Source organism: Odocoileus virginianus, chromosome X, assembly GCF_023699985.2.
Source record: "Odocoileus virginianus isolate 20LAN1187 ecotype Illinois chromosome X, Ovbor_1.2, whole genome shotgun sequence".
Lineage (NCBI taxonomy): Eukaryota > Metazoa > Chordata > Mammalia > Artiodactyla > Cervidae > Odocoileus > Odocoileus virginianus.
The window spans coordinates 51,498,352-51,570,219 of record NC_069708.1 but is presented as its reverse complement, the minus strand read 5'-3'; the positions used below and the strand labels follow the sequence as shown (position 1 = coordinate 51,570,219).

The following is a 71,868-nucleotide window of genomic DNA, read 5'->3' as shown; positions in this document are numbered from 1 at the left end:
TGCCGGAGAGTGTTTTGCCTATGTTCTCCTCTAGGAGTTTTATAGTTTCTGGTCTTATGTTTAGATCTTTAATCCATTTTGAGTTTGTTTTTGTGTATGGTGTTAGAAAGTGTTCTAGTTTCATTCTTTTACAGGTGGTTGACCAGTTTTCCCAGCACCACTTGTTAAAGAGGTTGTCTTTTTTTCATTGTATATCCTTGCCTCCTTTGTCGAAGATAAGGTGACCATAGGTTCGTGGATTTATCTCTGGGCTTTCTATTCTGTTCCATTGATCTATATTTCTGTCTTTGTGCCAGTACCATACTGTCTTGATGACTGTGGCTTTGTAGTATAGTCTGAAGTCAGGCAGGTTGATTTCTCCAGTTCCATTCTTCTTTCTCAAGATTACTTTGGCTATTTGAGGTTTTTTGTATTTCCATACAAATTGTGAAATTATTTGTTCTAGTTCTGTGAAAAATACTGTTGGTAGCTTGATAGAGATTGCATTGAATCTATAGATTGCTTTGGGTAGTATTTTGACATTTTGACAATATTGATTCTTCCAATCCATGAACACGGTATATTTCTCCATCTGTTTGTGCCCTCTTTGATTTCTTTCATCAGTGATTTATAGTTTTCTATGTAAGTCTTTTGTTTCTTTAGGTAGATATACTCCTAAGTATTTTATTCTTTTTGTTGCAATGGTGAATGGTATTGTTTCCTTAATTTCTCTTTCTGTTTTCTCATTGTTAGTGTATAGGAATGCAAGGGATTTCTGTGTGTTAATTTTATATCCTGCAACTTTACTATATTCATTGATTAGCTCTAGTAATTTTCTGGTAGAGTCTTTAGGGTTTTCTATGTAGAGGATCATGTCATCTGCCAACAGAGAGAGTTTCACTTCTTCTTTTCCTATCTGGATTCCTTTTACTTCTTTTTCTGCCCTGATTGCTGTGGCCAACACTTCCAAAACTATGTTGAATAGTAGTGGTGAGAGTGGGCACCCTTGTCTTGTTCCAGATTTCAGGGGAAATGCTTTCAATTTTTCACCATTGAGGGTAATGCTTGCTGTGGGTTTGTCATATATAGCTTTTATTATGTTGAGGTATGTTCCTTCTATTCCTGCTTTCTGGAGTGTTTTAATCATAAATGGATGTTGAGTTTTGTCAAAGGCTTTTTCTGCATCTATTGAGATAATCATATGGTTTTTATCTTCCAATTTGTTAACGTGGTGTATTACATTGATTGATTTGCGGATATTAAAGAATCCTTGCATTCCTGGGATAAAGCCCACTTGGTCATGATGTATGACCTTTTTAATATGTCCTTGGATTCTGTTTGCTAGAATTTTGTTAAGGATTTTTGCATCTATGTTCATCAGTGATATTGGTCTGTAGTTTTCTTTTTTTGTGGCATCTTTGTCTGGTTTTGGAGTTAGGGTGATGGTGGCCTCATAGAATGAGTTCGGAAGTTTACTTTCTTCTGCAATTTTCTGGAAGAGTTTGAGTAAGATAGGTGTTAGGTCTTCTCTAAATTTTTGGTAAAATTCAGTTGTGAAGCCATCTGGTCCTGGGTTTTTGTTTGCTGGAAGATTTCTGATTACAGTTTCGATTTCCTTGCTTGTGATGGGTTTGTTAAGATTTTCTATTTCTTCCTGGTTCAGTTTTGGAAAGTTATACTTCTCTAAGAACTTGTCCATTTCTTCCAAGTTGTCCATTTTATTGGCATAGAGCTGCTGGTAGTAGTCTCTTATGATTCTTTGTATTTCAATGTTGTCTGTTGTGACCTCTCCATTTTCATTTCTAATTTTGTTAATTTGGTTCTTCTCCCTTTGTTTCTTAATGAGTCTTGCTAATGGTTTGTCAATTTTGTTTATTTTTTCAAAAAACCAGCTTTTAGCTTTGTTGATTTTTGCTATGGTCTCTTTAGTTTCTTTTGCATTTATTTCTGCCCTAATTTTTAAGATTTCTTTCCTTCTACTAACCCTGGGGTTCTTCATTTCTTCCTTCTCTAGTTTATTTAGGTGTAGAGTTAGGTTATTTATTTGACTTTTTTCTTGTTTCTTGAGGTAGGCCTGTAATGCTACGAATCTTCCCCTTAGCACTGCTTTTACAGTGTCCCAGAGGTTTTGGGTTTTTGTGTTTTCATTTTCATTCATTTCTATGCATATTTTGATTTCTTGTTTGATTTCTTCTATGATTTCTTGGTTATTCAGAAGCGTGTTGTTTAGCCTCCATATGTTTGAATTTTTAACAATTTTTTTCCTCTAATTGAGATCTAATCTTACTGCACTGTGGTCAGAAAAGATGACTGGAATGATTTCAATTTTTTTGAATTTACCAAGGCTAGATTTATGGCCCAGGATGTGATCTATTTTGGAGAAGGTTCCGTGTGCACTTGAGAAAAAGGTGAAGTTGATTGTTTTGGGGTGAAACGTCCTATAGATGTCAATTAGGTCTAGCTGGTCCATTGTGTCCTTTAAAGTTTGTGTTTCCTTGTTCATTTTCTGTTTAGTTGATCTATCCATAGTTGTGAGTGGGGTATTAAAGTCTCCCACTATTGTTTGTTACTATTAATTTCCTCTTTCATACTCGTTAGCGTTTGCCTTACATATTGTGGTGCTCCTATGTTGGGTGCATATATGTTTATAATTGTTATATCTTCTTCTTGGATTGATCCTTTGATCATTATGTAGTGTCCATCTTTGTCTCTTTTCACAGCCTTTATTTGAAAGTCTATTTTATCTGATATGAGTATTGCAACTCCTGCTTTCTTTTGGTCTCTGTTTGCATGAAATATTTTTGCCAGTCCTTCACTGTTAGTCTGTATGTGTCCTTTGTTTTGAGGTGGGTCTCTTGTAGACAGCATATATAGGGGTCTTGTTTTTGTATCCATTCAGCCAGCCTTTGTCTTTTGGTTGGGGCATTCAACCCATTTACATTTAAGGTAATTATTGATAGGTGTGGTCCTGTTGCCATTTACTTTGTGGTTTGGGGTTCACGTTTATACCACCTTTCTGTGTTTCCTGTCTAGAGAAGATCCTTTAGCGTTTGTTGAAGAGCTGGTTTGGTGGTGGTTAATTCTCTCAGCTTTTGCTTGTCTGTAAAGCTTTTGAATTCTCCTTCATATCTGAATGAGATCCTTGCTGGGTACAGTAATCTAGGTTGTAGGTAATTCTCTTTCATTACTCTAAGTATGCCCTGCCATTCCCTTCTGACCTGAAGGGTTTCTATTGAAAGATCAGCTGTTATCCTTATGGGAATCCCTTTGTGTGTTATTTGTTGTTTCTCCCTTGCTGCTTTTAATATTTGTTCTTTGTGTTTGATCTTTGTTAATTTGATTAATATGTGTCTTGTGGTGTTTCCCCTTGGGTTTATCCTGTTAGGGACTTTCTGGGTTTCTTGGACTTGGGTGGCTATTTCCTTCCCCATTTTAGGGAAGTTTTTAGCTATTATCTCCTCGAGTAACTTCTCATGGCCTTTCTTTTTGTCTTCTTCTTCTGGGACTCCTACGATTCGAATGTTGGGGCGTTTCACATTGTCCCAGAGGTCCCTGAGGTTGTCCTCATTTCTTTTGATTCTTTTTTTCTGTTTTCCTCTCTGCTTCATTTATTTCCACCATTTTATCTTCTACTCACTTATCCTATCTTCTGTCTCCGTTATTCTACTCATGGTTCCCTCCAGAGTGTTTTTGATCTCATTTATTGCATTATTCATTTTTAATTGACTCTTTTTTTATTTCTTCTAGGTCCTTGTTAAACATTTCTTGCATCTTCTCAATCTTTGCCTCCAGGCTATTTGTTTGTAACTCCATTTTGTTTTCAAGATTTTGGATCATTTTTATTATCATTATTCTAAATTCTTTTTCAGGTAGATTCCCTATCTCCTCCTCTTTTGTTTGACTTGGTGGGCATTTTTCATGTTACTTGTTGGGTATTTCTCTTCCTTTTCATCTTGTTTAGATTGCTGTGTCTGGAGTGGGCTTTCTGTATTCTGGTGGTCTGTGGTTCCTTTTTATTGTGGAGGTTTCACCCAGTGGGTGGGGTTGGACGATTGGTTTGTCAAAGTTTCCTGGTTAGGGAAGCTTGTGTCAGTGTTCTGGTGCGTGGAATTGGATTTCTTCTCTCTGGAGTGCAATGGAGTGTCCAGTAATGTGTTTCGCGATGGGTCTATGTGTTAGGTGTGACTTTCTGCAGCCTGTATGTTGACACTCAGGTCTATGTTCCTGCGTTGCTAAAGAATTTGTGTGGTATGTCTTGTTCTGGAGCTTATTGTCTCTTGGGTGGTGGTTGGTTTTGGTGTAGGTATGGAGGCTTTTGGATGGTCTCTTATTCCTTAATGTTCCGTGTCATCAGGCGTTTTCTGGTTTTCTCAGGTTTTGGGCTTAAGTCTCCTGCGTCTGGATTTCAGTTTTATTCTTCCAATAGTCTCAAGACTTCTCCAACTATACAGCACTGATAATAAAACTTCTAAGTTAATATTGAAAAGATTCTCCACCATGAGGGACAACCAGAGAGGTTCACAGAGTTACATGAAGAATAGGAGAGGGAGGAAGGAGATAGAGGTGAGCAGGAGAAAAAGGGAGACTCAAGAGGAGAGAGACAGATCTATGCAGTTATCTGTTCCCAAAGTGTTCTCTGTAGCCCAGACACCCACAAAGATTCACAGAATTGGATTGGGAAGAGAAGGGGAAAGGAGGAAATAGAGGTGTTCTGAGGTAGAAAACAGAGAGTCAAAAGTGGGAGAGAGTAATCACCACACTCCTGAATAGAAATGGGAACTGAATATTGGATTCTTAAATGTCCAAAATTTATATCACATACTGAAAAACAAAGATTAAAAATCCAGCGTAGAGGTTAGACTCTTTGAAATACAATATTTAAAAACAAAAACAAAAACACACAAAAAATTTAGAAATATATATGAAGTTCAGTTTAAAAATAAGGCTTCTCTCTTTTTTTTGCAAGGTTATAATGAAATGAAAATGAAAATTAAGGAATAATAGAGGAGTATTAGAGGACTTTAAAAGGAAATAGGAGAGAAAAACAAGAAAAAGAAAAAAAAAAGAAAAAAAAATTTTTCCCCTAATTAAAAAAATCGTAAAAATATATGAAAATGAAAGTTGAGGAGTAATGGGGGAGTAATAGGGAATTTTAAAAGAAAATAAAAGAGAAAAATTTTTAAAAAAGGAAAGAAAAAAAAATTTTTTAATTAAAAAATATATATACATATATATATAGGAATTTCTCTGGCGCTGTTGCCGTCAGTGTAGGTTCAGTTCAATTTCAGATAGCTCCTCTTTCCAGCTTACACTTCTCGATATCTGTAGGCCTCTTCCGGTGTAGTCGGTGTTACTTTCAGGGATTTTAATCTGTTGCACCGGTCCTTTCTGAAGCGGTTCCCTTTGTTTATTTGGCTTCTGTTTGCCGTCTCTTCGGTGTCTAATTTCCACCCTGACACAGGCGGGCGGAGGTGATCTCTTATTTAGGTTCACTAGTTCAGTTCAGTCCTGCTACGGGGATGGCGGAGCACTGCAGACAGATATCGCTGTGTGTGGATAGCACTCACCGTGTTCCAGCCACACTGGGTTTGCCCCGCTCACAGGTGTCTGTGCTTTCCCCGTCTACACTGCTCAGGCTCCCGGCTGCTCTATATGGAGCGGGCCCTGCATTGAGTGCGGTTCCAGTTTTTGGGTACTCCACAAAAGTGCGGATTCGGTTGCGCCTGCGTTTTGTGCCTTCCCCGGCCTGAGTGTCTCAGGCAGCCAGGGGCTTGGGTGCACTCTCCCTGGGTGTGGCGCGCCTTTCCCCTCTGCGGCCCCAGCACGTGCTGGTCAGGTGCCTGTGGCTTGTGTTTGTTCTCAGGAGCTGGCCTCTAGCCGGCCTCCAGGCAGAGGATGTAGACCATCCAGAATCTCAGGAAGTCTTTAGATAGAAACCGGAGGCCTGTTTGCAGTGTGGGAGGGGGTGGCTTCTCTGGGGCTGAGTTTGCCCCTTTCCCCTCCCCCCTGCCTCCTACCTCCAGCGGGGATGGGCCGGCTCTTCTCTGGAGTTTCTCAGTCCCTTTGTTTTGAGAACGGCTGGCAGTGTGTTTGGGCTGGTTAATTTTCTCCCTTGCTATCCCACAGTTTAAAAGAGCTCCCTCTGATTGCTCTCAGGGCCTTTGGGCCCGGTCTTTAGCCTAAGCAATGCCACCTGCTCCTCTCCATTCCGCCCCCACTTGTTGGTGGTGGGTGAGGGCGTCTGGGGTACTTTTCTGCTGGGAGTTGCTTTTAGGCACGTAATCTGTAGGCCTTATTTAATTTTTCCTCCCAGTTAGGTTGCCCTCCGAGATTCAAAAACTTCCCCCAGTCCCGCCAGTGTGAGGGTTTCCTGGTGATGGGAAACTTCCTCTATTAAGACTCCCTTCCTGGGATGGGTCTCCGTCTCTAGCTCTTTTGTCTCTCTTTTTATCTTTTATATTTTGTCCTACCTCCCTTCGAAGACAATGGGTTGCTTTTCTGGGTGCCTGATGTCCTCTGCTAGCGATCAGAAGTTGTTTTGTGAAATTTGCTCAGTGTTCAGTTGTTCTTTCAATGAATTTGTAGGGGAGAAAGTGGTCTCCCCGTCCTATTCCTCCACCATCTTGGCTCCTCCCCCCGGCCTCAAAGCTGTGCATCTCTGCACTGTTTTGAAGAGTGAAAAATTGTGAATGACCCAAGTATCTTGAAATAGGCACTTGGCTAAGAAATTAAGGTATGTCTACACACTGAGACATTATTCAACTCTTGAAAGTGATGATAGGCAACTACACTTATTTACATGGAAAAAAATCTGTATATATATACGTATATATGTATATATATATTCTATATAGCATATTCTATAACTTTTATGAAGAAAGAGCATTTACCTAAATTACCTCTATGTATAAACTTTGGTGTGCATATTCTGAGAATGTGGATAGTTCCCTATGAGTGTAAGATTAATGGATAATTTTACCTGTTTTCACGTTTATGTATTTTCTTATATTAATGTAAACCAGGACTTTTGCATAATTTGCCAAGAGGGAAATGGATGAATTCAGCCTAAGCAGGCCTGTCAATAGCATTTTGGGGAACTAGAGCAAAAGTGTAAATAGAGGTTCACATACTCATCTTTAAGTATTTGGAAGGTATAAATTAAAATTTTAAAATAAAAATTGCTTAAGTAAGGTTGTAAATATAAGTATAAATGTTTGAAAATTTTAAATTTCATTAACTGTTTTGAAAGTAAAGCTCTTCTCAATTCTAGCTATTGATGGTCACCAACTTTCCAGTGGAAAAAATGATGTCACACTTGCAGTGAATTCTGCAATCTGCTACTCTAATCCTCCTTTAGGAATAGTTTATTATTTCAGTTGCTTGAAGTGTTTCCAGCAGACAGCCCTCAGCTGTCAAGTCTCTTCAGGAGTTGCCTCAGCTAGAAAGCCACCTCCCCCCAAGGTCATACCTCCTTTCTGGGGGACTTCACATTCAATGACTGATCTACATGGCCTTCTTGCCCCAAATGAGACAGCTTAACTTCTCCCTGTGTCCAATCCTTCTTCTTTATTTTCCTTTCTACAGATTTTGATCCTAAGAACATTCCTTAATAAAAACCCTTCATGCTGAATCCTATCTATGAGTCTGCCCTCCAGGAAAACAACCTACAACAGTTGGTACAAGAAGAGGTTCAGAAAAGCATACACTGTGATGAAATTTTGGAGATTGATCACCTGCTGCCTGGCTGGCAATGAGGATTCCGTCATTCGTGGTAGGTGGAGTAGATAGGCATGTGGAACATCTAGCAGAGGAGTTGTTAGAGCTTTTGCTGGTAGTGAACTGGAATGGCATTGGTGAAAGGGAATGCATTATTAACTGGTGCTGTGTGGTAGATGTTTGAGAAATTTGTGAGGAATATTAAATATAAAGAAGGGCAGAAAATTGGGTGGTTATTGATATTCCAAGATCAGGGCCCTCATTAGGAGGGAATATGACCCTGACACATGAAATGGGGATGTCTGGATTGATGTCCCTAGATGTCTTACTTCCTCTGCTTTCCCTGAGCCCCTTGAGCATTCAGAAGTGTCCCAGTTCTTCATTTTAAGGGTTAGTGCTTCACCTTGCTTGAATATGCAGAGCCCTTTCCTGGGTAAGATAATGTGTGTTTCCTGCAGAATCTGCCCCCACCTCCCATCCTGGTCACTGGGTCTATGTCTAGGGTTAAATAAAAACATAACTGCATTGGTGATGTGCTGGGCCTAATAAGGAAGGAAAGGGGATACCTCAGGAAGGAGCTGCAGGAACTAGCCAGCATGCTGGACCTGGCAGGTGCTGAGGGAGTAAGCATGGGATTGAATTCTGAGGGCCTTGATCAGGGCAGCTAGAATAAAAAAATGGATAAGGGAGAATGAATTGATTTGAGAGTCCTTTCCCAAAATACAGGATTTAACACCCTGGCAAAGACCCTAGGAGATCGATATGAACTCACTACTAGAATGACTCCTCAAAGAATGAAAAAAAAAAAAATGCCCCACTTTAAGTGAGGTGTAAATGCTAGAGTTGCCATAGCAGATAGTGGGAGGTGGTTGGTTAACATCACTGACTCAATCGACATGAACTTGGGCAAACTCCGGGAGATAGCGAGGGATAGGGAGGCCTGGCGTGCTGCAGTCCATGGAGTCACAAAGAGTCAGACATGACTTAGCAACCAAACAACAACAACGGTGGGAGAAGGCTCAGGGAAACAGGAATAGAATAAAGTCATAAATCCCTCCAGAGGACTATGTGCTGCAAGAATTTGCTAAAACTATAAGGAATGCACTGGTTAAAGGGGTACCAACATCACTAAGTTCAGTGGTGGCTTGCTTCTGCAGATCAGGGCTCAGAGTAGGAGGGGGCTGTTACAGGACAAAAATCACTGATCGAAATGGTGATGTACCTGAGACAATAGAGGAAAGATAACTGTACTCAACTGTCAGAAGTCAGGTGGATGTAAATACCATAATGCACCACTGGGTCAGCGTAATAGGGAAGCCTGATCTGCAGAAAGCTTTGGAAAGAATTACTAGAACAAACACAGTGCTCCCAGTGGATCGATGGTTGTTGTTCAGTCACTCAGTCGTGTCCGACTCTTTGTGACCCCATGGACTGCAGCATGTCAGGCTCCTCTGTCCTCCACTATCTCCCAAAGTTTGCTCAAACTCATGTCCATTGAGTCAGTGATGCTATCCAACCATCTCATCCTCTGCCACCTCCTTCTCTTGCCCTCAATCTTTCCCAGCATCAGAGTCTTTTCTAATGAGTCGGCTTTTTGAGTCAGGTGGCCAAAGTATAGGAGCTGCAGCTACAGCATCAGTTCTTCCAATGAATATTCAGGACTGATTTCCTTTAGGATTGACTGGTTTGGTCTCCTTGCAGTCCAAGGGACTCTCAAGAGTCTTCTCCAGCATCACAATTCTAAAGCATCAATTCTTCAGTGCTCAGCCTTCTTTATGGTCCAACTCTCACATCCATATATGACTACTGAAAAAAACATACCTTTGGCTATACAGACCTTTGTCTACAAAATGATGTCTCTACTTTTTAACACACTGTCTAGGTTTATCATAGCTTTCCTTCCAAGAAACAAGTGTCTTTTAATTTCATGGCTACAGTCTGCAGTGGTTTTGGAGCTCAAGAAAATAAAATCTGTCACTGCTTCCACTTTATCCCCTTCTATTTTCCATGAAGTGATGGGACTGGGTGCCATGGTCTTAATTTTTTCAAAGTTGAGATTCATGCCAGCTTTTACACTCTCCTTTCACCATCATCAAGAGGCTCTTTAGTTCCTCTTCATTTTCTACCATTAGAGTGGTGTGTGTGTGTGTATATATATATATGTATATGTATATACCTGTATATCTGAGGTTGTTAAGATGGTTAAGACAGTTAAGACAGTTAATAGAATGTGGTGGTCAAAATAACACATTACTCTAGGAAAAAAGCATCTGGCAATTTTTATGCAATCCATGCAATAAAAAAATCAGAGATGCTCAGGAGTCTGAAGGAAGGTGCCTCAATAAGAATTACATTCCTCCAAGTCACTTTTTGATCCAGAGTGCACTGTTTAAAGGAGTGGGGTACCCAGTCCTGGGCATCCCAGTTCTTCCCTTTCATCTAGTCCTTCCCTCTACTAAGGTAACTGTGTGCTGAGGAAAGAGGAATACCCAAACATTTTGAGGGCTGATGGACCCTGCCTGTGAGTTGCTATTGATATCCAGAGAACTAATGTGTCATCATGCCTCACCTCATTAGAACAGGGGCAGATGGGAGCCAGAAATTTGATAGGCTGTTGGTCTCTGTTGGGTTTACAGTAGCTCCACTGGGTCCACAGACTCACTCAATGGTTATTTTCTTGGTTTCTGAATATATAATTGGAATAGACATTATGATAGTTGGTACAAGCCCCACATTGGTTCCTTGGCATGTGGCATGACAGCTCAGTTACTTCAGTCATATCCAGTTCTTTGCAACTCTATGGACTGTAGCCTGCCAGGCTCCCCTGTCCATTGGATTCTCCAGGCAAGAAACTGGAGTGGTTTGCCATGCCCTTCTCCAGGGGATCTTCCAAACCTGGGGATCAAACCCATGTCTCCTGTGTCCCCTGCAATGCAGGTGAATTCTTTATCTACTGAACCACCTGGTAAGCCCCTTCTTGGCATGTGGAGTCAGAGCTATTTGTAGATGAGGTCAAGTGGAAGCTCTGAAATTTCCTTCCTCTTCCTTGGCAAAGACTGTAAATGAAAACATATAGATAACATCTTGCAGAAGATTACAGAAGTCAGTGCCACCTTTAAAGACCTAAAGAATGCTGGGCTGTGGTCCCCATCTTATCTCCATTAAATCAGTTTGGGCCCCTCCAAAATGTGGACAGAGTCCAGTAAATGACTGTAGACTGCTGCAAACTGAACCAAGTAGTGGCACAAGTGCAGCTGTCATGTCAGATACAATATCTGTGCTAGAAAAGAATAATTTGGCCTTAGGTACCTAGTAATCAGGTATTGGTTTGAAAATTATTTTTCCTATCCTATCGGAATGGAACATCTTAAAAGTTCACATTCACATAGATGGCAACAGTATACATTTATAGTTTTTCCTCTACTAACTCCCTGTCCTCTGTCATTACATAATTTGAAGTGATCTGGACCATCTGAATATAATACTGTTAATAGCCCACTATGTTGATGATGTCATGTTAATTGGACCAAATGGCTAAGAAGTGGCTAGCACCCTGGAGGCTAAGACATGTGTACTCTGGAATATGGGAAATGAACCTTACAAAGATCCAGGGCCTGGTTACATTAGGTGCAGTTTTTAGATACTGAATGGTCTGAGGCATCCCATGAAGTAAGAAACTCAACATCTTGTAGGCTTTATTGGTTTCTGGAAGCAGTACATTTACATCTGGAATTTACTATTTTGACCTATATATTGGGTGACATGAAAATCTGCCAACTTTGAGTGGGGCCTAGAACAAAAGAAGAGCCTATAGCAGGTCCAGGGGTTTCAAGGAGTCGCCACTTGGACCATGTGAAAAATAAACTCTAAGGTATTAGAATATAATCAGTCTGATTTCGGTATTGACCATCTGGTGATGTCCATGTGTAGTCTTCTCTTGTGTTGTTGGAAGAGGGTGTTTGCTACGACCAGTGCATTCTCTTGGCAAAACTCTATTAGCCTTTGCCCTGCATCATTCTGTACTCCAAGGCCAAATTTGCCTGTTACTTCAGGTATTTCTTCACTTCCTACTTTTGCATTCCAGTTCCTTATAATGAAAAAGACATGTTTTTTGGGTGTTCATTCTAGAAGGTCTTGTAGGTCTTCATAGAACTGTTCAACTTCAACTTCTTCAGCATTACTGGTTGAGGCATAGACTTGGATTACTGTGATATTGACTGGTTTGTCTTGGAAATGAGCAGAGATCATTCTGTCATTTTTGAGGTTGCATCCAAGTACTGCATTTCAGACTCTTTTGTTGACTATGATGAATACTCCACTTCTTCTAAGGGATTCTTGTCCATGGTAGTAGCTGTAATGGTTATCTGAGTTAAATCCACCCATTCCAGTCCATTTTAGTTTGCTGATTCCTAAAATGTTGACGTCACTCTTGCCATCTCCTGTTTGATCACTTCCAATTTTCCTTGATTCATGGACCTAACATTCCAGGTTCCTATGTAATATTGCCCTTTACAGCACTGGACCTTGCTTCTATCACCAGTCACATCCACAACTGGGTGTTGTTTTTGCTTTGGTATCATCTCTTCATTCATTTTAGGGTTATTTCTCTACTGATCTCCAGTAGCATATTGGGCACCTACTGACCTGGGGAGTTAATCTTTCGGTGTCCTATCTTTTTGCCTTTTCATACTGTTCATGGGGTTCTCAAGGCCAGAATACTGAAGTGGTTTGCCATTCCCTTCTCCAGTGGACCCCCTTTTGTCAGAATTCTCCACCATGACCTGTCCATCTTGGGTGGGCCTACACAGCATGGTTCATAGTTTCATTGAGTTAGACAAGGCTGTGGTCCATGTGATCAGATTGGTTAGTTTTCTGTGATTGTGGCTTTCATTCTAACATAAGCAAAAGATATTAAGAAAAGGTGGCAAAAATACACAGAAGAACTATACAAAAAAGATCTTCGTGACCCAGATAATCATGATGGTGTGATCACTCACCTAGAGCCAGACATCCTGGAATGGGAAGTCAAGTGGGCCTTGGGAAACATCACTATGAACAAAGCTAGTGGAGGTGATAGAATTCCAGTTGAGCTATTTCAAATCCTAAAAGATGATGCTGTGAAAGTGCTGCACTCAATATGCCAGCAAATTTGGACAACTCAGCCATGGCCACAGGACTGGAAAAGGTCAGTTTTCATTCCAATCCCAAAGAAAGCCAATGTCAAAGAATGTTCAAACTACTGCACAATTGCACTCATCTCACATGCTAGCAAAGTAACGCTCAAAATCCTCCAAGACAGGCTTCAAGAGCACATGATTCATGAACTTCCAGATGTTCAAGCTGGATTTAGAAAAGGCAGAGGAACCAGAGATCAAATTGCCAACATCCGTTGGATCATTGAAAAAGCAAGAGAGTTCCAGAAAAACATCTATTTCTGCTTTATTGACTATGCCAAAGCCTTTGACTGTGTGGATCACAATAAACTGTGGAAAATTCTGAAAGAGATGGGCATACCAGACCACCTGAGCTGCCTCTTGAGAAACCTATATGCAGGTCAGGAAGCAACAGTTAGAACTGGGCATGGAACAACAGACTGGTTCCAAATAGGGAAAGGAGTACGTCACCCTGCTTATTTAACTTATATGCAGAGTACATCATGAGAAGCGCTGGGCTGGAGGAAGCACAGGCTGGAATCAAGATTGGCGGGAGAAATGTCAATAACCTCAGATATGCAGATGACACCACCCTTATGGCAGAAAGTGAAGAAGAACTAAAGAGTCTCTTGATGAAAGTGAAAGAGGAGAGTGAAAAAGTTCGCTTAAAGCTCAACATTCAGAAAACTAAGATCATGGCGTCTGGTCCCATCACTTCACTGCAAATAGATGGGGAAGCAATGGAAACAGTTACAGACTTTACTTTTTTTGGCTCCAAAATCGCTACAGATGGTGACTGCAGCCTTGAAATTAAAAGACACTTACTCCCTAGAAGAAAAGTCATGACCAAACTAGACATCATATTAAAAAGCAGAGACGTTACTTTGCCAACAAAGGTCTGTCTAGTCAAAACTATGATTTTTCCAGTAGTCATGTATGGATGTGAGAGTTGGACTATAAAGAAAGCTGAGCGCCTAAGAATTGATGCTTTTGAACTGTGGTGTTGGAGAAGACTCTTGAGAGTCCCTTGGACTGCAAGGAGATCCAACCAGTCCATCCTAAAGGAAATCAGTCCTGAATAGTCATTGGAAGAACTGATGCTGAAGCTGAAATTCCTATACTTTTGAAGTACTGATTTGAAGAACTGACTGATTTGAAGAACTGACTGATTTGAAAAGACCCTGATGCTGGGAAAGATTGAAGGTGGGAGGAGAAGGGGATGACAGAGGATGAGATAATTGAATGGCATCGCCAACTCAATGGACATGAGTTTGAGAAAGCTCCGGGAGTTGGTGATAGACAGGGAAGCCTGGTGTACTGCAATCCATGGGGTCGCAAAGAGTCAGACACCACTGAGCGGCTGAACTGAATGATTAGAGGTATCTGTGTTGGCAGAAGATGCCATGTGGAGTTTTTGGTAAGCTCTGAAAGGAAGGTCACAACTTAAACCAGAACTCAGATTCTGCAACAAAGTCATGCCACATGCAGTGGAGAATTACATACTTAAAAGTATATTTTAAAAGTATTTAAAAAAACAGCTCCTGATATGTTACTGTATCCTAATAGAGATGGAATACCCAGCCATAGAACATCAAGTGACTATGCAAGTGACCATACAGCCAGAACTGCTCATCATGAACTGAGTTCTGTCAGATCCTCCAAGGTATAAGGATGGGCAGGCCCAGTAACAAGATGGCAGTTTTACACACAAGCAGGAATGGAGTGTTTAAGCACCTTGTATTGCTGACTGTGCTCACAGTGCCAGTTGTCTCACTGTATCTCACCATGGGCACTGTTCACTGAACTCATGGTAGACAAGGTGTGAGCTAAGAGGCTGGAGGAAAATTCAAGTAGCCATAAGAACTGCAGACCATTTATTCTCTTCTGCCTGGCACAGCAGCCGTGGCAGCAGACATAACATAATGCAACATAACCACACACATCTGTGACCAAGCGAGTACATTGTGACATGCATGCACAGTGCTATAAGTGATCTCAGCTGTTACATAATCATTATCTACAAAACATGGGGCAAAACTGAGAGGCTGTGGGATGAGAGAGCCTGACCACACCATTTTGGATAATTTGCTCTTTCACTGCACACCTGCACAGTCAACTAGAGCAGACCCTCCATGATATCCACCACTGTTGCACTAGCATCTTTCACTCACCTTGTACCTGTGGCCTCATAGGGAATCTTTTTTGACAAGCTGACTGAGAAGAAAAAACCCAAGCATTATTTACAGATTGGTGGGCTTGGTGTGTGAGTATCAACAAGGATAGCAATTCCAGCCTGAAAAAGTCATGATGATCAGGAATGAGGGTCTGGATCATATCACCAGGCAATCCACTAAGACCCTAAGAGTGATTGGGATCTATAATTGATAGTGGAAGAGCAAGATGGTCATTTTCAGCTTTGAGACGAGCTGCAATGTGGGGGATATAGTTTGTCCTAAGTTTCCCCTAGGAAGAGAGACCCACCAGACCCCTGGAAGAGCTGATCCTAGAACTTATATAAAGCAGATCTGGGAGGCACAACGAGTGGACTGTGGTGGATGCTGCAATGCCCTGCCCAGAGTTTCCTTTAGCAATAAAGACCTTATTACTTCAGTTGTTAGGAATGCTGCCATCAGAGAGCCCTTGGCTGCTAGCCCCATTCAGGCATTGCATCAGCTGAGAATTGTCTTGTTCAAGATCACACTGTATTCTCAGCATTTCCCACATCCATTGATGCTGTGTATAAAGACCTGGTATTCTTGCACCACTTGAGATGGCTTTTAAATTTCATCCTATCTTCAGAATTCCTTACAGGATATGCTGAGGCATTGTATCAATAGTGCACTGACATTTGATTTTTTCCTCTTTTCATTCCTTATTTTCTCCCTTTTCTTTCTTAAATGTTTATCCCAGGATTTCTCACCAATAAACCTCCTATACTAATCTTTGCCTTAGAATCGAGGGATCGGGTGGAGAGGGAGGTGGGAGGGGGGACTGGGATGGGGAATACATGTAAACCCATGGCTAATTCATTTCAATGTATAACAAAAACTACTGTAATGATGTAAAGTAATTAGCCTCCAACTAATAAAAATAAATGGAAAAAAAGCAGAATTACAAATATGGAAAAGGAAATTAAAAAAAAAATCTGTTTCCTGGGTATCCAATCTGTGACAGTGATTCATGCGTCTCTCTCTCTCTCTTCATACATCCCCAAATCAAGAGTAATATCTGTTGTTTAATACTGTGAAATATTCTTTAGCCTCTATATGCCAGTTGCAAATATTGCATTCATTTTTATTACATTTTATTACATTTTTGCAAACCACAAACCAGAAAATAAATACAAGCCAAAAAATGGACACTATTGGGATATGAAAGTTTGTAAGAAAAAACCTATGGAATTCATATATCTGAAAAGAAGGCTCTGACAAGTTAGCTTGTTTTTTCTCTTTCTTAGGTGGTTCACTGCTAAAATCTTCCCTGTAGTCTGAAATAATGTCTGTCTTTTATGTCAGCAGTGGCACAACCCACAAATCTTCTTGGCATTTGGACACAGTTGATTATTGTTTAGAGGAGACAGGGAAACAGATGTGGAGAAGCATTTTCTGAAGCCTGAAAGTGTTAGTCAAAGTACAGATGTTTGGGCTTATAAGCTGCACTGTACCAACAATGAACACAAGATCCCATGTGACATAGGCACCCATGTGTTCTTTAATAAGTGTGTGTGTGTGTGTGTGTGTGATATACAAGACCCTTGAAAGCATGGGATTTAGGGGGGACTTGTGTCTAGCTCTTGGAGTAGCACTGAGGCTAAGATAGAAATGGATAACACTCCTAGATGTTTTGGAAAATTAAGTAGTCTTATAGCCAGTTTTAACCCACTCCAGTATTCTTGCCTGGAGAATCCCATGGACAAAGGGGCCTGGTGGGCTACAGTACATAGGGTTGCACAGAGTCAGACTGGGTGGTTAAACAACAGAAATTTATTTCTCACAGTTCTGGAGCCTGGGATGTCCAAGATTAGGTGCTGGCAAATTCAGTTTCCATGAGCGCTTTCCTCCTGGCTTGTGGATAGCTGCCCTCTCGCTTTGACCTCTCATGGCCTTTTCTTGGTGCATGTGTGTGGAGAGCAAGTGAGCTTTCTGATATCCCTTCTTATAAGGACACTAATTTGTAGGATAAGGGATACATCCTTATGGACTCATCTGTTGTTCAGTCACTAGGTTGCGTCCGACTCTTCAAGACCCCATGGACCGTAGCATGCCTGGCTTCTCTGTCCCTCACCATCTCCCAGAGTTTGCCCAAATTCTTGTCCAGTGAATTGATGATACCATCCAATCATCTCATCCTCTGTCACCCTCTTCTCCTTCTGACTTCAATCTTTACCAGCATCAGGGTCTTTCAAAATGAGTCAGCTGTTCGCATCAGGTGGCTAAAGTATTGGAGCTTCGATTTAGAGGACTCATTTCCAAATACAGCCATACTGGGAGTAAGGCTTTCAAAGTATAAATTTTGGGGAGACACACATTCAGCCCATAAAAGTCCTTGAGTTTTTTTGTACAGAATTGGAGTCTTATTCTACGTTCAGTTTCAGAATCTGGTTTTATTAAATGTAATTTTTCTAGTTGTATTGTACCATAAGCAACGATGTTTTAGCGAGTTTATATATTTTGTCTATAGCTAATTCAGCCAAGGACTACTAGCTCAGATGTTCTTCTCTGATTACTCCTGAAAGGGAGTATGCCTTGGGCATTCACACATCCTTCCATATTGCCATGAATGACTGTGATTGTTTTTATTTTTTATAATAATTTTATTTCTTTATTTTTGGCTGTGCTGGGTCTTCGTTGCTGTGTGGGTTTCCTCTAGCTGTGGGGAGCAGGGGCTACTCTATAGTTGCAGTGCATGGGCTTCTCATTGTGGTGGCGTCTCTTGTTGCTGAGCCTGGGCTCTAGGGCCCAGGCTTCCTATAGTTGTAGCACGTGGGCTCAATGGTTGTGGTTCCCAGGTTCTAGAGCACAAGCTCAATAGTTGTGGCTTATGGGATTTGTTGCTCCACAGCATGTGGGATCTTCCTGAATCAAAGATCAAACCCATGTCTCCTGCATTGGCAGGTGGATGCTTTACCACTGAGCTATCAGGGAAGCCCTGCGATTTTATTTTTAACCTTGGCTTTTTAGGATTTGTCCCTGGGTCACAGTAACTTGGTGTTGCAAAGAGTCAGACACGACTTGGCAACTGAACAACAACAGAGCAAACTATCGTTCAGTCAGTGCTTGGTCAGAGGTTGTGTTTAAGCTCCTTGTGTCAGTAAGACTTTTGCCAGGTGTTTAGGGGTCTGTGTATAGCTAAGTGAATCCTTTTTCAATGGAAAGAAAAAAAGGCACAATGTAAGCGCTGTGAGTTAAGTTTTATTCAGTGTTTTACTGAGGACTGTATCCCAGGAAATAGTCTCTCTGTAGCTCTGAGAGGTCAGCTCTGAAGAGGTAGGCACAGAAGCCAGGATATATGTGATTTTGACTAAGGAAACTTATGACCAACCTAGACAGCATATTAAAAAGCAGAGACATTACTTTGCCAACAATGGTCCTTCTAGTCACGGTTTTTCCAGTAGTCATGTATGGATGTGAGAGTTGAACTATAAAGAAAGCTGAGTGCCTAAAAATTGAAGCTTTTGAAGTGTGGTGTTGGAGAAGACTCTTGAGAGTCCCTTGGACTGCAAGGAGATCCACCAGTCCATCCTAAAGGAGATCAGTCCTGGGTGTTCATTGGAAGGACTGATGTTGAAGCTGAAACTCCAGTACTTTGGCCACCTGATGCAAAGAATTGACTCATTTGAAAAGACCCTAATGCTGGGAAAGATTGAGGGCAGAAGGAGAAGGGGCTGACAGAGGATAAGATGGTTGGATGGCATCGCTGACTCAATGGACATGAGTTTGGGTAGGCTCCGGGAGTTGTTGATGGACAGGGAGGACTGGCATGCTGCAGTTCACGGGGTCGCAAAGAGTTGGACATGACTGAGTCACTGAACTGAATTGAACTGAGGGAATATATACAGTCAAGCACACATTTCAGTAAAAACTTACTGCTAATCATGAGGGCTTCCCTGGTGGCTCAGATGGTAAAGCATCTGTCTGCAGTGCAGGAGACTTGGGTTTGATCCTTGGGTCGGGAAGATCCCCTGGAGATGGCAACCCATTTCCAGTACTCTTGCCTGGAAAATTCCATGAACGGAGGAGCCTGGTAGGCTACAGTCCATGGGATCGCAAAGAGTCGGACACGACTGAGCAACTTCACTGGAGAGTCATGAGGAACAGGTATTTCAGTTAATGATTTTAATTTTTTTTACTGTATGAGAAAATGTAAGAATCTGGGTTGATTGAACATCTTCCATGATATCTATCTCAGGGACCTGTTTTTCTGAAATACAGAGTGCCTCATCCAGTTTTTCATCCTGAATTCTTTTCAGGGTGTACTGTTGGTCAGCAATGGCAGTGGCTTATGACTTAAACCTTGTAGAAACAAATAATGGGCAACACATTCTTTGTTTTTCTTTATTTTACACCCTTCAAGCCTGTTCCATGCCTTTCTCTGATTCTAAGTGGATGCAGCCTAGCATATGCACACAGTCTTCCTGACCTTCACAATTGTGGATGATTCCAGGAGGGCTATGACTGGTTGTCTTTCCCCGGTTTCTCTTCAATAAACTTGTGACTGTTCTGACATTTTCCTTGTGTTAGTGCTACCAGCCTCTTCTCGATTATCCTCCACCACAATCTCCATCGTTTTTGACAATGTTTATAAGCATGGAATTTTCTGCTACCTTTTCCACCCTTTCCCAGCACCACCTCACAGAGCAGGAGTGTCTCTCAAGTAAAAGCAGGTCCCTGCCTTCAGCTCTCCTGCAGTGATTCAGGCTCTTCCCAGGAGAAAAGGCAGACTATAAGGATGAAGAATTGTACAGCTCTGCCTGAGGGCATTGACTTCCCTTTGTCTCAGGGACAGCCCTGAGTGCTTGCCACTGACCAGGTGTTGCTGATCCACAGTGCTTTCAATTCTGTGGTAAAGGGAACAAGGCTCTGGTTTAGTTTGTTTCTGGTAATACCCCCTCTTGATCTTTTTCTGTTAATCAACCAGCATTTGGAAGTTGATGAATTCAAAGTAGGATGAATCTGATTGTTGTGTACAACTGAAAACTCCCTTCCTATCCAGAATAAGCCCATTTGTTTTGTATTTGTGGGGGTTTACCCTGTTGGAGTGGGGAATAGTTGTCAAACTCTACCTGATTTGTGAACTAGTTCATTGTTTCTTTGGATGCTAAGGTTTGCTTTTAGAGGTGCCATTTGTATTTTATCTTTCTGTTTTTAGAGGATGGCAAAAGTTTCGTCTGTTCCTAAGTAAAGTCTTCTGGGGCACATTCTGGAAAAATAGTCTGATTACAGCTATGAACCTATGACTAAGGAAAAAAAAATAAGAGGAAATGAAACTCTTTTGAAATTCCAAAACTAGTTCTTTTTGCACATGCAGTTAAGAGAAACCTTGCTTGATAAAACACCTTTTTATAGAATTCTGACCCTAAGAGAACAAAAATATTTTGCCCCACCTCATGATCCATTCCTGCCCTCCTCAGTTCTGTTTTATGCCCTAGGAGGCCAATCCTTCTGGATTATACCCCCAGGCTTCGTTTCTGGAGTCTCTTTGGGTTTGACCAATGAAGTACACTGACAGAACTTTGGAGGGCAGAGAGAGCAGACAACATATTTCTTTCTTGCTCACTCCCCAATTTGGGCTGTGTTTTATTAACAGTGATTACCAATAACTTTATTGTTAGTGATGGACCAAGACTTCATCTCCTGCCAGAAGGTACCTTTTCTATAGCTATAGCTCTCACCAGGCTCCAGTTTTTGTTTTGTTTTTTAAAGGCTCTTGCTTCTTTAGGCCTTGGGTAACAGCTTCCTGCTATTGCTAGTCTCTGGGTATCTCAAAATCCCTAATTTGGTCTCTTAATCTTGCACATATCTCTTTGAATAGTCCCTACATTCAAGTTTCTTGAACCAGCCGAGTTGGATTCTTTTTCCTGCTGGGAATCTATGCTGATAAAGATGTGCTGATGTAAGGCCTAGATCTATTACCGCTATTTTGGTTCCATCAGAGTGGTCAGCTCAAGGGTGAAGCTTATATGTAAGTAAGGGCAAGACAGAGGATATTAATCAAATTGTACTTGAAGCCATATATCTTCTGAATACAGCTTATTGAAGTAAGAACAGTTAGATACTTCTTCAATATCATAAAAATATATATGAACTTCTAACAAGAAGTTCTTCATGCTTGAGGAATAAATACTAGAAGCATTCCCATAAAAATCAGGAAGAAGACAAGGCTGTTAGTTTTCACACAATTATTTAATTAATTAATTTTAATTGGAGGATAACTACACTATTGTGATGATTTTTGCCATACATCAACATGAATTGGCCTCAGGTACACACGTTCACACAATTATTTAATATTGTTCTGGAAATACTAGTTAATACAATCACCCAAAAGGAAGAAACACAGTATTTATATTGGAAAGGAGGCAAGATTATCATTACTGCAAATGAAACAAACCTGAGAGAATCAATTAAAAACTGTTTGAAACTTTAGGAACTCCATAAAGAGGCTTGTTATAAAATCACTATGCAAAAAACAATCACATGTAAGATATTCAATTTCTAACAATCAGGAAAGGTAAGCTACCTAAGAATAAACTTTTAAAATATGCAAAATATATTCATTCACCCAAGTATTTACTGATAAACTACAGTGTGCTAAGCAATGTTTTAAGGGTTATGTTTTTTATGATATTCATATTGAAAAGGAGGCAAGATTATCATTACTGCAAATGAAACAAAGCTGACAGAATCAATTAAAAACTATTCGAAACTTTAGAAACTTAATAAAGAGGTTGCTTATAAAATCACTGTGCAAAAAGCAATAACTTTCATATATAAAAATAAACAGCATGTAAGATATTCAATTTCTAATAATCATGAGGAAAGATAATCTACTTAAGAATAAACTTTAAAAATATGCAAAATATATTCATTCACACAAGTATTTACTGATAAACTACAGTGCACCAAGCAATGTTCTAGTTTTTTTGTTTATACTTTTTAATTTGTAAAAAACACATTTCAAAATAAAAACAAAATCCCATATCATACAAATGTTTATAATGATTAATTTATCTAAGCAACACACATACATGTTCAGTTTAAGATGTTAACTAAAATTCTGTGACAAACACGCGTTTTTTAAATACCAAGAACATTATAGAGTTAACGCCAAATCCTAAGGATAATCTAGTGGTCACTAAGTTTTTCTTAAGTTTTCACTTTAATGCTGTTGTTTCAGCACAGGTAAGCAAGCAGTCTTTCATATGCTGAAACACTGGAATCTTTGGTTGCTACCGTCGTTATCAGCTGCCTTGCAAATAAGAAGCCAACCATTTAAAAAATGTTTTAAGTGAACAACTTGTGGACCCCAGGGATGAACAGACCTTAAGAATGCACAATTGTGAGCATTTACAACCATCTCAACTGTGGCAGAAGACTGTTCATGCCCTGCTTCTGAAACGAGATCTCAAAGCAACATAGCTGAAAATAAACAATGTTAAGAAAAAACTGGCATATGCACAATTTCTCCACCAACTTGTCTGTGAACCATTTACTTTTCCACCTGAAAGAATGCAATAGAAAACTGGACAACACGTTTCACAATCTCATTAATATTCACAATTACAGCGGCTACAACTCAACACACCACATCGCCAATGCTGCCCAGAGCCAGTTTATACTGAAATTACGTTATTTACCCCAAGTGAACGTTTGTCCACAACCACTGACCAGTGTACATATGAACGAAAATTTCTAGATTTGGGGAGAAACATGCTGCTCCGATCACCTTACTCTGCTTCTTCTGTTCCTTGACTCATGCTTACAAACCTTTTCATGTTACTATTTTTTTGTCAGTTTGCTTGCCTGTGGGGGTGGGGGTTTGGGCCTGCTGACCCTGCCCACTTGAAGAGGCTGCCTGCTGTGCTGCTCTCTACTTTAATATTATCCAATCAAATATGTAGTCATATTCGTAATTCAGGGTCCTGAAAAGAGTGCGGAAAAGCTGCCTCAGGTACGTGTAATCCGGGGCTTCCTCAAAGCGCAGTGCACGACAATAGTTTAAGTATGTAGCAAATTCTGCGGGAAATCCGTTACATAAAGCTTCAACAGGTGTGGCCATCTTCTTTTCGAAAATCTTTTCGTATTTTTGCTTCATTGTTTCAGCCTTTATTCCTTGCCATGGCAGGCTGCTTTTATTAAAATACATCAAAGTATATCCTAATGATTCCATGTCATCTCGGCGACTCTGTTCAATACCAAGATGTGTATTGAGGCTAGCATACCGAGCAGTACCAGTGAGACCTTTATCTTCCCTGTATGGTATGTGTTGCTTTGTCCTGCTGTCTCTGTACCTTTTGGCCAAACCAAAATCAACAAGGAATAACTGGTTTGAGCTTAAGGAAGCTGGGTCCTGAGAAGTACTATCAGTCATGCCCCTTTTCCTCTTCCTTCCTTGACACTCTAAACACACATTACAGCGAGGCCCAGCACCCATTAGGAAGTTATCTGGTTTAATATCTCTGTGTATAAAATTCTTTTTATGCAAATATTCGATTCTACTGATCATCTGGTCAGCTAACATAAGTACAGTTTTCATTGTGAACCGTCTTGAACAGAAATTGAAGAGGTCTTCGAGGCTGGGGCCAAGAAGATCCATGACTAGCACATTATAGTCCTTTTCCTGACCATACCACCATATGCGGGGAATGCCAACCCCACCCTGAAGAAGCTTATAGAGTCTGCTCTCATATAGCAACAGGGGCTGCCTCGCTTTCTGAGGTTCTAGCTTCACTGCCACTTCCTCACCGTTGGTGATATTGATCGCCAAATAGACGTTCCCGAAAGAGCCAGACCCAATCTTTCTTACCAGCTTATATTTCCCTCCAGCAATGAATTCGTCCCTGGAGTCACTGCTGCTCGCCATTCTGAGAGACAAAGATAGAGGCTGGGGCTAAGCCCGGACACCTCTAAGGGGAGGATAGAGGCCTCGAGGGCTCGTCCACCGAGCAAAGCAGCGGAAGGTGGCAGGAAACAGAAACCACTGGCTCTTTCTCGGCGTTACAGACCCCCAAAATCGGCCAAGCAGAACCGGATCACTGCTGCTGTCAGTTTCTTTCGGCAAAGCTGCTGACGGTTGAGGGGGTTCTCGAGGTTACCAGGTTTCTGGTGGTCGCCACCTCTGCCTCACTTTCTTGGTGAAAAAGGGGAGCACTGAGTTAGGGCCGTGAAACCGCTGCCACCGGCTCGAGGGACCTCCGTCACACCACAAACGCCACCATCTTGCTAGTCCGGCACCAGCCACAAAAAAAATGTCGGCAGCTCCCAGAAGCCTCTTCAGAGCAGAGCATTCTGGGAAAGGAATCCAGGAGTCTTGTATTTTTAACGTATATACATTCTGCCGGGAAAATAAATGAAGGCAAATAACTAGAAAAACTGGGTTCCCAAGTGGAAAAAATATTCTTTTCCCCAGAAACTTATTTATCTTGTAACTTCATTTAGATTCCCCAGAACTTATTCATCTTATAACTGGAAGTTGGTACCCTTTGACTAACAGTCCCCTATTTCCCCTTTCCTGCAGTCCCTAGCAACCACCATTCTATTCTGTTTTTATGAATTTGGCTTTTAGGTTCCACATATAGTACCATCCATGTTGTCAAAAATAGCAGAATTTCCTTCTTTTCTATGGCTGAATAATATTTCATTATACATATAAAAAGTAAGCTACTTAAGAATTAACAGGTTCCCTTTTCTCCACATCCTCACCAATACTTGTTATCGCTTTTTTTTTTTTAATAATAGCCATTCTAACTGATGTGAAGTGGTAACATTGTTTTTAATGCAAGGCTTTATTGGAGCCTCTGCAGCAGCAGCGAGCAGCAAGAACAAACAATAGATTCCCTTGCTTGCTCGCTCCCTGAGGGGGAGGTGAACTTGTTCCTTACATGGGGTAAGGGTAGGGGTGTGTTCAGGGGTTGGGCCAGAGATGTGGCTTAGGTGGTTTCTAGGGGGCATGCTCAGTACCCTGCTTTTACTCCCAACACCCTGTTTTTGCTCCACGCTCTTCAAAACTGGCAGTTGAGTTTTTTGTCTGTATCTTTTGTCCACAATTTACCCCGACTGTGTATTCTTGCAGTTACTTTTAGTCTCACAGTTTCTTTGTATTGGGTTGCTCTAAGAGAGGTATGTCTAGGTGCAAGCATTGCAGCACTGCAGCAAAAGTTCTCAGGTCCCTGCATGTCCCTTTCCCCTCTGAGAGACTCCACACCCTTATTCTTAATCGGTAAGGACTTTACTGTCTCTTCTGACACTTCTTCCAACTGGATGGGGGCAACAGACCCTAGCCTACCCTAGAGGTGTAGAAGTCCCTCAATGACTGTTCCAAGGATCTGTAGGGACCTGGGCCAACTCTGCTGGAATAGGTTGAACTCCTTGAACCATCAAGAGCCTTACTTCAAGCTTTGGATCCTAGAAGACACAAACTTACAAACTTAACCAAAATGTTAAACAAACAAGTGCTAAAAAAGGAGAAGAACTGTAATAGCCATTAAAGGGCCTAGAAAGGGAAGGAACCAGGTTAACTTTGGCAGGGTTCCCTTAACTGTTGACCAGACAGTGGAAGTGACAGAAACCATTCTGCTTAGGTATATATTTTTGTTAATCTCAGGGTTAAAGTTTAACGTATTTATCTATTTTAGAATGGAAAATCTGAACTTGTTGGTCCCAGGAGTCCTCCCTTAGACTGAAAAGTCTTAGTCACATGTTTACAACAGTAGGGAAGACAACAGAGCACTAGAGAAGATATCGTATAAATCAGTATGACTGATTTGCTGAAAAGAAAAGCATTATAAAAAAATGAAAATCTCCTGCCAGAAATCTTTTTTTTTTTTTCAGAAATCTTTTTATACTTTGTGAGATCCAAGAGAACAAACTAGAGAACCAGTTTTCAGTTTTCCCACCCATATTGAATAGTGAGGATTGGTGGTTAATTGCCTGCTGAAATCAAGTGGCTTGTTGAATTTTCTCAGTGTTGGTTTCTACCTGATATGGGCATCAGGGTTGCTTTTTCTGGGAAACCCTGGTGCCCCAGGTTCCAAGGAAATTAAGGACTTCAATAGTATTCTGATCTGAGGCCTCCATGGCAGGGATGCATATTAATATGTCCTCTACATACTACAGAATGACCCCTTCTTTTAGGTGCATTTCCCTCACCCAGGGCCTAGGTAAACAAGTGTGGCCTGTCCTGAAAACTCTGAGGCAATACTGTACAATTATATTGGCCAGAGTGGGGGTCAGTCCACTTGAAGGCAAATAGATACTGAAGTGAGAGATGAACTGGGATGCAAAAGAAGGCATCCTTGAGGTCAAGCACAGTAAAATATTTGGCATCTCTAGGAATCTGGACTAATACATTATAAGGATTGGCTGCAGGTGATCAATAAGGACCACTGCATCGTTTACTGCTCTAAGGTCTTATACCATTCTATATTCCCAATTTGGTTTAACTGGCAGAATAGGGGTATTGCATGGAGACTGACAAGGTACTAAGAGGTGATGTTTTAAGTATTTATCTATGAGGGATTGCAAACCTTTTTTTCTTCCAACTTTATGGGATCCTGTCTCGTTAGGATAAGCAACTTATGGCTTAAGGCTAATTTTTACAGATTGGACATTTATAGCCTTCCCAGGGACTCCTTTGTCCCAAACAGCAGGGTTTACTGCATGTAGAATATGGCTGTGAATAGCACCTTGCTCTTCCAACTGGTCTGTCTTAGAGTCAAGAAAAGGGACTGCTCAGGGCCTCCTTATCATAATATGGCTCCTAATAATAACATGGATCCCAGAGGTCTTCCCTAGTAGTGGAGTAGGGTACTCAGGTACAACTAAAAAGGCATGTGAGATCAAACACTGTTCAAACTGGCAAGTGAGAGGCCCAGTGAAGTAACAGGCATGAGTCTTTCCATCAACACCAGTCACAGTACGGCTTTTGGAGGAAAGATGCTCAGTGCAAGAGATCAGAGCAGAGTAAGTGGCTCCTGCATATATTTTAAAATTGAATTTCTTACCTTCCATGTTGGGCTTCCTTGGTGGTTCAGTGGTAAAGGATCTGCCTGCAACGCAGGAGACTCAGAAGACTTGAGTTCAATCCCTGGGTCGGGAATGATCCCCTAGAGAAGGAAATGGCTACCCACTAGTAGTTTTGCCTGGGAAACCGCATGGACAGAGGAGCCTGTCCATGTAGCTTGCCTTCTTTTGCAAGCTACAGCTCATGGGGTCACAGAGAGTTGGACACAACAACTGAAGTGACTGAGCACACACCTGCCATGTCAAGAACCACCCAAGGCTCCTCAGTGGAGGTACACATCTAGTTGGGGGTTGCCACCAGAATCCCTGGGCCACCTCAGTCATCCAGCATGGCCATATCAGGAGCAGGAGTCTCTTTTCACCCTCAGAACTGGGGACAGTTCTACTTCTAATGACCTGTTTGTTTGCAGGCTGGGCATGGACCAGGGGTTTCTTTTGGTACTTTGGGGCTCAATGGCCAGTTGACTTACATCTGAAGCATTCTTCCTTGCTGGTTTAGCTATGAGGTGGATGGTTAAACTTCCTCGGCCCCCTTGGGCTGTCCTGAGGTTGCAATGCATGGCTAACAGCTATAGCCATCAGTTTATGGCCTGCCTGTTTTCACACTGGGTTATCTCTTCCTCCTCAGCTTGATCTCTATTATTAAATACCCCAAAGGCCAACTGTAGGAGTTGTGGAATTGGGTTTTGTGGGACTAATTGTTAAGTTTTGGAGTTTCTACCTAATATCAGGGGCAGACTGTCTGATAGGGTGTTGTCCCAGCAGGGACTGATCTTTGGGAGTGGATGAATCAATGTTAGTAAATTTTCTAAAACCCTCCACAAGCCAACCCTGAAAGAGGGCTAGATTTTCTTTTTCTTCTCAGGTCACTCCTTTAACATTTTTCATAGTTAAATGGCTTTTTGATATATTTTCTCATCCTTTCTAATACACATTGGATCGTGTGCTTCCTGGCTTCTGTTCCCTCCTGGCACTTATAATTCCAATTGGGGCTCCTGATTTGGGACTCCATCTCCACCTGTAATGAAATGTTTGGATTAGTCCCTGCCAAGTTGGTCACCGTGCACCTGGGCTGCTACCCAAATTCTTTGCTTTTCCTCAGGCATACAGCAAGTAGACAAGACTATTTGAACATTCTTCTGAGTTAAATCAAAGGCCATAGTTAGGGCCTGAGGCCCTTCAACAAACTTACTAGGGTCTTCCAGTCTCTGTTTGGGTTGGTCTAAATTGTTTACAAGGAGGGGCGCATATATTCTGATAGTCCCTTCACCATTTGCCACTTCCCTAAGAAGGCACATTTTTCCTGATCCTGGATGACAGGAAGTTTCACTATGAGTTGCCCCGGAGGGACTAGTCTCTCCCTTCTTGAGTAAAGGGGGCTATAAAGGAACATAGGGAATTGAGGTGTGGAATTGGTCAGAGGGGTCTGAAGAAATAGGTGCTTCTAGGAAGTAGGTAGCCCTGGAAAAGCAGGGAAGACTTGGTTTCCTCCCTGAAAATTGGGGGAGATTAAAGGAGGATCATCTAAAATGTCAAAAGTGTTTTCTGATTCCCATGCTTTTAATTACAGGAGCCACATAGAGTGGGGTTTTGGTAAAGGACCATGAAGGCTTGAACATAGGGAATCTCAGTCCATTTTCCTGTCTTGGGACAGTAAAGATCCCATTGCACAGTGGTATTGTAATTTAGAGACTCATTTTTCTCCACCCCTCTAACTTATATAAAGGCCAGACAGTGTTAGAGTTTCAGTTTTTCCCTTTTATGCAGTTTCCAGTTTTTGAGGATATATTCCAGAGGTGTTTCTTCTGGTTTAGAAGAGGATCCTCCCATGTTGAGTAACCTGCAACCAAGACTGCTCCTAGAAATGAAGTCCAGCATCTCAGAGATGTTTACTAAGAAGCTTTTGTCAGAAGAGAGTCAGAGAGTTCTCTGAATTCCCTTCTTACCTAATGGGATTTTGAGCCTCCACTACACTCCCATCACATAACCATATATCTTTGGTTGACCCAGCCCCTCATGCCATAGTTTTGTGATAAGGGATGTTTGAACCAGTGCCAGTGCATTGCCAGGGCTCTCTTTGAGGGGGATCTGTTGTCTATAAGGCTTATGGACTAGCAACAATTTCCCCTAGGTTGGGGTGTATTCCTTGAGATTGAGCATTATGAAGCCTAAATGATGTGGGCTGCTTGGAAGTGGCCAGCAATAGGTAGTCTATAACAGTGTATGGGCTGCCAAGGCCTGGAGTAAAGGGGGTCCCTGAGGTACAAATAGGAACTCCTGGAGGAAATGGATTTGGGCACAGTAGACAATGCCACAGGATCAGGCCTAGAGGTGGGAGTATTCCCACAGGGGATTTTTTTTGAACATAGAGTAAGGTGAGAGACTAAACAGCAGAAGAACCCCAAACCCTTTCCCCAATCTGTTTGGTGGCTGTGATAAAATTGGGGAGAGCCTGATGATCCCATCTGATACATGCAACAGCAAGTATGGAGCATGTTTCTCATGTAATTTAACATAATAAATGAACAAGTTTAGGATCTCTCTTTGGGATGCTCTAGAGAGCCTTTGAAGCATTTGAAGTTAGTTGGAGGTCAAAAGAACTTTAGTTAGAATTTAATATTTGGGAAATTTGTAAAAAAATTGCAAAAAGTTTTACCTGGTCAGATAGGATCATAGGTCACTGTGAAACAATTATTCCCTGAGCCAAGGTGAAAAAAAATTATCAAAAGTTAATACAGATCACTTAAAAGCACAGAAACTCACATAATCTGTTATCAAGAGCAGCATCACAAGAAAACTTTGTTCTCTTATGAGAGAAACCAAAACCAGACTTTCATCAATCTACTCCTAATAAAATTCACTTACTTAATTAAATTTAATCCAACTTTAGAAAATCCTAGCCACATACAAAATTCTTTTCTCAACTTCCTCTTCTGCAAGTTTTCTGTAGCCATACTTTGTGCCTTATTCTTTCCACTTAGAATTAACAAGCTTTAGGACAAAATAATCCCTTTTTCCTTTAAAAAATATATTTCCATTCCTCATACCTTCTTTTCTGAACACACACATCCTACTTTCCTTAGGCAACCATGAACTTTTACATTAACACTCTATAGATTGGTAAAGAAAATCTCAAGATGACGCAAAACAGCTTTAGTTTCTCTCTCAGATGAAGGTAAATTTACCTTCTCAAAAGTAGGTAAATTTAGACCTATTTTGCAATTAATGTTCCAGTTGCTTGCTTGCTTCCTTTGCTTTAGTTGTGTCTGACTTTGCAACCCTATGGATTGTAGCCCACCAGGCTCCTCTGTCCATGGATTCTCCAGGCAAGAATACTGGAGTGGGTTGCCATTTCCTTCTTCAGGAGATCTTCCCAGGCCAGGGACTGAACCCATGACTCTTGTGTCTCCTGCATTGGCAGGCCTATTCTTTACCACTAGTAGCACCTGGGAAGCCCAATAGTTTATTTGAAACGGCCTGAATATTCAATGAATTCCTATTATTTAACTTGATTTATTTTTAGGTTACCAAAATTTGAAGAGACTATTTTTAGATGGACATTTACAAAGCATAATTATTCTTGTAGAGTTTATCAAAAAGCTCTTTTCCCTGTTGACAAATCTCATAACAGAAAGAATGTGCACTTATTGACTTTCAGTAACCCTAGTTACAATAAGAATATTATACTTGACATTGATGATTCTAAAAACAAGACTATATTAATTAAACTCACAAGCTTAAGCTAGCTCTAATATCAGATATTAATTAAATATTGACTATCTCCCAGACCACATGAATGCAAAATGTATTCTGGTGAGTTTTCTTTTATATTTCTGAGAATGTGTATGAACACTCAATTTCCTTTAAGCTAATTAAATACAGCTCATTTACAAGTTAATTTTTACACAAAAACAAACAGAACCAGAGACCTCATAGTTTTTCTGCTTGAATTTAGGATGGCCCTTTCCCCACCTCCGTCTGGGGGACTACAGGTGGATCAGGTAGTTCCTGAGAGCCAAGGAGAATAGTTACATTGCAAAGGCAGAGAAGAGAGATGGCAAGCTCCTGGAGCTAAGTTTAAAAGCTTAGTTTGCAAAGGCAGAGGAGGGGGAAATGCAAGCTCCTTTCTTTTTGTTTTGTTCTTTTACATCCCACCAAGGGGACTTTTCTGGTGGTCCAGTGGTTAAGAACCTGCCTGCTGATGCAGGGGACAAGGGTTTAATGCCTGGTCTTGGAAGATTTCACATGCTGTGGAGCAACTAAGCCGGGGTGGACCACAACTATTGAGCCCACATGCTGCAACTACTGAAGCTGTTGCGCCCTAGAGCCAGTGCTCCACAACAAGAAAAGCCAGAGCAATGAGAATCCAGTGCACCACAACTAGAGGAGCTCCCCACTTGCTGAAACTAGAGAAAGCCCGTCTGTAGCCGCAAAGACCCAGCACAGCCAAAAAAAAACTTTTTTTAAATCCCACTAAGTAATGCAAGGCTGGAGTCTCAGGTAAGGTGGGCTGTGTTTGTATTTTAAGGTTTAAATACTCCACTGTGCCCAAAATTTTGGCAGAGACTTGCAGAAGCAGTTGGACAAACAAAACTACATAAAACAAAGATACCAGTGACAAAAACTTACAGACACAAACAAGTAGTTTTCAGGATAAAGGGGATGGGAGTGTAGGTATAAGGATCAAGGGTGAAGTAAAGGGAGGAGGTACAGAAAGCCTGAAAAAGACAAAGAGATGACAGAAATAAAGGTGAGAATACTGGGATGACAGGACTTCCAGCCACTACATGATATGAGGTTTAAACCTCTGTCACTTTCCTAAATGTCCCATCAGGGAGAGCATGCTGGACCAAGGTCTGCACGGTGTGAGGTGAGCCTTTCCCATCTTTGCTTGTCAGCTGTCAATTGCTGGCCAGAGGGAGCATGGTCTCACAAACTTAGAGGAGTGATACTGTAGCTGCCCAATGTCCACTCTCTTGGAAGGAGAGGACAGAGAGAAGTAGAAAGATTTCAAGAGAGGGAAAAGGACAAGTGGGAGGGGAAAGCATTGCCTGAATGAGGGTACTGAGGCCCCCAGGGGCCAGGAAGGCAGACTTATCAACCTCCATGACACTGAAACAAGATGGTCAGGTGGCTACTTGTCACTCATGGGGAAGCTGTGTTTAGTGGTCCTGGAGATGCCCAGATCCTCTTCCCAGAAAGTACAACTACCCCACGTTGGGTACCATAAATCTGATACCAGCCAGGTTTCTTTGCCTTCCTCAAGCAATAGAAATTGACTAGAGGTCAGACAGGAAATCCAGGTAAGAATTTATTGGCGCCTGTGCTGTCTTGTGGGGGGTGGGGGTGGGGCAATCGAGAACAAACAAGTTCTTATAAAAATGCCAATTATCCCTCAGTTAACTTTTGAATTAACTATAATCCCAGTAGAAATAAAAGCAAGATTTTTAAGGGAATTTAACAAAATAATTCATTTTATCTGTAAATAAACACATATGACTGAGCAAGCAAATCATGAAAAAGAATAATTAGAGAGGCCTTACTCTTCCAGATATTAAAGCATATTATAAAGACACTATAATTAAAACAGTTTTGTACATAAAAAGAAAAAATAACAGATTAAAGAAGCACAGAAAATAAAAAAAATAGATCCAAATATATGTGGATATTTAGCTCATGATAAAGGTGGCATTTAAAATCAGGAACTAGAGAGGTATTATTTGATAATTGATATTAGGAAAATTTGCTATTTGGAAAGAAATAACTCATATGTTAATAAAGCTGTAAAAATATATTCATAATAACATTGACATGTCATTTGCTTTTTTCACTGTATTCACATTTATACAAATGGTGCAAAAGGAACAATGGGTAAAATTTGTAGCTTACTGATAACAGAGACAATACAACCAAAAAAAATTGTAGATGGACCAAAATTTAAACATTAAAAAACACATCTAAAAATTAGAAGAACACACAGGTCTTCCTGATCAGGACACAAAACTGAAAAAACGTAAAGAGACTTGATACATTTTGTATCATAAAGATTTTAAAAATTCTATAAAGGATAAATCCAAAGAAAATTATAAACTGGGAAAATAATTATAATGCTTATGACAATCTAAGAGCTCATTTTCTTAATTTACAGGACGTTCTTGTGTATTAATAAGAAAAAGATGAAAAACCTAGTGGAAAAATGGGGAATAGTAGTTCACAGAAAGAGAAATACAAATAGTTAAAGTTGTGGGAAGATGTTTAATCCCACTTATAATTTAAGAAATAAAAAAAATTTGAAACTCAACATGGAATATAAAACCAAAATTTAAGAGGCAAGAATTGGGAGCATGGATAAACAATATAATAAGAGTCATATATGATAAACCCACAGCAAACATTATCCTCAATGGTGAAAAATTGAAAGCATTTCCCCTAAAGACAAGAACAAGACAAGGGTATGCACTCTCACCACTACTATACAACATAGTTTTGGAAGCTTTAGCCTAAGCAATCAGAGAAGAAAAAGAAATAAAAGGAATCCAGGTTGGAAAAGAAGAAGTAAAACTCTCACTGTTGCAGATGACATGATCCTCTACATAGAAAACCCTAAAGACTCCACCAGAAAATTACTAGAGCTAATCAATGAATATAGTAAAGTTGCAGGATATAAATTAATACACAGAAACCCCTTGCATTCCTATACACTAACAATGAGAAAACAGAAAGAGAAATTAAGGATACAATTCCATGCAACATCACAATGAAAAAAATAAAATACTTAAGAATAAATCTACCTAAAGAAACAAAAGACCTATATATAGAAAACTATAAAATACTGATGAAAGAAATCAAAGATGACACAAACAGATGGAGAAATATACCATGTTCATGGATCAAAAGAATCAACAGAGTGAAAATGAATATACTATCCAAAGCAATCTATAGATTCAATGCAATCCCTATCAAGCTACCAACTGTATTTTTCACAGAACTAGAACAAATAATTTCACAATTTGTATGGAAATACAAAAAACCTCAAATAGCCAAAGCAATCTTGAGAAAGAAGAATGGAACTGGAGGAATCAACCTGCCTGACTTCAGGCTATGCTACAAAGCTACAGCCATCAAGACAGTATGTTACTGGCACAAAGACAGAAATATATATCAATGGAACAAAGTAGAAAGCCCAGAGATAAATCCACACACCTTATCTTTGACAAAGGAGGCAAGACTATACAATGGAGAAAAGACAATCTCTTTAACAAGTGGTGCTGGGAAAACTGGTCAACCACTTGTAAAAGAATGAAACTAGAGCACTTTCTAACAACACACACAAAAATAAACTCAAAATGGATTAAAGATCTAAATGTAAGTCCAGAAACTATAAAACTCCTAGAGGAAAACATAGGCAAAACACTCTCTGATGTAAGTCATAGCAGGATTCTCTATGACCCACCTCCCAGAGTAATGGAAATAAAAGCAAAAATAAGCAAATGGGACCTAATTAAACTTAAAAGCTTTTGCACGACGAAGGAAACTATAAGAAGGGTGAAAAGACAGCCTTCATAATGGGAGAAAATAATAGCAAATGAAGCAACTGACAAAGAATTAATCTCCAAAGTATACAAGCAGCTCATGCAGCTCAATTCCAGAAAAATAAGCGACCCAATCAAAAAATGGGCCAAAGAACTAAACAGACATTTCTCCAAAGAAGACATACAGATGGCTAACAAACACATGAAAAGATGCTCAACATCACGCATTATCAGAGAAATGCAAATCAAAACCACAATGAGGTACCATCTCACGCTGGTCAGAATGGCTTCTACCCAAAAGTCTACAAAGAATAAATGCTGGAGAGGGTGTGGAGAAAAAGGAACCCTCTTACACCGTTGGTGGGAATGCAAACTAGTACAGCCAGTATGGAGAACAGTGTGGAGATTCCTTAAAAAAAAAAAAAAAACTGGAAATAGAATTGCCATACGACCCAGCAATCCCACTGCTGGGCATACACACTGAGGAAACCAGAACTGAAAGAGACACATGTACCCCAAAGTTCATTGCAACATTGTTTACAATAGCCAGGACATGGAAGCAACCTAGATATCCATCAGCAGATGAATGGATAAGAAAGCTATGGTACATATTCACAGTGGAATTTTACTCAGCTAGTAAAAAGAATGCATTTGAATCAGTTCTAATGAGGTGGATGAAACTGGAGCCTATTATACAGAGTGAAGTAAGTTAGAAAGAAAAACACCAATAGAGTATATTAATGCATATATATGGAATTTAGAAAGATGGTAATGATGGCCCTATATGCGAGACAGCAAAAGAGACACAGATGTAAAGAACAGCCTTTTGGACTCTGTGGGAGAAAGTGAGGGTGGGATGACTTGAGAGAATAGCATTGAAACATGTATATTATCATATGTGAATTAGATCGCCAGTCCAGGTTTAATGCATGAGACAGGGTGCTCAGGGCTGGTGCACTGGGATGACCCTGAGGGATGGGATGGGGAAGGAGGTGGGAGAGAGGGGTCAGGATAGGGAACACATGTACACTCATGGCTGATTTATGTGAATGTATGGCAAAAACCACCACAATATTGTAAAGTAATTAGCCTCCAATTAAAATAAATTTTATTTATTTACTTTTTTAATTTTAAAAAAAGAAACCATTATTTTTATTGGGATTGCATTTTACATTTCTAGATTAATTTAGGAAGAATCAACATAGTTATGTTGCTGAATCTTTTGGTCTAGGAATAGACTTTTCATCTTCTTTTGTGTCTTCCAGGTTAATTTAAATTCTCTTCATATAGATCTTGTCCAATCTTGTTATATTTATTCTTCAAAAAAGAAATAATAAATAAAATGAACCTATACTTTGACCGAGTGATTTCACTTCTAGGAATTTATACTGAGGAAATAGTGCTACAATTGTAAAATATATATGTAAACAAAGGTTCCCAGATGGGACAGCCGTAAAGAATCTGCCTGCCAATGCAGGAGACACAGGGTTTGATTCCTGGGTCTGGAAGATCCCCTGGAGGAGGAAATGACAACCCACTCCAGTATTCTTGCCTGGAATGTCCCATGGAAAGAGGAGCCTAGCAGACTACAGTCCATAGCGTCACAAAGAGTGGGTCACAACTGAACACACATGCATATGTAAACAAAGGTCCCCACTGTTGCAGTTTTGCAGCAAACAAAGATTGGGAAGAGGCTAAATATCAACCAGTAATAGATCGGTTGAATTTTAGTAAATTCACACTACAGAATTTTATTACATGATAAAATATTGTACATGGTATCTAAGGTGAAAAATGGTGTGCAGAATAATTTGCTTAGTATGATCTCAAATGATTTTTAAAAGGCACATGTGTACACACACTCACATATAATGTATTTACATTATTTTCTTTTTGGTGGTGTATGTGAAACAAACAAACAAAAAAAACCCTGAGTCAATTGAAAAGTTAGCAGCAGTTTTCACAAGAATTATCCTAGGATTGAGGTAGATGGGTTATCATGGTGGTTATAAGAAGGGTGGAAAATTTGAGACATTTTAATTTTCTGCTTCTTTCTTTTCTGAGTTAACACTTGCTTTCCTTAATGTCAATTCAAAATTTCTCTCCTTTCACTCAGCAAGGAAACCTTACCCAATCCCCAGACACTGCTGTTTCTTTTAGTATATTAACAGTATTCCTTTCCTTCAAAGTATTTTGTTCAGTTTGTATGTATATGTGATTATTTCATTATTTTCTTCACTATGAGAGCAGAGTTAGTATTTGCTTTTGCTCATCAACTTATTGACAATACGCACAGTGCTTGTGACAACTTTCCCTCTTCATCTCCCACTCCCAATATTTTGATGTAGACAATTACATTTTCTCAGTCTTACATAAAGAGTTATGAGAGTTCAGTTGTTAAACGTCTCCCCCATCACACAAACACAGATGAAGAAAAACACCGCAGAAACAAATAGCAAACATCACACTAAATGGTGAAATTTTAGGGGCATTCTCAAGGACAAGGTCAGGAGACTCTCAGTCACCATTATTATTCAACATAGTTCTGGAGGTTCTGGCTGATGTAGTACACCCAGAAAATGAAAGAATAAGAGATACAATGATTGGAAAAGGCAAAATTTTAAAAAATCATCATTTTCAGATGATCATGTATGCATACTTAGAAAAACCAAAGTTATCAACTGAAAAACTACCAGCATACCTCTGAGTATTGTGGGTTCATTTCCAGACTACCATAATAAAGCTAGTATTTCAGTAAAGTGAGTCATGTATTTCTTTGGCTTCTCAGTGCACAAAGAAGTTTTGTTTATACTATTGTTAGGTAGGAGGTTAGGCGTGAGCAATGAGGGGTGGCCTAGCCAAAAAGGCTGCAAGCTGATGTCTAAACCCCATCCCAGACATCCCCAGGAGAGCTCACAAATTGCTACAAAAATAACCACAGAGACTTTTCCAACTCCTGCACATGCTCCCTAAGCACACAGTGGATACAAACTAACCACAGGGGCTTCTCCAAGTAACCTTAGGCAGCTAGGAGCCCATTGTGCTGTGCTGTGCTGTGCTGAGTCGCTTCAGTTGGGGCTGACTCTTTGCCATCCTATGGACTATATAGCCTGCGAGGTTCTTCTGTCCATGGGATTCTCCAGGCAAGAATACCAGAGTGGGTTGCCATTCTCTTCTCCAGGGCATCTTCCCCATCCAGGGATCGAACTCGTGTCTCCTTCAGCTCCTGCATTGCAGGCAGATTCTTTATCCGCTGAGCCACCTGGGAAGCAGGAGCCCATTAAAGGCTCATAAATATTCTGCACATATATACTTCATGGCAAATAGATGGAGAAACAGTGGCTGACTTTATTTCTCTGGGCTCCAAAATCACTGAGGATGGTGATTGCAGCCAAGAAATTAAAGGACGCTTGCTCCTTGGAAGGAAAGTTATGACCAACCTGGACAGCATATTAAAAAGCAGAGACATTACTTTGCCAACAAAGGTCGGTCTAGTCAAGGCTATAGTTTTTCCAGTAGTCATGTATGGATGTGAGAGCTAGAGTATAAAGAAAGCTGAGCACAGAAAAATTGATGTTTTTGAAGTATGGTGTTGGAGAAGACTCGAGAGTCCCTTGGACTGCAAGGAGATCCAACCAGTCCATCCTAAAGGAGATCAGTCCTGGGTGTTCATTGGAGGGACTGATGTTGAAGCTGAAACTCCAATACTTTGGCCACCTGATGCAGAGAGCTGACTCATTTGAAAAGACCCTGATGCTGGGAAAGATTGAGGGCAAGAGGCGAAAGGGGCGACAGAGGATGAGATGGTTGGATGGCATCACCGACATAATGGACATGGGTTTGGGTGGACTCTGGGAGTTGGTGATGGACAGGGAGGCCTGGTGTGCTGTGGTTCGTGGGGTTGCAAAGAGTTGGACATGACTGAGCGACTGAACTGAACTGAAACTGATAACAGATTGAATTAATGGAAGACATACATAGGCTGTTATATAACTTGCAGTTGTCAATTGGCCTTGAGTGTATGCCCATTTACATTCCCTTTCCTTGATTGGTGGTGGGTACAAGCCCTATTTTGCACAGGGCATAACCAAAAGGAGGAAACAAGAAATATAAAAAGGGGGAGAGCCAAGGAAGTATAAAAAGGGGGAAGCCAAGAAAATATATAAAGGGGGAAGCCAAGAGAGATTATGAGGGCAATTCCTTTGGGATTAGCCTGTTTCCATGTTTTGGGAGTATCTGTCTAATAAAAAATCTGTCTGCTTGAGCTAAACTGAGCTGTAACCTGCCTGGTGTTTTAAACGCTTTAGTCCACCATTCCAAATATTTGTTACAATGAGATAAGAACAGAAAAAGAGAAATAAACTATAGTGTAGCTTATTAAGTGTACGAAAGTACTTAGGGACTTCCCTGCTGGTCCAGTGGCTAAGACTCTGTGCTCTCAGTAAGGGGGACCTAGGTTTGATCTCTGGTCACGAAACTGATCCCACATGCCCCAACTAAAAGTTTGTATGCTGCACCTAAAGATCATGTGTGCCACAACTAAGACTTGGCACAACCAAATAACTAATTTGTTTAAATGTGTATGCTTTAATTTAAAAATGTTATTAGTAAAAAATGCTAATCATCATTTGAGCTTTCAATGGGTTGTAATGTTTTGCAATAATAACATCAGAGATCACAGATCACCATAACAAGTATAATAATAATGAAAAAGTTTGAAATATTGCAAGAATTACCAAGCTGTAATACAGAGACATGAAGTGAGCACATGCTGTTGGAAATGTGGCACCAATAGACTTCCTTGACACAGGTGCCACGAATCTTCATTTTGTAAGAAACTCAATATCTGTGAATCAAAATAAAACAAAGCACAATAAAATGGGTTATGCCCATATTAGAAATATTAAGAAAGGTCACTAAAAGTAAACATGTCCGAATTATTTCCTTTGCCAATAACCTGGTAGAAAATACAATCATAAAAGGAATATCATCCCTCCAAAGCATCAAAACCATAAAACACCTAAGAATAAACAAGTAATGAGTATGAACTACCTGAAGAAACATAAAATTTATTGACGATCATAAAGCCTGGCATGCCGCAGTCCATGGGGTCGCAAAGAGTTGGACACGGCTTTGCAACTAAACAACAATAAGCAAAGGTTGACATGGATAGAAAGACCCAATTTTTAAAGATATCAGTTCTAAAATTAAAGTGCAGATTCATTGCACTTGAATGAGATTGTTAAAAGTGATTGCTTTTGGAACAGTTACTGGTGGAACAGGCATTAAAGGGAACTTTCACATTCCAGTTTATACATTTCTGTGTTGTTTGCACATTAAAAAATATAAAGAATGTGTATAATGTGGGAGAGAGAAAAACAGAGGTTGATTACCACTAAAGGGATATATCTTGTTTTTTCCAAGAGAGTACTTCTTAGATTTTTTAAGTCATAAATGATGCCTGTGAGAATCTGATGAGAGTTATGACCCTTTTTTGAACTAAAATGAACACATGCATCCACATGACTTTGATACAATTTTAGGTAGAACACAGAGGCGGCCAGTTGAGAACACCTACTCTATGTTAATCAGGACAGTCAGTGGGGAGAGGTGTACATATGGCTGAGGGGGCACCAAGGTGAGTGTGGGTTGCAGGCAGTGACCAGCAACAAGGCTGGGTTCCCCCTGGATGCCCTGAGGTAAGAAGGCCAGAGGTGAGAGGTCAGCAGGCTACACCTCTCAGGTCAGGTGGTATCAGCAGACAGCATAAGGAACAAGGTTACCTGGGCCACTGTGAATCAGGGCAGAGCAGGGCAGGCAGGCCTGGGTGTTTTCCCCCTGCAGTTGCTTTTTCAGGCTTCATGGAAATCTGCAGGAGTTGGTGGGAACAGCAGTCCCTTCTCTGCATCCCTGAGTTATCTCTGTGGGAATGTGAATTATGGAGGGAGGAAAGAAGTCAAAGGTGTTTACTCAGGTTGGTCACCTGAGTAAAGTTGGCATTTACCACCTTGGTCACCTGTCCGTGTATATTTTAGGAGTGAACAAAGAGTCAGGTGCCAGAATGCAAGGGGTGAGAAACTCTGGAATATAGGGGAGGTGGGAAGGCATCACCTTCTTCCTTCCCCTCTTGACAAGGCAGGGACAATTTCTCCATCCCTTACACCCTCAGCTTCTTCAGTCATAGTAGGTGGTAGTTTAGTTGCTAAGTCGAATCCAGCTCTTTGCAACCCCATGGACTACAGCCTGCCAGGCTCCTCTGTCCATGGGGTTTTCCAGGCAAGAATACTGGAGTGGGTTGCCATTTCCTCCAGGGCATCTTCCCAACCCAGGGATCAAACCTGTGTCTCCTGCATTGGCAGGTGGATTCTCTGCCACTGAGCCACCAGGGAAGCCCTCATAGATAAAAAGTTAATCTGGGACAGGTGTTTAGAAAAGCCATCAAATCACAAGAGGTTCACACAGCAGTCAGTCAAAACTCTGAGATAATTGAATGTATTTCTTTCTTTAATCAAACAAGATATGATTGTATTGCTTTTATCAAATTGTAAGTTGACCCAAAATTCAAAAAAGTAATAGATCATTCGTTTAAAATGGCCAAGATTAGACAACCAGTCATCTTTGTGGACTAATTCATAGACCATGTGAAAAATAAGTTTTCAATTTTAAAACTGGTTACTATATTTAGGACGTTTCTTTTTGACTGTAACCAGTGGAAACATTTTCCTTGTGTTAGAACTAAATATAATAAAATTAATGAGGCCTTTGGGGTTATTCCCTTACACTTAAATTCTTCTCCACTCAAACAAAAATAGCATCATTTTCTCTATATAGGAATAATGCATTACTGATTTTTAAAAAATGAACAGAAAAGTTTAAGAAAGTAAGATACTCCCACTGCCCATCTCCTTTTCTGAGATCTTAAAACTTAATTTCCTAGAGGGGAGTAGGGGAGACGCTGCTTATTTGAGGCTGGGGTGGGGGCGTGGAGGTGAAGGGGGAGGTGGGCGGACAGGGAGTAGAGGAGAGAAAAATTATTCCTCAAAGAGTAAGAAAAGACCAATGGACATGGGAAGAGATGTAGTCTCTGTTAACCAAAGAAAGGCAAACGCCAACTATAAGAGAAGCTACTTTTGGTTTCTGGGATCAGCAGAGGAACATGAGTGGCAGGACCTGCTGTGGAGAGGAAGGAAGGGGGGTGGGCCAGCTCCTGACGCACTGCTGGTGGGAGTGGTAATTGGGGTCCTGAGCTCACGAGTGACGTGGCTCTCACGTGAGCAGGAGCCAGACGTTTGCAGACGTCGTCCTTCTAATCCTGGTCTTCGTTTGGTCCGGTTGCCATCTCCCTTTTACCTCGAAGGCAGGCGGGCCTGTGGCCAGGAGAAGAGGAGGAGGAGGTAACTCTGCCCTGCTGCCAGCAGGTCTATGTGTGGATGGGCTCTTGCCTGGGGGATTCCCGCGGTGCTGGTAGCGGAGGGTGGAGACGACAGAGGGACACGGCTCGCTTTCTCCACACCCTTGCACTATTTCCTTGGCACTTCCAAGAACAAAAATGGTGGACACTTGGGAGCCAGATTCCAGGGGACATCCCAGTCCAGGAGAGGGGAAACCTGAAACCTTTGACATCCAGGGCCTTGAATTGGGAAGGACCCGTGTTAAGATTCTTGTCCGGTGTGCTGCTGCATCTAGCAGCCAGAATCTTGGAGCTGTGCGTCTTTCTTGTCATTCCCCGTGTCTTTCAGTAGGGCGCTGTACCACTCCGAGCAAAGGAATAAAGAATCTGCCCCGAAGCCCAGCAGGTCCGTGTAAAGGTGGGATTGCCCCGCGACTCCTAGAAGGATGTGGATGGCTGGGCTTCTCGCCCTAACCCGGGCGTATTATTGACTCCCAGTTACCTCCCTGCTATTTGATACAGGAAACAGGATATGACAACGCCTGCAGGAAAAAGAGTTGTCTTTGGGGCCGCGAATGCATCAGGGAGGGGGAATCAGATCTTGGGGTTTTCTTTCCGCTCCTCTGGTTATCCGCACTCCTTCGCCCCGCCTCCCCTCTTTCCGGTTGTTCCAAAGGGGTGTGGTTTTTCCTGGGAAAATGGCTGACCGCTGGGATTGGGACTGAGACTCGGGGCTGGGGGATGGGGTGGATGGACGCCCTTGCTGGAGAAGGCTGCTGGTATCAGAGTCCTGAGAAGTGGGGGTAGGGTGAAAGAACAAAAAGTGGAATCCGTTTGACAACCAAGACCTTGGATTCGGAAAAGCTGGTATTGGGACTGTCTGAAGTCCTGTTCTGTCTGCCTAGCCATCCCATCTCTGCCGTGTTGCCTGTCTGTGTCGGTGAATCTTGCGTCTGAAGGCCAGTTCAACATTCGGAGCAGGAAGAAGAGGAAATTGCCCCGAAACAAGTAGGTCAGAGTGAAGGTGGTGGCACTATTTAGGGATCCCTGGGGTGGAGAAAGGTGAAGACTGCAAACTCCAGTGGGCCTGTGCACATCCCCCTCATACCCCTCCTTCTCTCTGGACCATTGCAGAGCTTGCAAAAGAAAGCGCGCTGCAGGGAAAGAAGCGGTTGGGAGAACGGAGGTGTCTGCGAGAGACCTGGGGTGGGGGTGGGGGTAGGGAGGACCTTACTCCAAATTACTCTTGGTCCCAGAGTTGTCAGTCCTTAGGTTACATGGAAGCGGAAACCTAGACGAGGGAGGAAGGAAATTGCTCCGGAGCAGTGGATGTAATGGGTGGGGGTAGGAGTATCCTGGTACCTCTGAGATGGTGGGGGTGGCAGAGGCCAGGGCGGAGTTCGAGAGCCTTGTGCATTTTACGCCTGTCTGGCTTCTAGATATTCACTCTGGCTCCACCACCATCCATTTTGTTACAGGGAAAGAGTTGTGGCAGTCACCTTTGAAGGCAGTGACTTTTTTCTGGGAGGGGTTAGGGTGGATGTTTGGAGGAGGTCGTAGGAACGGGTTGGGGGAGGGGTGACGGGTCAAAACAAACTTTCAGATCAAAGCCACAGCTCACTGAGGAGGGGAGGGTAACCGAAGATGGGAAATATTGGGCTTCGCAGGACTAGGGCCAGTGATGCCAGAGAGGAACGTGTGTCCCGTCTCGGGTGAGGTTCATCTGTCTGTTCCCTGAGCGCTCAGCTCCACCCTCCCCACCCGCTTTGTACGCAGGTTTGCAGGAACTTGGTGTTATTCCAGGCGAGAAATCGAAGGAAGAAACTGCCTGGACCTGTGCGAAGGAAGAAACTGCCTGGACCTGTGCGGGTGTATGTGGGGGTGCCTCTGCCCCCAGGACATCTGCAGGGGTAGGGGAGGTAGGGAACTGATTAGTTGTCTTAAATTTATGATACTGAATTAGGGTAGTTGAAGAGGACGTTGGAGAATCTGGAGGTGGGGAAACTTCCAAAATTCCTGATTGAAGAAAGGAATCACTGATCTCGCTTTGAGTCCCTGCCATGTCTCTATTTGCTTGGTCTGTTTGTAGGTCTGTAGGTCAGTCTGTCTGCATGCAAAGGTGCAAAAAAGAGGAGACTGAAGCTTTAAATCTTTTATCCTTATGTCCTCCAGTATCTGTAGCTGCAGCAAAGCCTGCTGGCTGTAGCTGAAGACTCCACAGCCTCATCTTCCCCGCATCTCCACTTGGGAGCACTCCTCCAGCCAGAGCAAGTCCTCCAGACACCCCCTGCATCATGGGCCGAACTCGGGAAGCTGGCTGCGTGGCTGCTGGTGTGGTGATCGGGGCTGGAGCCTGCTACTGTGTATACAGGCTGACCTGGGGAAGAGATAAGGAGATAATCTGGAAGGAGGACAACGATGAGGAGGAGGAATCTCGCGATATTTCAGAGACTGGGAAAGGAGCTAAGGCTAATGCTGGAGCAGGGGCTGGAGCCAGACTTCAGGGTGACTCAAAGGCCAAGGCTGAGGTAGCTGTGGAACTCAAGAGTGGACCTAATGTAAAGGCAGAGGCCCACTCAAAGGCTGAGAGTGGAGGTGGCCTAGAGGCCAAGGCCAAGGCCCTTTTCAGCACTCTGAAGGAACAGGCAAGTGCAAAGGCAAGCAAAGCTGCCAAGTTGGGTACCATCTTTGGGACCAGGGCCCTCGCACCTGGTTTACCCTGCCCAGGAATCAGGGGTGGAGGCTGCCACCCTGTGAGGAATGGAGCTAGGGCTGGGAGCAAGGCTAGTGGCAAGTCCAAGGGAAGGACCAGAAATAAGAGCACCAGGACTCCAGCTATGTTATGGCCTGTTCGAAAGGGCAAGTTCAACTTTCCCTATAAAATTGATGATATTCTGGGTGCTACTGACCTTCAAAAGGTCCTTAACATCTTAGAAAGATCTAACGATCCTTTTATTCAAGAAGTAGCCTTGGTCACTCTTGGTAACAATGCAGCATATTCATTTAACCAAAATGCCATTCGCGAATTGGGTGGTCTCCCAATTATTGCAAAATTGATAAAAACGAAAGATCCCATTATTAGGGAAAAGGCATACAATGTCCTTAATAACTTGAGTGTGAATTCGGAAAATCAGGGCAAGATTAAGGCATATATCAGTCAAGTGTGTGATGACACCATGATCTGTCGTTTGGACTCAGCTGTGCAGATGGCTGGTCTAAGACTGTTAACCAACATGACTGTGACTAATCATTACCAGCATTTGCTTTCCTATTCTTTTCCAGACTTTTTTGCTTTGTTATTCCTGGGAAATTACTTCACCAAGATTCAGATTATGAAACTAATCATAAACTTTACTGAAAATCCAGCCATGACAAGAGAACTGGTGAGTTGTAAAGTGCCGTCAGAATTGATTTCCCTCTTTAATAAAGAATGGGACAGAGAGATTCTTCTTAATATCCTTACCCTATTTGAGAATATAAATGACAACATAAAAAATGAAGGGCTTGCCTCATCCAGGAAAGAATTCAGCAGAAGTTCACTTTTTTTCTTATTCAAAGAATCTGGAGTGTGTGTCAAGAAAATCAAAGCATTAGCAAATCACAATGATCTGGTTGTGAAAGTAAAAGTCCTAAAGGTATTGACCAAACTCTAATTGAGAGTCTGTCCCAAAAAATATTGAGGAAATTTTTTTAGTTTGCAGTTGGGAACAATGCATTTTGTAAATTCTTTATTTTTTACTGTGCTTATATGGCAAAGAGATCCTTTCAGCTGCTATTTTGGAATAATGACTATTACCTGTCATCAACAGTGATGCTGACTGTGATCGTTTGTTTTAGGCTAGATCATTTTAAGGATGTCAGATGAATACTAGAGCTTGTACAAAGAAAGCATTTATTGATTCTATCTTGCTACCTAGATTGAGATATTTTTACTCTTTACTTAAACTGACAGCATACTAACCACAAATAAGCTATACTTTTGTATTGGTTTACATCTGTTAATCTTGTGTTTCATCAATAAAGTTGTGTGTTTTAACCAGCAAGAAATTATCATGTTTTTGAGTTGATGATATATATGGAGAGGCAAGATATATGGAAACAAAAAGGTGGTAACAAATCTGGCAGCCTCTAATCATGGCTAGCTCTTTCTTATGGCAGAAACTTATGCAAGCAAAAATGCTCTCCTCCAAAGAGGGGATGCTTAAGTAGTGGGCATGAAAGATGGGATAAGAACAGGGCATAAGAGCATTGGAGGAGGGAGGAATTGTGGGAAGAAAAGCATGGAGGTTGCAACTTTCCAGAGGAGGCTGGCCTGCATGAAATACAAAGTGTGGGGAGGGGAGTGATGGAAAATACAGTCCAGCAGTTGAGGTGAGTCCCATGCATTGAGGATCCCCAATTTCTAAACTGAGGTGTCTGTGTATTATTCCTCCCATCCCTGGGAGACACCAAAGCTTTTCGTGACCAGAGGAAATGACAGGATGAAAGGGAAATTATGTGACTGGCTTGTGTGCAGAATGAGTCAGAGTTAGGGTAGGGACAGTGTAGCCACTGGAGATTGCAACATCGCATAAGGAATTTATCACCATATTTCAGTAATAGGTGCTAAAAGTGTGAAATTTCACTGATGACCATGGGAGTGGTAAGGGGAGGAAGGAGGTAAGAGACGCTTTGAGTGAAGAAGTGCTGTAACCTATCCTGGGGACAATTTCATTGTAGGGTCCTGAGGGCATTTGATAGGAAAACATCCTCTTTTTTGTCCAACTCTGGTGTCTATGAGAGTGAATATGTTAGTTATTATTCTGAAGTTATGAGAAAATAGAATGAATAATAATTTTTAGTGTTTCTATCAGCTTTCCTTTACAAGGTTAGTTGGGGCAGGGCCTTTATGGAACCATCGAGGTGGCTGTTGACATCCATACTGGAGGTCTACCTCCCTTCCATCCCAAAGTGTGGTGAAGTGTAGGAGGAGGGGCACCTTCAAACTGTGCTAGTGGGACCATACTTGGTACAAGATCCATCTGGATGCATGTTTCAGAAGCTTTCAAGATGTGCATGCTCTTTGACCCAGAGATTCTACCTGTAGAAATCTGTCTTGAAATAGGCACTTGGCTAAGAAATTAAGCTATGTCTATGCATTGAAACATTATTTTACTCTTAAAAATGTTGATGGTCAACTACACTTTTTTACATGGAAAAAATTCAGCATATAATCTTAAGTGGAATAGCCAATTACAGTACCATATACTATATTCAATTTTTTATAAACATAAAATATTTACATGTATTATAATTTCTGAAAGGTTATATACCAAAATATGAAAAATGGCTGTGAGTAACAGGATAATGAATGAATTTAATATTAAATCTTTTCCTCCATCTGTATAAAAATGATTAGCTATCATCTCCATCCTGTCACACAATTGCCATTTCTTTTTTTTGGTGAGAATAGTTAAAATGTATTCCATTAGCACTATTAAAGTATATAACACAGTGTTACTAGCTATAATCACCATGTTATACTTTAGATCCCAGAACTTGTTAATCTTATAACTGGAAATTTGTACCCTTTGACCAATACCTCCCCATTTCTTCCACCCCCCCAGCTCCCAGTAAATACCACTCTACTTTCTGAGTTTGTCTTTTTTAGATTCCACATACAAGTGATATCATACAGCATTTTATTTTATACAGTCTGACATTTCATCTAGCATATATGCCCTCAAGTTTTACTGAAGTTGTTGAAGACAGTACGTTTTCCTTCTTTCTCATGGCTGTGGTATTTATACTGCATCTTCTTTATCCATTCATTTGTTGGAAACATAGATTGTTTCCATATCTTGGCTATTTTGAATAATGCTGCAATGCTTATGGGTGTGCAGATATCTTTTGTAGATCTTGTTTTTATTTTCTTTGGACATATATCCATAAATGGATTGCTGGATCACATGACAGTTCTGTTTATCAAATTTTAAGGAACTTTCATACTGTTTCCATAGTGACTGTGAGTAAGTGACTGATAGTTGCTCAGTCATGCCTGACTCTTTGCAACCCCCTGGACTGTAGCCTGCCAGGCTCCTCTGTTCATGGAATTCTCCAGGCAAGATTACTGGAGTGGGTTGCCATTTCCTTCTCCAGGATAGTGACTGTACCAACTGGCATTTCCACCAGCAGTACACAAAGTTTCCCTTTCTCCATGTCCTCATCAACACTTGTTATCTCTTGTCTTTTTGATGATAGCCATTATAACAGGTGTGAGGTGATACTTCATTGTGGTTTTGATTTCTCTTTCCCTGATGATTAGTAGGTGTTGAGTACCTTTTTGTCTAGTTGGCCTAGTAGATTTTAAATAAATTGATACATTCCTCTGAGAAATAAGATCTTTGTTCTCTTCTGAGAGCTGAAAATGTTTCCTCTATTCCATCTCATCAATTTTACAGCATTCTATGGGTTTAGACTTGAAGACATGAAGCATAAGTGTTTCTAAGAGTAGGGCTGGTGGAATTTTGGAAATACACATACATGTTTCTGGATTTAACATATTCCTTATAAATGTTTTTTGAGTGTTCTGTTTTGATTAAAGAAATTTATTGTAAGTATACTCTGTATTTTCAAGTGTCACTTGGTGACTTGAGAGTCAAATTTTGTGTTTATGTTAAATATTGTCATAGCACTAAGTAGCACCACTGTATTCAGTGATCATAAGATGGACATTTCCTTACCCCACCCCCAGTTTTAGTATTTCTGAAGTTATGATAGGTCTTACAGTCTCATCATAGTTTAAATAAAAGTATTTTTTCATTCTCAGTAGTATATAAAACAAAGATGTATCTAATAATCAAAGGCATCTTAGATCAATGAAGTTGTTTCTTGTCAATGAGACTATGTAAAGACATACTTAATACACAGAAGATGCATTTGTTCCATGATAAGTATCACTTTCTACTGATAAAAGATTTTGCAGTAGTTTGAGTTAGGAAAGTGGCAAGAGGGCTGAGGGGTAGTCCTCAGACTCACCCCACTGAAGGAATGTCTAGATCAAGAGAATGTGATTTAGTGGAGAAATAAAAAGAATCTGATTTAGGTGGAGGCTGCCACCCTGTGAGGAATGGAGCTAGGGCTGGGAGCAAGGATAGTGGCAAGTCCAAGGGAAGGACCAGAATTAAGAGCACCAGGACTCCAGCTTTGTTATGGCCTGTTCAAAAGGGAAAGTTCAACTTTCCCTATAAAATTGATGATATATATTCTGGGTGCTACTGACCTTCAAAAGGCCCTTAACACCTTAGAAAGATCTAAAAATCCTTTTATTCAAGAAGTAGCCTTGGTTACTCAGGGTAACAATGCAGCATACTCATTTAACCAAAATGCCATTAGTGAATTGGGTGGTCTTCCAATTATTGCAAAACTGATAAAAATGAAAGATTCCTATTAGGGAAAAGCCAATTAAAATAATATTACTCAGATTTTGTAAGCAGGGTATTTATGTCAAAGACATGTATATTATAGAAGAAAAGAGGTGGGTGGTACCTAGCATTTGTCAGACACTAGCATTTTATGGCACCCCACTCCAACTCTTGCCTGGAAAATCCCATGGACAGAGGAGCCTGGTAGGCTGCAGTCCATGAGGTCGCTAAGAGTCAGACAGGACTGAGAGACTTCACTTTCGCTTTTCACTTTCATGTGCTGGAGAAGGAAATGGCAACCCACTCCACTGTTCTTGCCTGGAGAATCCCAGGGACTGGGGAGCCTGGTGGGCTGCCATCTATGGGGTTGCGCAGAGTTGGACATGACTGAAGTGACGCAGCAGCAGCAGCAGCATTTTATATATTTCCCTCCCACTTCCACCTTAATCTCAATAATCCTGTCAAGTAAATATTATATCTTTGCTAAGGAAGAAATGAGATGTAGATAAGTTGGGTAAGATTCCCAAGATGACTCAGTAAGAGGTAGAGCCAGTGGCCTTCCAAACATGAGCAACTGTTTCCTTTAAAATCCTCATTATAGAGCCAAACATCAGTATAATGCCTCCATAGATACCCAACACAAAACTCCTCTTGATGAAGACAGAGATGGAGATGAGGTTCTGTATATTGATTACGTAACTTTGTAGATATCCACACAGCAAGATGTAGAAGAAAGAGTAAAGTCTTAGAAGTTGCCTATAGGTGAGGCTTGGGTGAGAAACAAAGATACTGGTATGTATGTTATTGCTCCTATGTGTCAGGTAGGGTGAATAGTTGGAGATTGGAGTAAATAATAAAAAACTTCTGTATTGGTAACTTGAACTTGGAGTGCTGAGTGACTTTTCGACCTGGGGTGGCAATGAGGTGAACTTGGGTAATAAAAAGCCACCCGGCAGCAGGGGCACAGGCCTGACCAGTGTCCATCTGCTCCTCAGGTCTCTTTTCTCATCCTCTCCTCCCTTCCCATTCTCCTTCCCTTTCCCTCCCTCACACTTCTCTCTTTATTTCCTCCTCTGAGAGACCATTGACAGTAGTCTTTTTGTGCTTCTGTGTCTTTTGGGGGTGATCATTTCATCACCAGGTCATGCACCAATGGGCATTTGATACAGAATGATAATTGTCATTGCTGTGGTAACAAGGTAACCCTGGGTATATATGGCTGGATGCCAAGACTTTTCGGACCGTTGTTGAACAGAGACTGAGAAAGCACTGGTCTTATTCTGGAACAGCCCTATGTGCATTGCATGACTCATGATGTCCCATACCTAGTATTATTTGGAACTGAATCACCCGGACTTTGGGAAGTGCTATGTGAGACAGATGTGTGACTGCCTGGTCCAGGGAAGACACAGGGCCGGTCCAGCCACACTCTGATGTCCTGATGCTTTCACATCAGAGGTTGCCACTCAAACATTTTGGGAAGGGCACCGTTCTAGTATAGTAGCCATGATAGTGGCAGCTCATGGGGGCAGGGAGGAGCCAGTGTCCTTTCTTTAGAGAGCATGGCAACTTCTGGGAAACTGAGGAAATTAGAAACTCAGGATATTCTTGTATTTTGGTTTTTATCTCATCCAATGATTTTAGTGGAAACGATGGCAGATTTTATTTTCTTGGTCTCCAAAATCACTACAGATGGTGACTGCAGCCACAAAATTAAAAGACACTTGCTCCTTGGAAGAAAAGCTATGACCAACCTAGACAGCACATTAGAAAGCTTTGCCAACGTCACTTTGCCGACAAATGTCCATATAGTCAAAGCTATGGTTTTTCCAGTAGTCATGTATGGATGTGAAAGTTGGACCATAAAGAAGGCTGAGTGCCAAAGAATTGATACTTTTGAAGTGTGGTGCTGGAGAAGATTCATGAGAGTCCCATGGACAGCAAGAAAATCAAACCAGTCACTACTAAAGGAAATCAACCCTGAATATTCACTGGAAGGACTGATGCTGACACTGAAGTTCCAATACTTTGGCCACCTGATACGAAGAGCCAACTCATTGGAAAAGACTCTGATGCTTGGAAAGACCAAGGGCAGGAGAAGCGGAAGAGAGGACGAGATGGTTAGATAGATGGTTAGATAACATGCATTTGAGCAAACTCCAGAAGATAGTGAAGGACAGGGAAGCCTGGCATGCTGCAGCCCATGGGGTTGCAAACAGTTGGACATGACTTAGTGACAGAACAACATCAATGATTTTAGGAATTTGAGTGGGTCTATTCCAGTCAAGTGTGTTCAGAGGCAATTTTACAAAGATGCAGTATAGTTCTCTTATAAATTGTCACCCAAAGCATAATATTTAAGGCTCAGGAAACTGGTTTTCTATTTTTAAATTCATATTTTACTTGCCTTGTTTCAAAAGAGATTCTAAGTGTAGATTTATCAAATTGATGTAGTTCAGGCAAATTTTGTGTTTATGCCTCTGTTTGGTTAATTTCTCTGCTCTATTCCCTTGAGAGTGGTTTTGCGAAGAATGATTATGACTATTTTCAATGCTAACATTTTACATTCATTTTTCATCATATCCCAGACTGAAGATTTTTTCCCCTGATTTCTCCATTCAAACTGTGGCTCTTCTTGCCTTTAAACCAGAACTATCATGCTGCCATCTCTGGGTGCAGAAGACTAGGATATTGACCCCTGAGGTGTGGTATCAAGCAGGATAACACGTATTTACTTTCAGAGATGTGTATCTCCATGCTTTTCCCTCTCCACTGTGTCCTTCTCAGGCTTGCATTAAGGACTTGGGCACTGTTGGGTTTGGGGATAAGTCTGAGGGGAGGGAGAAGAGAGGGAGTGGGAAAGAAGCCTTATTGGAGGGGTAGCTTCATTCTAACAGGTTCATGTCAAAGGAATTTGATCCAGCACTGACAGTGGGCTAAGTGTAACTCTTTGACCCTTGTTGACCATTTACATTTTAAAAAGTGAATGAGTAAGTGTATTACAAATATCTTTTGGCATTAGAGCCTTCTGTTTATTGAGTATTTCTAAGTTTGCACATGGACATAACATGTTATTAAATTGGGTAGATTTTCATTCTGAAAATAACAACAAAAAAAAGAGAATGAGAGTCTATGTTACTCTAAGAAATGTAATTACCAAGTAGAACAGATTCTTAGTGTTGGCTGCTCAGAATATTCTTTCCCTAAGATCGATGTACATCAGGAACCACATTATCATCAGAAGGTTGTTTATTTAGTGCTCAGGGAATTGGGGCAAGCTGACTTAGCTAGATGTTAGTGCTGTCAAAGTAGATTGATATCTAATTCATTTGGTGTTATTGTTTTTTTCCCTTTATAGGTGATCTAATTTTTCATATTTTCCCTTTCTGGCTTCTGGGTTTTTGTTCATTTTGAGGAAAGTCTTTCCTACCTCTAAGTTATAAAAATAAACTATAATACATCTTGATATTTGGTAGTATAAATCTTTATTTTTTTTTTAGGATTCTCTTATTCTTGGCTCTTTGTTTTTCCATATAGATTTTAAAAATAAACTTGCCAATTTATGCACACACAGACACTGACACACGCACACACTGTAGCTGTTTGGATTTTAATTGGGATTACAATTAATCTAGAAATCAATTTAGAAAGAATTAACATATTTACAGGGGCTTCCCAGATGGCACTACTAGTGAAGAACCAGCCTGCTGATTCAGGAGACGTTGAGACATGGGTTCGATCCCTGGGTCTGGAAGATCCCCTGGAAGAGGTCATGGCAACCCATTCCCATATTCTTGCCTGGAGAATCCCATTGACAGAGGAGCCTGGGGGGCTACAGCTCATTGGGTTGCAAAGAGTTGGATACTACTGAAGTGACTTAGCATGAACCAGAACATATTTACAATATTGAGTTCTCCAATCCATTAACATGATATATTCCTGCCTTTAATTATGTCTTCTTTAACATCTTTCAATAATGTCTGAACTTCCATCTTCAGTCTTCTAGGTATTTTGTTTGAATTATTAATATTTCTAAGACTTGGTAGTTTTTCAATGCTGTTTCTAAGTGACTTAGATTTTAGAATTTCATTTTCTGATTTCTTGCTGCTGATATAGGAATAGAGCTGATTTTAAAAACTATACTGACATTGTGTTGCATGATCTTGTTGAAATAATTTAATTTTAATAAGTTTGTTCATAGATTCTTTTCTGTTTTCTACATATGTAATACTTTTGTATGCAAATAGTCTTCCTTCTTCAATTTTCTTGAACTTTCCTTTCTTTTTCTTTCCTTGTTGCACTGCATAGAATCCTCAGCATGGTAATGAATAAAAGTGGTGATAGTGGCCATCCTTTTCTTGTTATGTATCTCAGGTGAAAGCTCCTGATACTTTAACATTAACTATGATATTTGTTCCTTTGTTTTTGTAGGTAGCTTTTAATCGAGTTATGGAAGCTTCTTTTTTATTTCTGGATGGCTAAAAGTTTAAAAAATGTTTTTAATGGAAGTACAGTTAATTTACAATATTGTGTTAGTTTCAGGTGTATAGCAAAGTGATTTGGGTATTATATATATATATATATATATATATATATATATATATATGCAATTCTTTTCTTCAGCTATTTGATTCTTCTTTATTTTTCTACCTCTTTGTTGAAATTCTCACTGTGCTCATCCTTCTTCTCAGTTCAGTATCTTTATAATACCTTGAATGCTTTATCAGATAGATTGCTTATCTTTACTTCCTCTGGGGCTTTGTCTTATTCCTTCTTTTGGATCATATTCCTCTGTCTCCTCATTTTGTCTAACTGTTCTGTTTATTTCTATGTATTCAGTAGGTCAGTTATGTTTCCCAATTTTGGAGAAGTGGCCATATGTAGGAGATGTCTTATAGATCACAGCAGTGCATTCTTCTCTGGTCACCAGAATTATATGCTCTAGGGTCATCCTTATATGGGGCTTCCCTGGTAGCTCAGCTGGTAAAGAATCTGTCTGCAATGCAGGAGACTATGGTTTGATTCCTGGGTTGGGAAGATCCCTTGGAGAAGGAATAAGCTATCCATTCCAGTATTCTTGGGCTTCCCTGGTAGCTCAGACAGTAAAGAATCTGCTTGCAATGTGGGAGACCGGGGTTTGATCCCCGGGTTGGGAATGAACCTTCTGTTGTGGTAGGGTTGTCTATTGTGGGCATGCTGATAGGTAGGGCTGGCTCCTGATCTGGTTGACTACCACTCTCTGCCTCTTATGGTGGCTGTCAACCCACTGAAAGGTGGGGCTGGGTCTTGGTGCAGCTGAGTGCGTGACCTGAGGGTTTCCAGGGCTGGTGCCAGCCAATTAGTAGGTGAGGCCAGGTTTGCAAATAGATGGCTATTCAGCTTGTGGTGTCCCAGGACTTGGGCCTGTCTGCTGGTGGTGAGTAAGCCCCTGGTACTAATAGGCTAGAGAGAGGACTCCAAAATGGTCCTCATTAGCATCAGTGCTCTCGTAGGAGAAAGAACTCCCAAAAACAGCTGCAAGAGTTTTAAGAGCAGAACCTTTATTCCTATATCTCTCAGGCTCTTCTGTTTGCAAGCCTCATTGGCCTTCAAAGTCAGACATTCTGGAGGCTCCTCTTCCTGACACAGGACCCTCAGGCTGGGGAGCCCAATATGGGGCTCAGATCCTTTGCTCCTTGCAGGGAACATCTGTGATTGTGTTTATCCTTCCATTTGTGGGTCACCTACCCAGGGACATGAGTTTTGGCTGTATTGTGTGTCTTCCCCTCCTACCTATCTCACTGAGGTTCCTTCTTTGTATCTTCAATTGTGGTGTGGAAACTATTTTCTGTTAGTCTTCAGGTCATTCGCATTGATATTTGCTCTGTAAAGGCTGTAATTTTGATGCTCCCATGGGAGGAGGTGAGTACACAGGCTTCCATAATCCTACTATCTTGCCCACACCTCTCCTCTTTCTTATTTTCTAATACAGGTTTCCCCTGCTGTCCAAAAGTAGAGTGTTCATGTGAAACCTTTCACAAGCCAAAATGGCTTAAAGACCAATTATCTTAGGATAAATATTGTTATTATTAATGGACACATAAAATAGATTGAGATAAAGCCTCTGTGCTATGGCACAGTACAAAGCTATGGCAGCTCGATCCTGAGATGATGAGTGTAGTTCACAGGGAAGGAGCTTGGCAGTGAATGCTACTCTCACTGCTTGGGGTAAATGCTGCTTCCATAATAGCTCAGCTTGCTGCAAAACAAATGCTGAATGCTATTTCCTCATTTCACCTTTTTCCATAAAAGCAAAAATTGCCTTTGGATTTCTTCCAGTTAGTGAAAACAAGTACTAATGTAGGTCTTTTGTAAAAAAAAAAAAGCAAAAACCACAAGTAGTATAAAGCAAACTTTCAAAAAGCAGGGAAATTTGTATATGCATTAACTTCCATAAATTTCCTCTAAGCACTGTTTTCACTGGATACCATAAATTTTGATAAGTTGTATTTTCATTTTCAGTTATTTCAAAATGTTTAAAATATTCTTTTGAGACTTCTTCTTTGACCCATGTTTTAGGACTGTATTTGTTTAATCTTCAAATAGTTTGAGATTTTACATCTTTCTGTTATTGATTTCTGGTTTAATTCCATGTGGTCTGAGAGAATACTTTGTATGCTTTCTACTCTTTTGAACTTGTTAAGGTGTGTTTTATGGCCTAAAATGTGGTCCTTCTTGGTTAATATTTTATGTGAGCCTGAGAAGTATGTGTATTTTTTTGCTGTTGTTGGATTAAATATTCTACAAATGTTAATTATATCCAGTTGATTAATGGTGCTTTTTTTTTTCTCCCTTTACACGAGACAGGAAGTCTAGATGGAGCTGGAGCCAGCCAGTTGCCCTTCCCCTAGGTCAGATAAAGCCCTGGTAAAACAGTTTCCCTTTCAGGATAGCCTTTGTTATGGAGAACATTTTGGATGTATTTCAAAACGGTTATTTTTCCCCTGGGCGTAATTCAAAATGGTTATTTTCCCCTCCCCCTGACAGAAACTGGAGGGAAATTTTCTCTGATCTTTGTTGTTATAATCTGTTGGGTTCCTTCAGATAAAAAAATAATAAAAATGTGATGACCCTCCCAAAAGTACGCGCACCCTTAGATTTTTAACTCTTAAGCTAGTCCACATCCATTCTCTAGCAATTCAAAATGACCATTTAAGATGTTCCGACCAGTTACTGGCTCCTGAGCTTTCTACTTCAAGTAATCTCATTGTAACTGTGATTCTTCCTGTATCTCCAGACTTTGAGGGTGTTATTTTGCCCTGTGAGCTCAATTATCTGATATATCTTAGAAAAGTTGTTGATTTCCTGTTTATTCAACATTTTTCTTATTATAAGGAGAGTAGCGAGGACTTCAAACTTTTTATATGTTGGAGTTGAAACTGAAGGTCACTATTACGTTTTTTACTTTGAGAATTTCCATTTGATTCTTTTCCCACCACATTTCAGTTGTTGGGTGAAATTGTCTTTCTTGTTCTCGGTTTTCTTGAACATATTTATTACAATTCCTTTAAAGTCTATGCCTGATACCTCTAATAGCTTAATCTTCTACAGGTCCATTTCTATTATTTATTTCTTTTTCTCCTCTAAAAATTTGTTTGTAGTATCTCTTGGTATGCTTTTGTTTGAGTGCTAAACATTATGAATGAAAAATTCTAGAAAAAATAGTTGAGTTTTTCTTGATTTGAAAAAAATTTGCTTTGGCTTTGGGAAGGCCGTATAAGAGTAAATACTTTAAACATCAAGAATTGAACTAATTTGAGGTTGGACTTTATTTATCTTTCTTAATATATATATATTTAATTGACATATAATTAACTTACAATGTTTCAGGTGCACAGCAAGGTGATTCAGTTATACACATATATTATTTTTCAGATTATTTTCCATTATAGGTTATTACAATTTATTGACTATAGATCCCTGTGCTATACAGTATGAGGTTGGATTTTAATCTTTGTCTGATCTATTCTATTTCCAGTTCACTCATTTCTAGGGTGTAATTCTTCAGGGGTTCTTACTGACAGCCTAGGGAATTTATCAGGTCTCCCACCTTCGAAATCTACAAGCTCCAATTTTTATCTTCCCTATACTATGAAGCTGCCAAATAGCTCAGTTTATCTTCCTAGACTCTTAATTGCCTATTTCTACTTGGTTTCTTTGCTTCTAACTCTACACCTATTAAGAATTGGTGAATGCCTCTAGGAGAAAATCAGCTCGTACTGCTTGTTTCCTTTCTTTGTAATTTCCTTTCTCCAGGATCTTAGCCCATCAAATCCTGGATGTGTAGGTAGCCCTAAGTTTTAGATTTTGAATCCTTAACTCTGTGTAACTGCTGAAAGTTTTACTCAGGTTTTTTGTCTTTTAGTAGCTTATTTTTCAGCCTCTCCATCCATGTTGATTATTAATTGACAAATGCTTCAAGAGGAAAATTGGTGTCAAATGTGTTTCACCTCTTTAAGTTTCCCTTCTCTCCATGATTTGATACTTCAAATTCTGGCTGCTTTCCCAGCTCTCCAGTGACTTTAAACAATTTAATTTGTTTAAATATAGTTACAATTTATTTTTAAGCTTTTCTTATTCTTCAAAAGGACGGGATTGGTCTTCTATTAATAGGCTGTCATAGCCAGAAACAAAGTATCCTTTATAACTTTGAATATAATATTTTTATTACCATCCCATGCAAAATATTTTTAAATTTTGATTGTGATTTTTTTCTCTGACCCATGGGTTATTTATAAATGTATTTCCTAATTCTAAAAATATGAGATTATTAGTCATATTTTTATTATTGATTTCTAGTTTATTGCATCATGGGTAGGGAACACACATCATATAATTTTAGTCTTTTGAAATTTGTTAACAGTTGCTTTATGCCCCAGTGTAAGATCAATTTTGACATAGACATACCTCAGGGATATTGAAGGTTCATTTCCAGATCACCACAACAAAATGAATAGCACAATAAAGCAAGGTACATGACTATTTTAGTTTCCCAGTGCATATAAAGGTTAGACTTACACTATACCATAGTCTGTTAAGTGTGCAATAGAGTTATGTCTAAAACTCTAGACAGCTCTTTCAGGGAGTCGTATTTATTTATTATTTTTTGCAATAGTAACATCAAAGATCACTGATCACATATCACCATAACAAATATAATGATAATGAAAAAGTTTGAACTAGTGTGAAAATTACCAAAATGTGACACAGAGACATGAAGTCAGCAAATGCTGTTAGAAAAATGGTACCAATAAACTTGACACAGGGTTGCCTCAAACCTTCAATTTGTAAAAAATGCAGCATCTGTGAAGTGAAAGAAAGGGAAGTACAATAAAATGAGGTAAGCCTTGTATATGTTCCATATGTTTTTTTGACTGAATCTTTTGTGATTGTTGAATGTAGTATTATACCAATTAGGGACTGAACTAAATGAGTCATGTTTTCTAATCATGTTCAAATCTTCAATATTTCTGCTATTTTTATCTACTTATTCTGTCAGTTACAAAAAAAAAAAGACATTTTATAATCTCCCACTATGATTGGGCGCCTCTATTATTTCTTACAGTTCTGTCCACTTTTGCTTCATATACCACATCCTCTTTTTTTCAGAGATAAAAGACCATTTATTACTCACATCAACAGCAGTAACTGGAGTATCAGCATTTAAAACAATTTAATTAATTTTAATTGAAGGATAATTGCTTTAAAATATTGTGATTTTTTTTGCCATACATTGACATGAATCAGCCACATGTGCACATGTGTCCCCCTAACCTGAACCCCATTTTTACATCAATTGCTGGATACCAATTCCCAGCGGGTGATATGAAGAGAACCAAATGACACCGGCACATGCAGAAATGTGTTAAAAAAGAACACAGGGCTTGAAGAATCTGAGTCTTTTATCCTTACTATCTAATCTTCCTTTTGCCCATGAGGGAGATACTATATCTTCCAAGGCTGTTTGCTATACAACCTTGAAAAGACAGTTCAGAGCAATGGATGGTAAGTGTCTTGCTCAGAATATGTGCAGGCACATGATGAAGCCATAGAGGATTACTTCCCAACAGAGTGCACCTTGAGAACGATTTATTGCACCAGCCTCTACCGGATGACCAATTAGTGGTTTCTGACACTGACCCTGGAGAAAGTAGTTGTAGCACTTATGCCACATATTGTGTATTACATAATTAGTTTCCAAAAAGATATAAAACTATAAGAACTGTAAGAGAATTCAGTAGAAATATACAAAATAAGTATATATGAAAGCATAAAATAGACCACATCTTCTAATCCTAAATTTTATCCTGCTCAAGATTTGAATGGCTTCTTAAATCTGTAGCTTGACATTTTGGAAAGTTTCAGAAAACTATCAACCATTATTTCTTCAGATATTACTTTTGCCTCACTCATTCTTTCCTTTCTTCCTGAATTTCAAGTACATGTATGTTGCATCTTCTTTCTGTCTTCTCTGTCTGTTAACCACTCTTAATTTTTTCACTCTTGTGACTCTGGCATTTTTTTTTTTTGGATGGTTTCTTCCAACCTACCTTCCTGCTCAATAATTTTCTCTTCATCTATATGTACTCTGCTGTTAAATCCTTCCATTCAGTTGACTGAGATTATTTTTTAGGTCTAGAATTTCTGCTTTATACTTTTTAATAGTTTTCACTTATCTGCAGAAATTCTCTGTATTGTCTCCTATCTTCTTAAGCATAGTAAGCATATTTATTTTAAATTAATGTCTGAGAACTCTAATATCTGAAGCCCCAATGAGTCTTCTTCTATTATCCGTCATTTCTGATGACTTTTGTTAATTTTGTCTTGTCTTTCTGTGTGCTTGGTGGTTTTCTATGGTGTGCTGCTACTGCTAAGTCACTTCAGTCATGTCCAACTCTGTGCGACCCCATAGACAGCAGCCCACCAGGCTCCTCTGTCCCTGGGATTCTCCAGGCAAGAATACTGGAGTGGGTTGCCATTTCTTTCTCCAATGCATGAAAGTGAAAAGTGAAAGTGAAGTCTCAGTCGTGCCCTTCTCTTAGCGACCCCATGGACCGCAGTCTACTAGGCTCTTCTGTCCATGGGATTTTCCAGGCAAGTGTACTGGAGTGGGTTGCCATTGTCTTCTCCAACTGTGTGCTAGATATAGTATTTTATGAAACTTCAGAAATAATTTGAGATTGATATTATTTCTAGAGAATTTGTATTTGTCTTTGCCAGGTATCTAGAGACATCAGCACTTTGGAATTATCTTAATCCAACTTCCAGTGGTTGAGACTACTTAAAGTTAAACTGAAGTCCTTGTAAAAGCCTGTGTACGTCTCCTTCACTCTGACCCTGAGGTGCAGCTCCTTCAGCATCACAATCCAAAGATTTTAGGGTTTACCACGTGTACCTCTTGGTAGGATTTTTATTCTAATATCTGTCTCTCTAGTCCCCCAAGACTATCCAAAACTCTACATAGCCTCTCTATAGTTCCCTCAGTAACTGAATATGCACCATTGGAGAAAGTGACCCTAACATTAAGCTCAACTTCTCCCACTCATATTCTGAACCGGGTATTCTTCATCATCTTGTTAGCCCTCTAGTGCCTTCAGGGAAGTGAAAAACTATGTTGTGTTCAACTTCTCCAGATCAGCAGAAGGACTGGTTTCATTTATTCATCCACCATTTCTCTTACTCACTATTTTGTAGAAGCATACCACATATTCAGAAAATCCTAAGTGTTCAGCTCAATAAATTTTCACAAAGTGAGCAAGGAACAAAACATGAACAGCACATTGGAAGCTTCCCTCATGTCTCCATTTAGTCAATAATGCATCCCAAGGGTAACCACTATTTTGACTTCTAAATCCATGGACTAGTTTTGTGTGTGTGTGTGTAATTAATTTATGTTTTATTGAAGAATAATTGCTTTACAGAATTTTGCTGTTTTCTGTCAAACCTCAACATGAATCAGCCATAGGGATACATATATCCCCTCCCTTTTGGAATTCTCTCTTATCTCCCTCCCCATCCCAGCCCTCTAGGTTGATACAGAGCCCCTGTTTGTGTTTCCTGAGCCATAGAAAAAATTCCCAATGACTATCTCTTTTACCTATGGTAACGTAAGTTTCCATGTTAGTCTTTCCATACATTTCACCCTCTCCTCCTCTCTTCCCATGTCCATAAGTCTATTCTCTATGTCTGATTCTCCATTGTTCCCTGTAAAAGCAAATTTTTCAGTAGCATTTTTCCAGATTCTGTATATATGTGTTAGAATACAGTATTTATCTTTCTCTTTATGACTCACTTCACTCTGTATAATAGGTTCTAAGTTCATCCACCTCATTAGAACTGACTCAAATGCATTCCTTTTTATGATCGAGTAATATTCCATTGTGTAATATTCCATTGTGTATATACAACTTCTTTATCCATTCATCTGTTGATGGACATCTATGTTGCTTCCATGTTCTAGCTATTGTAAATAGTGCTGCAATGAACAACGGGATACATGTGTCTCTCAGTTTTGGTTTCCTCAGAGTATATGCCTAGGAGTGGGATTGTTGTGTCATATGGTGGTTTCATTCCTAGTTTTTTAAGGAATCTCCATACCGTCTTCCATAGTGGCTGTATTGATCTACATTCCTACCAATAGTGCAAGAGCATTCCCTTTTCTCCACACCCTTTCCAGCATTTATTGTTTGTAGACATTTTGATGACGGCCATTCTAACCTGTGTGAGGTGATATCTCATTGTAGTTTTGATTTGCATTTCTATAATGATGAGTGATGTTTAATATCTTTTCATGTGTTTGTTAGCCACCTGTATGTCTTCTTTGGAGAAATGCCTGTTTAGGTCTTTCCCCCACTTTTTGATTGGGTTGCTTGTTTTTCTGGTATTGAGTTGTATGACCTGCTTGTATATTTTGAAAATTAATCCTTTGTCAGTTGTTTCATTTGCTATTAATTTTTCCTATTCTGAGGGTTACCTTTTCACCTTGCTTATACTTTCCTTTGCTGTGCAAAAGCTTTTAAGTTTAATCAGGTCACGTTTGTTTACTTTTGTTTTTATTCCCATTACTCTAGGAGGTGGATCATAGAGGATCTTGCTTTGATTTGTGTCATCAAGTGTTCTGCCTATGTTTTCCTCTAAGAGTTATATAGTTTCTGGTCTTACATTTAGGTCTTTAATCCATTTTGAGTTTATCTTTGTGTATGATGTTAGGAAGTGTTCTAATTTCATTCTTTTACATGTAGCTGTCCAATTTGAACAGTACCATTTATTGAAGAGGCTGTCTTTGCCCCATTGTATATTCTTGCCTCCTTTGTCAAAAATAATGTACCCATAGGTGCATGTGTTTATTTCTGGGCTTTCTATCTTGTTCCATTGGTCTATATTTCTGTTTTTGTGCCAGTATCATACTGTCTTGATGACTGTAGCTTTGTAGTATAATCTGAAGTCAGGAAGGTTGATTCCTCCAGCTCCATTCTTCTTTCTCAAGACTGCTTTGGCTATTCAGGTTCTTTTGTGTTTCCATATGAATTGTGAATTTTTTTGTTCTAGTTCTGTGAAGAATGACATTGGTAATTTGATAGGATTCACATTGAATATGTAGATTGCATTTGGTAGTATAGCCATTTTCACAATATCGATTCTTCCTACTCAGGAACATGGAATAGCTCTCCATCTGTTTATGTCATCTTTGATTTCTTTCATCAGAGTCTTATAATTTTCTGTGTACATTTCTTTTGTCTCCTCAGGTAAGTTTATTCCTTGATATTTAATTCTTTTTGTTGCAATGGTGAATGGGATTGATTCCTTCTCTTTCTGATTTTTCATTGCAAGTGATTTCTGTGTATTGATTTTGTATCCTGCAATTTTGCTAAATTCACTGATTAGCTCTAGTAATTTTCTGATACTATCTTTAGAATTTTCTACATACAGTAGCATGTCATCTACAAACAATGAGAGCTTTACTTCTTCTTTTCTGATCTGGATTCCTTTTATTTCTTTTTCTTCTCTGATTGCTGTAGCTAGGACTTTTAGAACTATGTTGAATAATAGTGGTGAAAGTGGACACCCTTGTCTTGTTCCTGATCTTAGGGGGAATGCTTTCAGTTTTTCACCATTGAGAATAATGTTTGCTGTGGGTTTATCATATATGGCCTTTACTATGTTGAGGTAGGTTCCTTCTATGCCCATTTTTTGAAGAGTTTTAATCATAAATAAGCGCTGAATTTTGTCAAAGGCTTTGTTTCTGCATCTATTGAGATGATCATATGGTTTTTATCTTTCAATTTGTTAATATGGTGTATCACATTGATAGATTTCTGTATATTGAAGAATCCTTGCATCCCTGGAATAAACCAAACTTGATCATGGTGTATGAGCTTTTTGACGTGTTGCTGAATTCATGTGTGTGTGTGTTTTTTTTTTTTGTAATAAAGTTTTATTAAAGAGATAGAGAAAGCTTCTGACACAAATATCAGAATGGGGAGGGAGAGTGCCCCCTCACTAGTGTTAGCAAGGGAGTTATATACTTTTTAATTAGCTACTACAATGAATCAAAAGAATGTCTGGAGGTTGTAAAGATCTTATTAGACCCCATGTGTGTGTGTTTTAAACCTTCTGTAAACAAAGTCACACAGTATGTACTCTTTTGTACCTCTTTAATTTTTGCTAACCTTGTGAGATTAATCCATACTGTTGCATATATAATATTCATTGCCATTTATGACTATAAACACCACTTACAGGTGGCGCTAGTGGTAAAGAATCCTCCTAACAATGCAGGAGACACAGGAAATGGGGATTCAATCTCTGGGTCAGGAAGATGTCCTGGAGGAAGAAATGGCAACCCACTCCAGTATTCTTGCCTGGAGAATCCCATGGACAGAGGAGCATCTCAGGTTATAGTCCTGGTTATAGTGGGGTTGCAAAGAGTTGAACACGACTGAAGTGACTTACCATGCAGCACACATGTATTTACTGTATTTCATTTATCTTTCTTACTGTTAATGGATATTTGGGGTGTTTCCAGTTTGGGGCTAATACGAACAGCTCTATTACGAACATTCTTATCCTTGTCTTTTGGTGAACATATGTATACATTTGTATTGTGCATAAGGTCATAAGTTGTGCATAACTTTAGTCTGAAGACAAAATTAAGATCTGGAGTGTGTGAACTCAGCAAAGTAAATGCGGCCTTGTACAGGCCTGTCTGAGAAACTAGGTGATCATTACCAAGAGACAAATCTGTTCATCTAGATGTCCCATTGACCTTAGCAGTTGGCACAATACCTAGAATGTATTATGCCTTAAATATATATCTGAAATAACCAGTGGTGACATTTTGGCAAAAATCACTTGAGAAAACTCCGTATGCATAGAAAAACATGTATATCTTTTTTTAAAAGACAGTATTTCCAAGAAAATAAGCAGAGGCTATAAAAATTATCTAAATTATCTCTCTCTCTATGTCTTATTTCAAGAAATTTGCATTTTTGTGGGTCCAAGAAAGATGGCAGATATTAGTGACTGAGTGGAGGGAACTGAAGGGATGGGCTGTTGCCTTATGTTCTGAGAGAAGATAAAGAAGTATAAACTGAAATAGTTGCTCCAGGAGAAGACAGGTTGCTTTCTTGGAAACTATCGGTTCAGTTCAGTCACTCAGTCATGTCTGACTCGGCGACCCCATGAACTGCAGCATGCCAGGCCTCCCTGTCCATCACCAGCCCCTGGAGTTTACTCAAACTCATGTCCATTGAGTCGGTGATGCCATCCAACCATCTCATCCTCTGCCGTCCCCTTCTCCTCCTGCTTTCAATCTTTCCCAGCATCAGGGTCTTTTGCAGTGAGATCATTCTTCGCATCACGTGGCCAAAGTATTGGAGTTTCAGCTTCAATATCAGACCTTCCAATGAACACTCAGGACTGATCTCCTTTAGGATGGACTAGTTGGATCTCCTTACAGTCCAAAGGACTCTCAAAAGTCTTCTCCAACACCACAGTTCAAAAGCATCAATTCTTCGATGCCCAGCTTTCTTTATACTCTAGCTCTCACAACCATACATGATAACTGGAAAAACCATAGCCTTGACTAGACGGACATTTGTTGGCAAAGTAATGTCTCTGCTTTCTAATACACTGTCTAGGTTGGTCATAACTTTTCTTCCAAGGAGTAAGCGTCTTTTAATTTCATGGCTGCAGTCACCACCTGCAGTGATTTTGGAGCCCCCCCAAATAAAATCTGTCACTATTTCCACTGTTTCCCCATCTATTTCCCATGAAGTGATGGGACCAGAAGCCATGATCTTAGTTTTCTGAATGTTGAGCTTTAAGCCAACTTTTTCACTCTCCTCTTTCACTTTCATCAAGAGGCTTATTAGTTCTTCTTCACTTTCTGCCATAAGGGTGGTGTCATCTGCATATCTGAGGTTGTTGACATTTCTCCTGGCAATCTTGATTCCAGCTTGTGCTTCATCCAGCCCAGCATTCTCTTGGTGTACTCTGCATGTAAGTTAAATAAGCACGGTGACAACATACAGCCTTGACGTGGTCCTTTCCTGATTTGGAACCAGTCTGTTGTTGCATGTCCAGTTCTAACTGTTGCTTCCTGACCTGAATACAGATTTCTCAAGAGGCAGGTCAGATGGTCTGGTATTCCCATCTCTTTCAGAATTTTCCACAGTTTGTGGTGATCCACACAGTCAAAGGCTTTGGCATAGTCAATAAAGGAGAAATAGATGTTTTTCTGGAACTCTCTTGCTTTTTTGATGATCCAGCAGATGTTGGCAATTTGATCTCTGGTTCCTCTGCCTTTTCTAAAACCAGCTTGAACATCTGGAAGTTCACGGTTCGCATATTGTTGAAGCCTGGCTTGGAGAATTTTGAGCATTACTTTACTAGCGTGTGAGATGAGTGCAATTGTGTGGTAGTTTGAGCATTCTTTGGCATTGCCTTTCTTTGGGATTGGAATGGAAACTGACCTTTTCCAGTCCTGTGGCCACTGCTGAGTTTTCCAAATTTGCTGGCATATTGAGTGCAGCACTTTCACAGCATCATCTTTTAGGATTTGAAATAGCTCAACTGGAATTCCATCACCTCCACTAGCTTTGTTTGTAGTGATGCTTCCTAAGGCCCACTTCACTTCACATTCCAGGATGTCTGGCTCTAGGCGAGTGATCACACCATCGTGATCATCTGGGTCATGAAGATCTTTTTTGTATAGTTCTTCTGTGTATTCTTGCCACCTCTTCTTAATATCTTCTGCTTCTTTTAGGACCATATCATTTCTGTCCTTTATTGAGCCCATCTTTGCATGAAATGTTCCCTTGGTAGCTCTAATTTTCTTGAAGAGATCTCTGGTCTTTCCTATTCTATTGTTTTCCTCTATTTCTTTGCATTGATCACTGAGGAAGGCTTTCTTATCTCTCCTTGCTATTCTTTGGAACTCTGCATTCAAATGGGTATATCTTTCCTTTTCTCCTTTGATTTTTTTTTTCCTCTCTCCTTTAATTTTTGTTTCTCTTCTTTTCTCAGCTATTTGTAAGGTCTCCTCAGAGAGCCATTGCTTTTTGCATTTCTTTTTCTTGGGGATGGTCTTGATCCCTGTCTCCTGTATAATGTCATGAACCTCTGTCCATAGTTCATCAGGCACTCTGTCTATCAGATCTAGTCCCTTAAATCTATTTCCCACTTCCACTGTATAATAAGGGATTTGATTTAGGTCATACCTGAATGGTTTAGTGGTTTTCCCTACTTTCTTAAATTTAAGTCTGAATTTCTCAATAAGGAGTTCATGATCTGTGCCACAGTCAGCTCCTGGTCTTGTTTTTGCTGACTGTATAGAGCTTCTCCATCTTTGGCTGCAAAGAATACAATCAATCTGATTTTGGTGTTGACCATCTGGTGATGTCCATGTGTAGAGTCTTCTCTTGTGTTGTTGGAAGAGGGTGTTTGCTATGATCAGTGCATTCTCTTGGCAAATTATAGAAGGACAAATTTCAACAAAATGGAAATGCATTGTCTTTTGGTCTCTACGATTGGCAAAGAAAAAATAAGTGACAGGTCTGGTGTGCTGGGAGGAAAGGAGAGAGGCTGCACACTCTTGCATCACTGCTGGTGGGAGGAAAGCTTGGGGAACACAGCTCAGTGGTAAATTTCTTAAGTGACAAAATTGTGGAGAGGTGGTTTTGTGGTTTGGCCATCAGCTTCCTGTTGATCTTAGGGAGATGTGTTTGTAGCCAAGTGAAGAAGAAAGAAACTTCTCTGATTGTGTGCAGGTTAGTGTGAGAGTGAGCATTGCCTGGGCAATCTTGGGGTCACAGTGGAGTAGACCATGAAAAGGCAGAGACCTGAAGGGCCTGGCATGTTGCAGTCCATGGGGTCGCAAAGAGTCAGACGTGAGTCGGAGCAACTGAATAACATTTAATAGAGACTGCTGATGCTACTGCTAAGTCGCTTCAGTTGAGTCCGACTCTGTGCGACTCCATAGACAGCAGCCCACCAGGCTCCCCCATCCCTGTGATTCTCCAGGCAAGAATACTGGAGTGGGTTGCCATTTCCTTCTCCAATGCATGAAAGTGAAAAGTGAAAGTGAAGTCACTCAGTCGTGTCCGACTCTTAGCGACCCCCTGCCTACCAGGCTCCTCCGTCCACGGGATTTTCCAGGCAAGAGTACTGGAGTGGGCTGCCATTGCCTTCTCTGTTAATAGAGACTGAAGTGAGTAAATAGCTGAGAAAAGAAGAGAAGCAAAAATCAAAGGAGAAAAGGAAAGATATACCCATTTGAATGCAGAGTTCCAAAGAATAGCAAGGAGAGATAAGAAAGCCTTCCTCAGTGATCAGTGCAAAGAAATAGAGGAAAACAATAGAATAGGAAAGACCAGAGATCTCTTCAAGAAAATTAGAGCTACCAAGGGAACATTTCATGCAAAGATGGGCTCAATAAAGGACAGAAATGATATGGTCCTAAAAGAAGCAGAAGATATTAAGAAGAGGTGGCAAGAATACACAGAAGAACTATACAAAAAAGATCTTCATGACCCAGATGATCACGATGGTGTGATCACTCGCCTAGAGCCAGACATCCTGGAATGTGAAGTGAAGTGGGCCTTAGGAAGCATCACTACAAACAAAGCTAGTGGAGGTGATGGAATTCCAGTTGAGCTATTTCAAATCCTAAAAGATGATGCTGTGAAAGTGCTGCACTCAATATGCCAGCAAATTTGGAAAACTCAGCAGTGGCCACAGGACTGGAAAAGGTCAGTTTCCATTCCAATCCCAAAGAAAGGCAATGCCAAAGAATGCTCAAACTACCACACAATTGCACTCATCTCACACGCTAGTAAAGTAATGCTCAAAATTCTCCAAGCCAGGCTTCAACAATATGCGAACCGTGAACTTCCAGATGTTCAAGCTGGTTTTAGAAAAGGCAGAGGAACCAGAGATCAAATTGCCAACATCTGCTGGATCATCAAAAAAGCAAGAGAGTTCCAGAAAAACATCTATTTCTCCTTTATTGACTGTGCCAAAGCCTTTGACTGTGTGGATCACCACAAACTGTGGAAAATTCTGAAAGAGATGGGAATACCAGACCATCTGACCTGCCTCTTGAGAAATCTGTATTCAGGTCAGGAAGCAACAGTTAGAACTGGACATGCAACAACAGACTGGTTCCAAATCAGGAAAGGACCACGTCAAGGCTGTATGTTGTCACCGTGCTTATTTAACTTACATGCAGAGTACACCAAGAGAATGCTGGGCTGGATGAAGCACAAGCTGGAATCAAGATTGCCAGGAGAAATGTCAACAACCTCAGATATGCAGATGACACCACCCTTATGGCAGAAAGTGAAGAAGAACTAATAAGCCTCTTGATGAAAGTGAAAGAGGAGAGTGAAAAAGTTGGCTTAAAGCTCAACATTCAGAAAACTAAGATCATGGCTTCTGGTCCCATCACTTCATGGGAAATAGATGGAGAAACAGTGGAAATAGTGACAGATTTTATTTGGGGGGGCTCCAAAATCACTGCAGGTGGTGACTGCAGCCATGAAATTAAAAGACGCTTACTCCTTGGAAGAAAAGTTATGACCAACCTAGACAGTGTATTAGAAAGCAGAGACATTACTTTGCCAACAAATGTCCGTCTAGTCAAGGCTATGGTTTTTCCAGTTATCATGTATGGTTGTGAGAGCTAGAGTATAAAGAAAGCTGGGCATCGAAGAATTGATGCTTTTGAACTGTGGTGTTGGAGAAGACTTTTGAGAGTCCTTTGGACTGTAAGGAGATCCAACTAGTCCATCCTAAAGGAGATCAGTCCTGAGTGTTCATTGGAAGGTCTGATATTGAAGCTGAAACTCCAATACTTTGGCCACGTGATGCGAAGAATGATCTCACTGCAAAAGACCCTGATGCTGGGAAAGATTGAAAGCAGGAGGAGAAGGGGACGGCAGAGGATGAGATGGTTGGATGGCATCACCGACTCAATGGACATGAGTTTGAGTAAACTCCAGGGGCTGGTGATGGACAGGGAGGCCTGGCATGCTGCAGTCCATGGGGTCGCAAAGAGTCAGACAGGACTGAGCCACTGAACTGAAGTGAATTCTAGTGATCAGTACTTCAAGGAAATGTGAGGCCTGAGCTAGTCAGAAGATGGCGGTAGAGGCAAGCCTGAAACCAGAACCTTCTCTTTCACTGTCCAGGTTCAGAGAAGCATTACTTAACGCCAATCCTTTTTGGCTTTGGGGAAGCAGAGTCTATGGAACAGAAATGACGGGTAGAACAGAAAAGTGGCCATTTGAAAGAAGAAAACGAGGTCAAGAGAGTGACTGGGGCACAAGGGAGTGGAAAATGCGGGCATTTGTGGGGAAACCATGGGGTGATGAAAGGGTCTGGAGGCTAGAGGGTGTGCCTGAGAATGTCAAATGGAAGAAATTTGAAAGCCAGATTTCTCGCTCTGGAGAGAGGGCAGTCATATGTCTGTATATCTACCGATCTCCATTCTCTCTGTGTGTTTACGTGAAGACATAAATCTAGGCAAAGGAAGAAGGAAATAGCTCCAGACATTGTGATCTCTTCCAGATAAGGAAAGGGAGGAGGAGGGAGGTTGGAGTCAGAATGCAGGGTCAAGAGGCAACTCAGCAACCTCTCCCAGTCTTTGTTTTCTTCTCCTCTTACTTGCGTGCTAGAAAAGTTAAATGCTGTACCCCTGAAGAAACAGTGGGAACCAGCTAAACGGAGATAAATGCCGGAGGAGAGACATTTGAAAATTAACAGGAATTTGATGCCAGAAAATCAACTGAGCTGAGCGTTGACATGTATATCTACAGAGACTCAAGAAAGCTCTATGTATTTGCATTTTCCCTAGTAACCTGTTGAATGGTAGTTAGTGAAGTTTGTGTCCAGGGAAAGAACATCCAACAGTCTCCTACAGAACACTACAATAAGATGGCTTTTTAAAAGAGTGAGACCCTCCTGTGACTTGTCACAGATATAAAGTGTGCTTCAGTTTGTGATTTAGCAAAAGCAGTTCTAGAGGATGGAACTAGAAGTTGCTACAGTTCACCCACTAATCAGAAGACGATGTAAGCGCAGTGAGAAACAAGCAGAATTGTAGGGAACTGCATATGAATAAGGGTGGATAAGGGGTCTGGATTCAAAGATCCAGGAAATGCCAAATCCTGGGGATGAGGCTGACATGTGACATGGGCAGTAAGAACCTAGGGTCTGTCAAAGAGGAAAGGGCCTGAATGAAGAAAAATCACATTTTCCCTAATGAAAAAGAAGACTATTTTTTAAGTGATGCTTAAGATATTAAAAATTTCAGTTGGCTCTTGGCCTCTCCAAGGGCCCTTTCATTCAGGGAAAAGTGTTGTTAGCTGAGCCCAAGGATGCCAGTTTTTCACTTAGCCGTGATATCAACAGTGATTTGGCCAGCCTCTCCATTGCTGGAAACACAATCCCGACTCCCGACCCTGCTGTTGAGGAGGGAAAGGCTTTGTGTGCCCCGGATAACTTGAATGCCAGTGTTGAAAATCAGGGCCAGATGAAGATGTGCATCAGCCAAGTGTGTCGGGAGACTGTGTCACTTTGCTGCAGCTCATTTCTGCAGCAGGCTGGAGTAAATTTGTTAATAAGCATGACAGTTATTAATAACATGCTTGCCAAGTCCGTTTCAGGCTTGATGTTTCCTTTGATACCAGAGGGAAGTGAATGTGCTGAGGGGCAGGTTGTGAAACCCCTGACGGGTTTGTCTGAAAAGCCAGCCTTGTCAGGGGAGTTGCTGAGAGCCCAAGCGCTATGCCCCTTCCTGCCCCTCTTTATCAGGAACACAAACAGACAGCTTCTCTCAGAAACCCTGGCCTCTTAAGTGGCCCCTCCAACAGGGTGGGACTGATCCAGTCCAAAACAAAGCCCAGTCAGTGGGTG

General features: G+C 40.6%; 3 protein-coding genes and 1 pseudogene across 10 annotated transcripts in view; 3 read left to right on the top strand and 1 right to left on the bottom strand.

The window, feature by feature from the left end:
- The window catches only part of ARMCX4 (armadillo repeat containing X-linked 4), a 20,718-nt gene extending 12,969 nt beyond the window's left edge, over positions 1-7,749 (top strand). Inside the window, exon 5 of the transcript XR_011485800.1 lies at positions 7,564-7,749. The gene's annotated coding sequence lies outside the window, so the exon portion shown is untranslated. The remainder of the gene's footprint in view (positions 1-7,563) is intronic.
- A 14,463-nt stretch (positions 7,750-22,212) lies between these two features.
- LOC110124403 (casein kinase I pseudogene) lies at positions 22,213-24,290 on the bottom strand (annotated as a pseudogene).
- A 17,590-nt stretch (positions 24,291-41,880) lies between these two features.
- On the top strand, positions 41,881-46,057 carry ARMCX1 (armadillo repeat containing X-linked 1). Of its 8 annotated transcripts, none has more exons than XM_070462063.1 (5): positions 41,881-42,014; positions 42,916-43,018; positions 43,787-43,929; positions 44,183-44,655; positions 45,293-45,378. In XM_070462063.1, the coding sequence occupies exons 4-5, from the start codon at positions 44,305-44,307 to the stop codon at positions 45,344-45,346; spliced, it is 405 nt and encodes a 134-aa protein (XP_070318164.1). In that variant the 5' UTR covers positions 41,881-42,014; positions 42,916-43,018; positions 43,787-43,929; positions 44,183-44,304; the 3' UTR covers positions 45,347-45,378. The 8 variants fall into 8 exon arrangements, with proteins under 8 accessions (XP_070318164.1, XP_020728621.2, XP_020728620.2 ...); XM_020872962.2 differs by adding an exon at positions 42,363-42,416 and having other exon boundaries at positions 41,882-42,014; positions 44,183-46,057; XM_020872961.2 differs by adding an exon at positions 42,363-42,428 and having other exon boundaries at positions 41,882-42,014; positions 44,183-46,057.
- A 24,035-nt stretch (positions 46,058-70,092) lies between these two features.
- LOC110124418 (protein ARMCX6-like) overlaps positions 70,093-71,868 on the top strand; it is a 2,322-nt gene continuing 546 nt past the window's right edge. Inside the window, exons 1-2 of the mRNA XM_020872967.2 lie at positions 70,093-70,098; positions 71,267-71,868. The exon at positions 71,267-71,868 is cut by the window's right edge and continues 546 nt beyond it. Coding sequence (XP_020728626.1) covers positions 70,093-70,098; positions 71,267-71,809 — 549 coding nt within the window. The 3' untranslated portion in view covers positions 71,810-71,868. The remainder of the gene's footprint in view (positions 70,099-71,266) is intronic.

Bases quoted from the DNA above. Each gene is read 5' to 3' on its own strand.
- ARMCX1 (XM_070462062.1), top strand. From the start codon at position 44,305: ATGGGCCGAACTCGGGAAGCTGGCTGCGTGGCTGCTGGTGTGGTGATC.